The following is a 72089-nucleotide window of genomic DNA, read 5'->3' on the forward strand; positions in this document are numbered from 1 at the left end:
CGTGCGAGGTAGCGGCACTCGCATGTCTGACCGTGGCAGATATAGGCAAGCACTCGGATGCATCCGGCCGGTACGGCAGAATGGTGTCAATGGTGTGCGAAGGGTATCGACCATACAGCAAGAAATAGGGTGAAAATCCAGTGATGCTCTGCGTAGCGGTGTTATACGCGTCGGTGACGAATGGCAGAATGGCACATCAGTTCGTGTGGTCGGAGGCAACGTACATTGAAAGCATGTCGCCGAGCGTATGGTTGAAGCGTTCTGTGAGGCCATTCGTTTGAGGGTGGTATGCCGTAGTCGTACCATGAACAACGTGGCACTCTTTGAGAATCGCTTCAACTACTTCCGACAGGAAGACGCGTCCGCGATCGCTGAGCAGTTCTTGAGGTGGACCATGCCGCAGGATGAATCGGCGAAGCAGGAATGATGCAACATCGCGCGCTGTAGCTGCTGGGAGAGCGGCTGTTTCAGCGTATCGTCTAAGGTGATCTACTGCCACAATGGCCCAGTGGTTACCAGACGAGGTCAGGGGAAGTGGCCCATACAAATCGATGCCAACGCGCCCGAACGGTCGGGTAGGGCAGGGTAGAGGCTGCAGACCAGCTGGCGAGTGGTGGGGTGAAGATTTTTGGCGCTGGCAGTCGGGGCATGAGCGAACGAACTTTTGAATATAGTTGTACATTCCCCGCCAGTAGTAGCGGTGTCGGAGGCGCTGGTTGGTTTTGAAAAGTCCCGAGTGAGCACACTGTGGATCAGAGTGGAACGATGCGCAGATTTCAGAACGCAGGCTTCGAGGTACAACTAATAACCACTGGCGGCTGTCAGAGGTGTAATTGCGTCAGTGAAGCAGGTCGTCTGGAATGGTGAAATGGCGAGCTTGACGGCGCAATGCGCGAGTGGTTGGCTGCGATGATGGATCAGCAAAGCAGTCTATGACGGAGGCAATCCAGGCGTCCTTGCGCTGCTCAGAAGCGATGGTCCCAATGTCGACGGAAGAAATGTCAAGCTGGGATATTGCGCAGCAGGGATTGTCGACTGGCAAGGGAGAACGTGAGAGGGCGTCAGCATCAGCGTGCTGGCGTCCGTTGCGGTACAGTACGCGGATATCGTAATCCTGTAAGCGAAGCGCCCAGCGCGCGAGACGGCCTGAGGGATCTTTCAATGACGACAGCCAGCATAGTGCATGGTGGTCCGTGACGACATCACATTGTAGACCATACAAAAAGGGCCGGAACTTGGTAAGCGCCCAGATGATCGCCAGGCATTCCTTTTCCGTGACGGTGTAATTGGTCTCGGCTTTAGTAAGCATATGACTTGGATATGCCACAACATATTCAGGAAACCCTTCTTTGCGCTGCGCTAGGACAGCGCCGAGGCCAACACCACTGGCATCTGTGTTTACCTCAATAGGTGCCGTTGGGTCGTAGTGGCGCAAAATGGGAGGAGACGTCAGCAAACGACAGAGTTTAGTGAACGCCTCGTCGCACTCGGACGACCAGGAATGGAGAGGTCCGTTGCTGCCAAGGAGATTCATCAGGGGCGGTATCACGGCGGCGAAATTGCGAATGAAGCGCCTGAAGTAGGAAGACAAACCTACAAAACTGCGCAGTTCTTTGACGGACGTCGGTTTAGAAAATTCAGCTACGGCACGAAGTTTTTCTGGATCGGGGAGGATTCCATCCTTCGAGACGACGTAACCAAGTATCGTGAGCTGCCGCGATGCGAATCGGCACTTCTTTAGGTTCAGTTGGAGGCCAGCGTTTGCTAAGCACGTCAAAACACGACGTAGGCGTTGATGGTGCGTGGGGAAGTCAGAGGCTAAAACAACAACGTCGTCGAGATAACATAAGCACGTGTGCCACTTCAAACCACGGAGAACTGTGTCTATCATGCGTTCAAATGTTGCTGGCGCATTACAAAGTCCAATCGGCATGACGTTAAATTCGTATAAGCCGTCGCGTGTGACAAAGGCTGTCTTCGGCCTATCGACGTCAGCCATGGGCACTTGCCAATAGCCGGAGCGTAAATCTAGAGATTAAAAAAATTCTGCTCCTTGTAGGCTATCGATGGCGTCATCGATTCGCGGCAGCGGGTACACATCTTTGCGAGTGATCTTGTTCAGGCGCCGATAGTCAACACAGAACCGTACCGAGCCGTCTTTTTTCCTAACAAGGACGACAGCGGATGCCCATGGACTGTTCGAGGGTCGGATAACTTCGTGGCGAAGCATATCGTCCAGTTGCTCATTAATCACATGACGCTCTGTGGCAGAGACGCGATATGGTCGTTGCCGCAATGGCGGTTGGGAGCCAGTGTCAATATGGTGCCTGACATCAAAAGAAGAACGAAATTTTTCTAAGATGCGCAAAAGCTGCGAACGCTGAGGTGGGGTGAGGCCATCGGCAATAGATGAATCGAATACACCTGTGGGCAAAGGGTCCGACGTAGAGAGAGAACCGAGCGTGTTGTAACTGGCGCAGGACGTGTCTTCGGGAACATCCGTAATTTGTACGGCGTCGATCACTTCCACATAGCCAAGACATTCGCCTTGAAGCAGCATCACAGGGTATGGGAAGGGGTTACAGACAAAAATAGCTACGGAGCCCTGTTTGACGTTCACAGTCGCAAAAGGCAGCAGCAGACCTTTTCGAGTATAAAAGTGGCCCGACGGAGAAAGTAGTGCGATGGCGTCAGAGAGGTTGCTGCACTGCATTGATACAATCACTGACGAGTTGGCAGGAACGTTTGTGTCGTGCCTGACGAGTAGTTTGTTCGCAAAAGAAGCATTATCTGCAAGCGTATTATCTGAGATCGGCGACAGTTCTAGTTCGGCCTGTGCGCAATGAATGACGGCATCTTGGCGGGTGAGAAAGTCCCACCCCAGGATAACTTCGTGGGAGCACGAGGAAATCCCCAAAAATTGGACGGTGTATACAACGTCCTCGATGAGAACACGAGCGGTGCACGCCGCAATCGGGTGAATACGCTGTGCGCCTGCTGTTCGGAAGGCGAGTCCAGCAATGGGCGTCGTAACCTTTCGAAGGAAGCTTTGCGTCCATAACTCATACAGCGGCTCTGGTATCCACGAGGGCATATGTGCGCACACCGTCAACTAACACGTCTATCGCATTGGTCGGGCTACGTTGAGGACTTCTGCGTTTCGATGGGGTCGCATCGCTTGCCTCATGGACTGCGACGATTAGTTTTCCTCATCCCGAGCTTCGGGCCTAGGCCGTATTGGTGATGGGGAGCGTCGGTGTGGAGAAGTTGAGCGGCGCATGTTGGCGCACCGGCGGAATGGTGGTGACGCAGCCCGAGGTTCGTCGTCGTAATAAGGGCGCGGAGAACCCGCCATAGAATTTGGCCCATATGGTGTAGCGCTAAGCGACTGCACTCGACTACAGTAGCGTGCGACGTGACCTGCGTAGCCGCACGCAAAACATATCGGTCGACTGTCCGCTGTACGCCACCGACTCGTTGCGATAAGTCCCATCCATGTGGAAGGACGCGCTGGACGTGGCGGCTGGTGAATTGAGTGCATAGCAGGCTGTTGTCGGGGCATAGCGAGGACTTCGGCCTACGTGAGAGGTCCCCGTTGAGGGAGTTGTTGAGGCTGGGTGACGACTTCCGCATAGCTGAGTGGCACTGCTCTCGGGATCTGTTGGGGCCTGACCATGACTTCGGCGTAGCTGTGAGGCGCCGCCGCAGGAACACGCTGGTGGTGCTCAGGCAAAACCTCGTGCAGTTCTTGCGCTATGACGCGGCGAAGCGGAGGCGCAAAACTTGGCGTAGGCGCGTGTACCGACTGCGGCTGTGCAAAATCCATCAAAGATAGTTGCCGGGCAACTTCCTCGTGGACGAAAGCCTTCATTTCTGCGAGCAACGCTGCCTTGTTGGAAATGGCAGCCAAACCACCGAGGTGTTTGCCACGCGGTAGGGATCGACGGGTCAGTGACCGCTGCCTGCTGAGTTATTCATAGCTCTGACAGAGTGTGACAATTTCCGCCACATAGCGTGGACTTTTGGCCAGCAACATGTTAAAGGCGTTGCCTTCTATGCCCTTCAGGATGTTTCGGATTCAATCATACTCCGCCATGGTCGAATCGACTTTCCTGCTTAGGTCCAGGACATCTTCGATATAGCTGGTGAACGTTTCGCCTGGCTGTTGAGCTCGTTCTCGCAAACGTTGCTCGGCACGCAGCTTGCGAACAGCAGGGCGACCAAATACATCGGCGAGGGAAGTCTTAAATTCCGACCATGTCTGGAACTCTGCTTGATGGTTGTTATACCACAGGCTGGCAACTCCAGCGAGGTAGAACAGAACATGGCTCAATTAGGCCGCTTCGTACCACTTGTTATGGTCGCCTACCCTGTCGTACGCCGTGAGCCATTCGTCCACGTCAGTGTCGTCCGCTGCAGTGTAGATAGGAGGGTCGCGATGACGAGGCACCCCGGGACACGCAGTGGGTGCAGCAGGAGGCGTTTGCTGGGAGGCGTCTTGAGGCATGGTAGATGGTAGGGTACGAGACCGGAGTTCCGGGATGATGGTCTGAGGGTACCCCGAACACTCCACCAATTCTAAAGGTGTTTATTAGGCAGAGCTCGGAGCAGCGCAACTTCGACGGGCAGGGCAGTCACAGCTTCCAAGCATGAGAGCCGTTGCTGAGCAGGATCGCTCGACCCACTACCGTTTAGAGCCAGTAGCGCTGAACCCACTGGCGTCTCTCCTCGCTACAATATATATATATATATATATATATATATATATATATATATATATATATACATATATATATATATATATATTGTTCCACACCAGGTGTTTAACGCAGAACCAGATGAATCTGGTTGATGAGCTGCGGTGGTTGAAGAGTGGTCTCGCGGCAGCTTGTCCGACGTCGTCCTCTTCTTTCTTCTGGTTGTCTGCGCGGCAAGTGTGGTTCATGAGAGCGTGTGACATTTCCCCGCTGGCAGATGAAGCCCGACGGGTGAGGCAGTCATCTCGTGGGTTGTAACGCCTCAGATGCGCGACGTGCGTCACTTCAGCCTTGGCCGAGCGTCGTGCACTGCTCGTGAGACGCGCAATGCGGTAGTTTACTTCGCTGAGGCGCTCCAGAATAACATGAGGGCCGACGTAGTGGGCGAGAAACTTCTGGCACAAGCCACGCTTCCGCAACGGCGTCCAGAGCCACACAAGGTCACCAGGATCGAAGTAAACGTGGCGGTGACGCCCGTCATAGCGGATCTTGGACCGGTCCTGCGATGCTAGGGTGCGTAGCCTAGCGAGGCGTCGCGCTTCTTCTGCTCGACATAGGATCTCATCAATTGATTCATTGTCATGAGCGAAGTAGGGAAATATGGTGTCGAGGGTGTAGCGCGGTGGACGAGCATTCAGTAGGGAAAAATGGTGAGTAACCAGTGGTCTCGTGTCTCGCGGTATTGAAGGTATAGGTAATGAAAGGCAAGATACTGTCCCAATTCTTGTGTGCTGAATCGACGTACATGGACAGCATGTTAGCAAGCGTTCTGTTTGTGCGCTCGACCAGACCATTAGTTTGTGGATGGTAGGGCGTTGAATGGCGGAAGCTACATGAACACAGACGAAAGGTTTCTTCAACCACGTCCGCGGTAAACTGTCGCCCACGATCGCTGATTACTATGCGAGGAGGTCCATGTCGGAGTATAACATTAGCCAGCAAGAAGATAGAAACTTCTGTAGCTGTGGTCGATAGCAATGCGGCGGTCTCACTACAGCGGGTAAGGTGATCTACGCAAACGATAACTCAACGATTACCCTAGGAGGATCGCGGGAAAGGGCCCAGAAAATCTATACCAATGTGCTCAAAGGCGACGCTAGAAGGGGGAACTGGTTGAAGCAGGCCATGTGGCGCTTGTGGTGGACGCTTGTAGGGCTGGCATTGAGAACAGCTGGCGACGTACCGTTCGATATCTTTCCGCATCTTAGGCAAGTAAAAACGTTCTTGAGCCCGGTAGAGTGTACTCGTGGAACCAAGATGACCGGAAGTTGGGTCATCGTGAATAGCGGGTAATACTTTGTGGCGAAGGTTCTTGGGTACAACTAAAAGGTAGCGTGCACCGGTGGTCGAGTAGCTCTTCTTATACAGCGCGCCACCATCACGCAGGCGAAAGCGACTGCCTGCAGGTGACTCCTGTGCTGTCGCGAAGAGCGGTTGTAAGCTCTCGTCCTTGTACTGCTCGGATATGACGGTACCCATATCCGGAAATTCCGGGGACACAGAAGCGATGTATTCATCAAAATTGTCCGCATCACATTCAGTTGTTTGAAGTGGCATCCGAGAGAGACAATCAGCGTCAGCATGTCGCCGGCCACTTTTGTAGCAAATAACGAAATCGTATTCCTGTAGACGGAGGGCCCAGGGCGCTAGTCGTCCTGAGGAATCCCGCAAACTCACAAGCCAGCATAGCGAATGATGATCTGTTATCACAGTGAAGGGGTGCCCATAGAGACATGAACGAAGCCGTTGCACGGCGAAGATGACCGCCAGACACTCTTGATCGGTGACTGTGTAGTTTCGCTCGGAGCGGCTCAAGGACCGGCTAGCGTAAGACATCACGTGCTCACTGTAGTCGACAAGCTGAACTAGCACAGCACCGATGCCTACGCCGCTCGCATCGGTGTGAATCTCAATTGGTGATGAAGGATCAAAGTGCCGTAGAATTGGTTGGGATGTCAACAGGAACTTGAGCTGGCGAAACGATGAGTCGCAATCTGCAGTCCACTCAAAGGGAATGCCTTTTTTTCAGAAGGCGTGTAAGGGGATGAGCCATGTCAGCAAAGCGGGGAATGAATCGACGAAAATAGGAGCACAAGCCCAAGAAACTTCTTAACTGCTTGACAGAGTTGGGTACTCTAAATGCTTCTACGGCCGCAGTCTTTTGTGGATCTGGTCGCATGCCTTGTTTAGCGACCAGATGGCCTAGCACAAGAGTTTGTCGTTCCCAAAAACGGCATTTTTTTTAATTGAGCACAAGGCCCGCTTTCTCCAAGCAGCTCAAGACCAAATCCAAACGTTTCTTGTGCTCACTAAACGTTCGCCCGAAGATCACAACGTCGTCTAAGTAGCACATGCAAACTTCCCATTTTAAGCCGCGTAATATCGTGTCCATGAACCTTTCGAACGTTGCGGGTGCGTTACACAACCCGAAAGGCATCACGTTAAACTCGAATAGTCTGTCGGGTGTTACAAATTCTCTCTTTTCTCTGTCGTCCTTGTGTAGAGGAATTTGCCAGTAACCTGACCGTAAATCGATTGAGGAAAAGTAAGATGCCGCAAAGGGACAGTCGATGGCGTCGTCAATTCGTGGGAGCGGATATACATCTTTCTTAGTGACGGCGTTTAGGCGACGGTAATCTACACAGAACCGCCACGTACCGTCTTTCTTCTTCACCAATATCACGGGGGCTGCCCAAGGACTAGATGATTTTCGAATGACGTCTTTGCAAAGCATTTCTTGAACCTGATCGCTGATTATCTTGCGTTCTGATGGGGACACACGATAGGATTTTTGTCGGATTGGCTGGGCGGCTCCTGTGTTGATGCGGTGACGAGTTCTGGACGCAGGAATTGATCGCGGGCCATCGTGCTGCGCAAAGTCAAATACAGAGGTATGTTTCGTAAGCAGGGCCATCAAAACTCGACGCTCGCGATCGCTGAGTGACTTGTCAGTCATGGAAAGTATCTTCGAGCTCCCGGGGCTCGAGACACTGGTTGCTCCTCCATCGGGGAGCTCTGTAAGTACTGCCACCGATACGGCCGAGTCTTCCTGAAACGTAGCAATCTTTAGGCCTTGAGGTAGCACTGCCGCTTCAGTGGAACAGTTTAGCGCCCACACCCCCGCGCATCCATTGGTCACTGAGACTACGCAGTGTGGAACTAACACGTTTTTCTTGAGGCAGTTCTGATGTACAGGTTCCACTGCACCGTCGAATGAGATAGGAGTCGGAGATGAACAGGCGACGACAACACGCATCGCGGATAAGGCGGGCACAACTGTATCCTCAGACACGCACAGCACACTCTCCGGGCAAGCTAGGTGAAACACTGATGTCGACACTGAGTTCTCCCGTCCGGCAGTCAACAATTGCACCACACAATTGCAAAAAGTCAATCCCCAGAATCACGTCATGCGAGGAGCGAGGAAGAACAGTAAACTCTGCGTTAAAAACTTTCGCACCCAATGACAGAACCACGTTACACACACCAACCGGGTATAATGATTCACCACTGACTCCGCGGAAACTTGTGCACTGGTCCCAATGAAACATACCTTGCGTCCCAGAAGGCCTTTAAACCCCACACTCATGATCGAGACAGTGGCTCCCGTGTAGACTAAAGCCATTGTAGAGACCCCATCAATCAGTATATGAACCTTATTCTTTAGCATGAAAATAGTTGGAGGCAGTTTAGTCGGCAGCACACATTTTCCAGCGACCTCACCTACATCGGCCGCGCTGGGTAGTTTCCCGGAGGGGGCGACACGAAACGGCGCCGAGGCGATGGTGACGTGAATCGCGGCCGAGAGGATGGTGATCGGGAGGCTCGGAAGGCTGGTGGTGGTGCCAGAGTACGGTCGGAGGCAGGGGAGTGGTAGCGGTTCTGGGTTTTTTCTTCTCCAAGGTAGGTCTCCTGGGCGCTGCATCGGTCCTCTTGAAAGTGGCTTCCTGAAGTGGAGTCTCCTGGCCACTGAGTGCGCAGTGTACGACCGCTAGACCGCATAGTCGGCGCTGACGATCCGTATTTCGATGCTCGGCGTCGGCTACAGTACCTAGCTATATGGACAGGCATGCCGCAGCAGTAACACACTGGCGAAGGGCGAACTTCAGAATGCGGACTGAAGTATTCTGCCGAAGACATCGGTTGAGGGTAACGAGGCTCTTCCCCTTGAAAGCCGTAGGCAGCGGCGAGTCTTCGTGGACGAAAGTTGCGTGGGCGTGCATCAAAACGTTGAGGGGATGAATCATTGCGTGGTGTTCGGTCGAAATTTAATGCGGTTCGTCTCTGGAGCCGTTAAGATCCGCGACGTTCACCGAGTGGTTCCAAGTAGCCGAAGGGAGTTCCCAAAGAGTGTCTCGGAAAACGGAGGAGCTGCAACGTGGCGCTCCGTATAACGTGCCTGTTCTTCATGTCACTGTAGCTCCTCGCGGACTATCTGGCGGATGGCGGACGAAAGGTCTGGGAGCGGAGGACTCGTGTCAACACTTGCTACAGTTGGTACATTGGCCAGCCGTCCAAACTTTGGTGTAATTCGGTGAGTCTTCAGCGCCTCGAACGTACGGCAGTGCCGTATCAGTTATGATACAGTGTGCAAGTTCTCTTTACCAATGAGGAAGCTGTACACGTCTTCCGCTATTCCTTTTACCACGTGCCCCACTTTATCTTCCTCTGTCATGTGAGGGTTGACGGTTCGGCACAGCTTCAAAATTTCTTCGATATAGGTAGTGCAAGTCTCGCCGGGTACCTGAGCTCTCTGGGCTAATGCGAGTTCCGCACGTTTCCTCTTTGCGTCCCAGTCACAGAAACAATTTTGATTTCCTCAACGAAGCGTGTCCATGTAGTTAGCATGTCCGCGTAGTTGTCGTACCATACCTGCGCTGTGCCGGCCAAGAAGAAAACAACGTTCCTAAGCTGACTGGCAGCATTCCAGTTATTGTATTGGCTTACCCTTTCGTAATGGGTTAGCCACTCATCCGCATCTTCCTCTGCCTTCGCCGAGAACGTGCGTGGCTCTCGGTAGTGCTGGATAGGGACTGGGCTTGCCGAGGCACTGCTGCTGAGGGTATTTTGCTCTGTAGCCATGATTGAGCGCGACGGCGAAAGTCCGGCGAGGCGACCGCTTCGGCGTAGCTCTTGTGCTGGTGGTTCCGTTGTAGGTCGTGAGAGTTACCCCGCACCTCTACCAAATGTTACACACGAGGTGTTTAGCGCAGAACAAGATGAATCTGGTTGATAGGCGCGGTTGTTGAAGAGCAGTCTCGCGGCAGCTTGGCCAACGTTGTTCTCTTCTTTCTTCCGGTTGCCTGCGTGGCAGGCGTGGTTCATGACAGCTTGTGACAATATATATATATATATATATATATATATATATATATATATACGTATAACATAATCAGACATCCAACGCTCACGCTAGACTACGTGCAGCGAAGCAACAGTGATGGTGTAAAACTGCCCCCATCCCACTGTGTAATATAACAATTACTGGGCACAGAACATCATGACGGTGGTCCGGTTAACTGCACTATGAAGAAATGCCCACGATATGGCATTATCCAACTTCTGTTTTCCAGAACAGCAGCCCAACGCTCTAACCATTAAACAACGATCGTAAGCCTGCCTCTCTGGCGCAAAAGCCACCCTTTAGCCGTACAGCGTCTGCATCACGTTCCACCTGCTTATATCCTCTCCTGCTGACAGACGAGACGAAAGTGAGTTAGCCGAGGGGCCCGATTTTTTATTAGTCATATCATAAGAATCCAACAAACACTGGTACCAAGGACAACGTATGGGAAAAAACTTGTGCGTAATAAATGAAGTAATGAAACTAATTTATTGGAAATTAATGTGGATGAAAAACAACTTGCTGCATGTGGGGAAGGATCCCACAACCTTCGCATGTCGCGTGTGGTGCTCTGCCAATTGACCTGCGACGCCGCCGTTTGCCCATCCACTTTCTTGGTTATTTACGATTCCTAGTAGAACCCTGGTAGTGTTAGCCAGCGCCACCACTGGCAGACCTTGGCAGCGGACGTGGAACGTTCTTTCTACCGCAGGCGTCACGAGAAGGTGAACTTTTTGGATGAAGGCAACCGGTCAATAAACCCACACATGCTATCTGAAGGCATCAATTTTGCCCGATTTCGAGACCCTCGTTATGTAATAAACGAGAAGGAAGGCAGTAAAGGAATACTGCTGACAGGTAGCACATTAAGACGCTGTGGTTGAGAATGCACTGCGTTCGGAATGGGATCGTATTTGTTCACCAGCCAGATACGTAGAAAATAGTTGAGCTCGGCCAATAATGCTATATATTTGCCAAGAAATAATCAGATCGGCAATGCACCAGCAGAGAGAAAGTGCACAAAAACGAAGATCGCCTGAGCGAAAGGGACGTGTTACCACGTGGCAATAAAAGGGAGGTTGCCAGAGAAGCGACAACAGCGACAACAGATGGACATGCAGCGCTCATCAAGCACATAGAAGCCCTGGCGATACTCTCTTCTTTTGATCAATGGAGGCCTTGAGTGCAGGTTTGAACCCCGCCCCATCCGCAACAGCACTTAAGTCTCATAAGACGACACAGCGAGGCGTCACCGGTGAGGACCGCTGAGAAAGCATTGTACATCTGGAACACTTGGCACATCACCCAAGGACCCGGCTTGAGTCAGCATCCACATCACTTGGTCCTGCGTACGAATTTCGAGCAACGCCTGACTAGGCACCGGACCGCGTTACATTAGCGGTGACAACCATGGACAATCACAAAGTATGAGAGTATTCTATAACGACTATTTGCACGAGATGCATATAGGTATAGGACTTTTAACAGTGCAAAATGGCTGGTACTAGATATTATGAAAAAACTGACATTGTGATGTACTGCCCTGTGTAGATCTGATGAATGTTAGCGTATCGAACATCTTGGAAGTAGTCCTTAAAGTTACATTTGGCTTTGTTTTTATATATTTGTATCTTTGGTTTGAGTCGGTTTTGCTTTTCAGCAATGTTAATATTGTTCAGTTTGCCAATAAAATTATCTGCGGAAAAGAAAAAGAAAAGGCACCTTCAAGTGTTCAATTCTCTCTGATCAATCCACGGACTAGAGAACCGCATTGGCCAGTAGAACCAAATGGTATTGAATATATGTGAAGCATGAACTGAAACAATATTTAGGATTTCTGACAGGTGTACTTGATGCACTTTCAATAATATACTATGAAGCTCTTTCACCAGGGGCAGCTGTGCGTTCATCATTAACGCCTACAGAACGTCGTCTTTAATATTTTTTGAATGTTCATTAATTTTTGCAGCCCATTTCATTGAGTTGCCCGAGAATTCCGCCCTATTGTACTAATCCTCTATTGACTAGCGCTGCCTACAAGAAAACAGAAAATTTTCACCTTGCCGAGTTTCACTATGGAGTAAAAATTTTCTAGGTAAATGACGTCGGCCAACAGTGAATGACAGGCATCAAGCGTCAGTTGTTGGTTTCGAGCAAGAACGCTGGACGAGAAAGAAGTTTGGCACGCGACTCACTGGTGTTTGAAAGCAAGGTGAGAGAAAACAGGCCGATGCAAGATATCCAGTGCCATTGGCGTAAGCAAATGAAATATACTGCTATGGTTCACACATGGTGATACCTCTTTACACAAATTGAAAGTGAAACCTTAAGTGGATTAGACTGAAGCCAACTACCAAATGCCTGCCTGGGGTTTTCCCCCCATGCCGGGAAAAATTTTCACACAATTTTCTTCTTTTTGTTCTTTATGCTTAGTCTTGATTTCTTTTGCACATTTAATAGAAAATAATTATTTTTCTAGAAATGTATATCTGTCGTTCTTAAAGGCTTAATTGGTACACAGTTGACCTGGATTGTTTTGAGACGTTATGTTAAGGTTGGCGCATCACCAATACAATGCTTCCATATATGAGAACCCCCTCAGGCTGAAATCCCTGAGTTACTGTATTGCTCGACTTGTTTGGCTTTGCATCGGAAAGGATACTTTCATGCGTATTCCATATTTTCCGCACGTATAAGTAGTGCATTTTTAAAAAAAGAGCTATTCAGCAAGTGAGCTGCAGCATCGAGCAGCCAAAGGGAGGAAAGTCTTTGACATTTTCGGCAGCAGCGGTAGCCGCAGCGGTAGCCTGGGGGCACGAAACCACTTCTAGAATGGCAGGCTTACGTCCATTGCCTTTTCAGATCACGCTCACCTGGGTCGTGTGTTACGGACTGCTCGGTTCGTGCCATGTTGCTGCAGAGAATCCGCTTAAGCATGGCCGCCATGGTTGCAGAGGACGCCAAGGTTGCATACAACCAGCCAGCTCATCTGGCAACATGGATCCTGCACGACTACGGCGGATGCAACCGGTTGCCTTCATAATCATCAGCTGGCAGCCGCTTCACTTGGGCACGACACCACTTGCAGAATAGCAGGTGTACGTCCGTTGCCTTTTCAGATCACGCTCACTGTGGTGTTGACCGCAGGTGGAAGTCAGACTCCAGCCGTCCCGAAGTAAAAAGCCGTTTATATAGCATATACAACCAAATATATAATGAACAGAAGCGCCCCCTGGGGAATAAAGAACTGAAATGAATAATGAAACTGAATATAACATACTCCCTCCCTTATTTTTACTGGTTAGTTGTTCGTAAGTATTAGTAACGAAAACCCCAAAGCATGCACACTGTACTTATTTACACCTATTTACAAATTATGTACACAATGACAGAACACATATTTACAACACAATGTCAGACCGTGAACTAATTGGTCTGATAGTCTTGGAGCCAGGCCGGTGGCCGGCGCTCTCGGGTCAGCCGCGTTGGACGTCGCACTGGCGACGGGCTCGTTGACTGCTGCTGTGGTATGCCAGGAGACAGCGCCTGCGTACTAGGAGAAGGAGGCTGTAGCACGGCAGGCGGCAGCACATCGGGAGACAGCGGCTGTGGCGTGGTAGGCTGCAGAGCCTCAGGAGACTGCGGCTGCGGCGTGGCAGGTGGCAGCGCATCAGGAAGCTGCGACGTGGTGGGCTGCAGCGCATCAGGAGACCGCAGCTGCGGCGTGACAGGTGGGCCTGGTCCCCTGGTGCCCCTCTCTGGAACCCTGGAAAGCTTGGAGGCATTCCACGTACGGCCGTCTCCAAGTCGGAAAGAGGCTGGTCCCCTCCTCTTGATCACCTCAGTGGGTGATGAATAGGCGCAGTCTCCCTTGAACATAACGGAGGGTTTTTTTGACACGGACAAAATCGCCTATGGCTATCTTCGTCTTTTTGGCGGCTCTCGATTTAAAGGCCGCACAGCGTCGCTACGTTTTTATGTTGTTCACCGAGGAACTTGCCTGATCGGTCGTGACGGCATTAAAGCCTTGGAACTTCGCATTGAGGGTTCGGCTCTCAAGTGCTTATACACGTCCATTGCTCCGCAGTCGACTGTTGTTGACCCGCTATCCTGTTCTATTTCCACACTGTCAAGCACGCAACCCCGTAACAAAGCTGTTCCGCCAGCGTGTGTGACAGAGAAGTTCAGGCAGGCCGTCCTCGACGACAGTTGTCTGGAAACCATCAAGTCATTCGTGCTGAATTCCTGGCCGCCAAAGAATTCCATACCAGAAGAGGCGAAACCATTCTACGCCATTCGGGAAGAACATTCTGTTGTCGATGACCTGCTTCTGTGTGGAGAGCGCCTCGTTGTTCCGTCCTCCCTCACGGCTCAGATCATCGGCACCGCGCACGAGACACATCCGGGTATCACGCGCACGAAGGCGTGACTGCGTGAGCGGTTCTGGTGGCCACGAATGGATCAGCAAGTGGAAACGGCAGTAAAAAACTTCCATATCTGCCTGGACGCAGGTAAGTCCGCCAAAACATCACCAGCACCGTTTCAACCTGTTGAATGGCCTGAGCGACCGTGGCAAAAGCTTGGCTTAGACATTGTTGGCCTAGGCATGCAGCTTACAACAGCAGATTTGCTATAACGCTTGTTGACTACCATTCTAAATGGCCAGAGGCGTATTTTTGCAGCGAAGTGTCCACGAGCACCGTGAAATACGTTTTAAGAAGTGTTTTTGCCCGTGAAGGCTACCCGGAAGAGATTGTGACAATGGACCTCAGTTCACGTCGCGTGAGTTCATAACTTTCCTGCAAAACAGAGGCATCAGTCTTTCAAATTCTTCGTTATACTACCCCCAAGCCAATGGGCAAATAGAACGTTTCAATCGCACATTGAAAAACTTCATTCAAGTCTCACTCCTCGAAAGACGACCACTCCTTCAAGCTGTCACAGAATACCTTGCCATTTACCGCTGTACTCCGCGCGCCACCACCGGGGTTGCCCCAGCAGTTCTTCTGCATGGTAGAATGCCCCGAACCTGGCTGGATATTGTGGGTTTCTCGGCACCAGCATTTGCTGAAGATCCAGCCAAGGAGTTGGCGCGACTTCGTCAAAGGGTTCGGCATCAGCAGCAAAGCAGCAAGCACTACACGGACAAAAGGAGAGCCGCCAAAAAGACGAAGATAGCCGTAGGCGATTTTGTCCGTGTCAAAAAACCCTCCGTTAGGTTCAAGGGAGACTGCGCCTTTTCATCACCCACTGAGGTGATCAAGAGGAGGCGATTCGCCTCTTCTGGTATGGACTTCTTTGGCGGCCAGGAATTCAGCACGAATGACTTGATGGTTTCCAGGCAACTGTCATCGAGGGCGGCCTGCCTGAACTCTGTCACGCAGGCTGGCGGAACAGCTTTGTTACGGGATAGCGTGCTTGACGGTGTGGAAATAGAACAGGATAGCGGGTCAACAACAGTCGGCTGCGGAGCAATGGACGTGTATAAGCACTTGAGATCAGAACCCTCAGTGCGAAGATACAAGGCTTTAATGCCGTCACGACCGATCAGGCAAGTTCCTTTGTGAACATTATAAAAACGTAGCGACGCTGTGCGGCCTTTAAATCGAACGTCTGCTTGGAAACAACCTAGCACTGGAATCGGCCGTTGAGAGTAGTCAAACAGAATAACATGTGGAGCATGCAGAAGCGAAACACGCTGAAAATATCGACTGAATTCTTTCTCCGACAGGATTGAAACAGACGATCCTGAATCAACAAGGAATGTCAAAGTGACATTCGCGACTTGCACTTGAATATGAATACCGCTACGCGCGGAACGTTGGACATTCAAAACTTCCTCAGCACTGCTGCATGACGAAACATCTTCATGAAACTCAAGTTCACGGACTCGGCCTTGCATTTGAGTTAGCTTGCGGTTGCATACCCTTTGAAAGTGGACCTTGCGACCGCAAAACGAACAAGTCTTGCCTTGCGCTGGGCACTGCAGCGCTGACGCGATGTGGTTCCGCAAGCCGCATCGGAAACAATGTGGCGAGCCGGAGCGGCTACTCTGTTCTCGGTTCTGCTGAGGGGGGCGGTTCCGCTGCGGCGCACGTGAGCCGCCCGCGCTCCTCGTTAAATTCTGCTCTAAGGTGGCTGCTGGTTGTGAATTCTTTTTCGAAGAATGCGACGATGGTTTTCGACGCTGCCGCAATGAAATTGCTTCGACCGAAGCAGAGAGCTCCGTTAGCTCTTCAGCCGCCTGCTCAAACTGAAGTGCAATTCGAGCAGAATTCTCGAATGAAAGTGTGGAACCCTCGAGCAGTAACCGCTCACGTACGCGAGTAGAAGCTACGCCGGCAACGATTTTTTCTCGCATCATCTTGCGAGGCAAACGAACAATGTGACGCTAGCTCCCGTAGAGCGGCAACAAAGTCATGAACGGACTCGCCTGTGTGTTGGCTGCGACGGTGAAAGAGATGACGCTCGATGATAACGTTGCGCGACGTCGAAAACTGGTGCCGTATTGCGGCGAGTGCAGATTCGTATTCGTCAGGAGGGGCCACGACAGACTTGTCATCGGCGAGTGCTGCGGCACTTGGCGTGGCCGGTGCTGCGGCGCTGGTCCCTGCATGTAGCGTCTGATAAATACGCTGGCCTTCCGCCTCCAAACAATGCAAAGGAATAGCCTTGCGTTGCTCCGGCTTGAATGCGGCGGCTCCGGCTGCCAGCAAGTACACGTTGAACATCTGCTCCCACTGCTCCCATGGCAATGACGGACGGCCTGGCGTCGGAAGGAAAAACGGTGGCGGAGCAAGCCCGGTGAAGCTCATGGTGGGCGGATACGGACGGCGCAGGGGGGATAGGGGTACGTTCACGAAATCCTCGTCACCAATGTGGTGTTGACCGCAGGTGGAAGTCAGACTCCAGCCGTCCCGAAGTAAAAAGCCGTTTATTTAGCATATACAACCAAATATATAATGAAGAACAGAAGCGCCCCTGGGGTATAAAGAACTGAAATGAATAACGATACTGAATATAACACTCACCTGGGTCGTGTGTTCCAGACTGCTCGGTTCGTGCCGTGTTGCTGCAGAGGAGCCGCTTACAGCACGGCCGCCATGGTTGCGCCGGACGCAAAGCTTGGATACAACCAGCCAGCTCATCTGGCAACATGGATCCAGCACGACTATGGTGGACGCAACCGGATGTCTTCATAATCGTCAGCTGGCAGCCGCTTCACTTGGGCACGACACCACTTCCAGAATGGCAGGCTTACGCCCGTTGCCTTTTCAGGTAAGTTACCTGTAAGGTGCTGCTTGCGTTAAATCCTGTAATTACTGCTTGTTGGTAGTGTCGTGCCACGAGACCTGAATGATGTGCTGAAACAGTTCTTGGCTCTTGCGTGTGAAATATGCTATGCCTTCTCTGCAATAACACTGATGCTGTCGCGAGACGTTGAAACTAATCCTGGACCAATGACTAAGGCTCAAGAATAAGCTTTTGCTGCTGCACTACAAGCTATTAGGAAATTAGAAGAGCACTCACACTTGCTTTCTGAACTAGCTAGTGTCAAAGCTAGTAATACGGCAGTTATAAACAAGTTTAAATAGCTACAAAACGAGCAGGTAACACTATTTGCTGAACTGATAGTTTCGAAACAAAAACAGGAGGCCGCTGAAGGTGAAATCAAGCTGCTGAACGCCAAGATCGCCGCGTTGGTCGATACCCCGCATCCGGAAATTCGGCTGTCACAACAGCAGGCGCTGGTATCCTTCGCGTTTATCTGATCGATTGGCCACAATACTTCACGGTGCAATGACACTGAGAATAAAAAGCGACTCTCAAACCTGCTCTTCTTTAACATAACGGACGACGAAAAAGATTACTGGGCTGCGTCGGAGCAGAAAATTGTCGACTTCTGTGCCGAAAAACTTGACTTAAGCCTATCAAGCACGCACTTCGAAAGGGCACATAGAATAGGCAAGCCCGCCGGTAACAAAAAGAGACCGATCATAGCGAAATTGACCTTCTATAAGGATAAAGAACGCATCTTGTCAGCTGCACGAAAGCTTAAGGGCTCCGGATTTTGGATACGACAAGACTTCTCCCCAGCTACACTAGAAGCAAGAAGAAAACTGATCGAATTCGCGAAGGCAAAAAAAAAAGTATTTGAAGCTCAGCGTCGACAGAATGCGCATAGATGACACAACCTACGTGTACGACGGCGTCACTAGCACAGTAGTGCAGCTGAGCAGATAGCTGAAGCATAGCGCTTGAACCCATGACTGCCATCAGGCACCAGAACCTCGGATCATATATCGTCACTATCAATATCATTTACTGATATTCGAAGCCTGGTGCGCAACCTCGGTCAAGTCTATTCTTTCCTAGACGATACAGGTTCTGACATCATCAACTTCACGGGAACATGGCTCCATTCTGACGTTTCACCCAATTAAATAGGTCCCACACATACCACATATAATATTTACCGATGTGATCGCACTAATGAACGAGGTGGAGGCGTACTTATAGGCGTTAGGAAGACGGTAACATCTCATTTAATTGATTTGACACTAACCTATCAATTTTCTAGGTTGCGTGCATGTCTCGTTTTGAAACGTTATTGTTAGGTTGCTGTTATCATGCTCCTGACTGAAGTGTGTTGTTTGTTAGCGACCTGCGAAACAGCATAACTCACGCCGTTAGGGCTTGTCCGGCTGAATGTATTTTTCTCTTCGGCGACTTTAATCTTCCCTCCATAATCCGGAAGCAGTTATCATCGACCTGCCACCTTTCCTCAGACTTCATTGCCTTAACATTGAATTTCAACCTGTCACAGATCGTAAGTCAACCCACTCGTGATTCCAATATATTGGATCTAGTATTCAGAACAGTCCCTAATACTGTTGAAAAAATAACATATTTAGAAGGTTTCAGTGACCATAAATTAATGCAATTAAACCTTAACGTATCGCCCCGTATTTTTGGTCCCACAACTAAGATAATTCGTGACTATAACACAGGAAATTACAGTGTTATTAACGCTGAACTTGAAACATTTCTTGTTAGTGTATTACTTGCTTGTTTCAGTAACCGAACAGTTCAATATAAATGGGATTTGCTCAAAAACAAGCTAATAACACTGGTTAGTCAACATGTTCCGTTAATTAAAGTAACAAATGGTAAATGCCACCCGTCACCTAACGAACTGAGAAATAAAAAAGAAACGATTACACGTGGCCGCAACAGACATATCTAACTACAAAAAATTTCGAGTACATATCGGTACATTTCAGCGACCACATGGCAGCTATCGTAGACGTCGACCCAGCCAAGCATAAGGAATTCATGGGGCTTTAAAACAAGTGCGCAAAGAATTCATTAAAAAACACTCGATAATTTACTTCAAAGTAGACTTTGGCAGTGTTTGTCAAAAACAAAAATATTTGAAGGACACTTTCTAAATTGCAAAGCGTATTCGGTGAAACCCTGTGCCCATTCCTCTGGGAGTTTCATGCACAAAAAAAAAACCGAAAAAACAGGCATGGCACAGTCGCTCGAATGGGCACAGGCTTTCAACGAGCCCACTTGAGAATTGACAAGGTGCCCTTCAATGTTTTATTGCAGATACAGACGTACAGGGTTCGTTTCGTGATAGCACTAGTATCCCTGTATATGGCGGGAGCACATGCAGGAATGCTAGATAACATCGTCCTCGCGCGCCGCGCGAGGCGTGTGCGAGTGAAAAGTTGCGATCGTCTGCTGAATCTCGCGTGGTCTCGCGTGAGTAAGGAAGCAAAGCGAGGGGAAGCTCGCCGCCTTCCCTCTGGGGGAGGGATGTTCTCTTTGGGCGGCTGCCGCGTGTGGCGCGGGCGCGCGAGCCCCGTCTTGAATGCGATTTGCGATGCGGACAGCGTAGGCGTCTAGGTGCACAGAGGGCCGATAGCTTCGGGTGCTCTATAGCACCCATACGCTTGCGCCTCACCCGCGTTCACGCAGTGAAACGCCACTGGAACTTTTTTATGTTGCGGATTTCTTGGGATTGTAGGTGTTAACGGTAAGGTATCGTCCTATAAAGAAAGTGGCTGGTATCAGGTGGTCATTGCGGTCGAATTACGACTATCGCTGAAACTTCGTTGCGACACGTAGTCACTGTTCTTTTGTTATGCATTGCAAACGTTTGCGGATATTCTTATAAAAATTTCAAGCCCATACACAGAAATGTTATCCTCGAATATTATTTTTTTGTTAGCATTCCATGGGCAAAGTTTTGCCTATGATCTGCTCACGTCCATGCAACTTTGTCTATGTGCACGAAATACGCAGCATCACTCCTGATCGTAAGCAGCCCTCGTTGCTGCACATACAACCGCGGCTCACTCCAGTAGTGCATCTTCAAATTCAAATGGCAAACATCGGCAAGACTGGAGATGGGAAATTAGAGACTGTGAGCTAAACGAGAACAAGAGAAGAGCAACGACCCAATGTTTCGACAAGAGTACTTGTCTTTTTCAAGGCGACATATGCGTTGCCCGGCACAGTATATATGGGTAAGGTTCTGCTAAAGAAGAGGAAGGGTAGTGCGGGTGAGGCAACAACTGAAGGTGTGTTAGCGGTGAGTGTGTATAGTTGAATGTAATGGTGTGCTATATATATAAAAAGGTGCTAGTGACACGGTCTTGTGTGCCGGCCGCGTCACCGCCCGTGCGGATAGCGCCCCTTTATTATTTGCTTTGCTGGATGTCAGTGAGCTATCGTCTGTCGGAAAGATATAATAAAGGGACGGCAGAAAATGGTGCTCGCGGCGAAAAATTAATGAAATTGAATAACTAAATGAATAAATAAATAAATAAATCAAAACGAATGAAGAAGACGAGGAAGGAAACAAAAAAATATATACAGTAAGCAACAAAATGAAAATTGCTAAGTGCTGTTGTCTATAACTTGAAATTTATCATAGCCTATAGATTCTAAAGCTCACCTTGAAAGCCGTATGCCTATTCTTGAACTTATGGATGAGGTATAATTCACGTGTTTCTTTTCTTGTTAAGAACGGAAATGTGATGTAAGATGTAGAGTTTGGTCATGAATGTTGTGACCTGGGGTGCTATGCAGGATGCGTCGAGTTTCTCGTTTACCCGAGTTTTACCCGTGTTTGCTCGACGGCAGTCAGTGAACGGAGATAGCGTGAAACGCGCGAAGGCTGCAGGCAAAAAAATATGTAGACAAAAAGCCGCGTATGACAACATGGGCGCACCCTGCGCGGCACGCTGCTTCTACGTTTCAAGCACAGACGGCTGCACAACGAAACGCGCCAGCGCCGCGTATTGTTATCAACGGATTATCGCAACTTAGCAATACCATGACTGTCCCGCTGTCTGTCTGCAGACTTGCCGTAAGCCGCTTGCCACGCCTTTTCCGGGCGCGTCAAGGGCGTGCGTCTTCTTTCGAGAACTATCTTTCTATCCTAAATCGAATGCGAACAGGGTACATGCGGCGCATTCTTGCACCTGCGCTTTCGCTCAAACGAATACGTTAAAATACAACAATTAAAATAACAAACATTTTTATTTCTTTAAGTGTTTGTTTTTCGTTTTGAATGCTAGAAATTTCTGATGACAAACGGTGATCGAGCAAATTATTAAATTTTGCACTTCTTGCCGCGAGTGGCGACAGTGAGGCGAAAGCTTAGAAGCGGATACATTGAAGCGGGTCGCACGCACGAGGCAATTCATACGGTGAGAAGTCGCCTAGGGGCGATACAGTGCTATTCTCAATAATGTCAGTGATCACCACTCTTTCTCTATTAGGGGAATGGAAATGCAGCGTCGTGATGCGGCTGTTCGTCGCAGGCGCCTTAAGGCCCCCGCTTTACCGACTAAAAACGATGTACTAGTCATAAATACGAGAGCAGCGGCTGTCGCTGTAAAATGGCGGTCCGTAGTGATGCAGCTTAGTGAAAATGTACCAGTTTATCTTTGTGCGCGAAGCCTCGGCGATGTATTGCGAAGAAGTGCGTGCTTCCCATCGACACAATTCATCGCTTGTCATCGCTTGCCCACTGAAAGTGCCTCTGAGCGCATGTACGCAGTATTTGAGTGTTTTGTGCGCACCAAGGTGCTTGCGGATTACTTTTGCTGGAGCCACCAGCGATCGCAGAAGGATATCGTAACGTCACCGCAGCAATCGCATTTTGACAGGTGAGGGCTCTTGCGTGCGGTTATGAAATGAGACTTCGAACTGAGGAAGGTGTTGGAACTGTTGAGGGCGCACTGTTTGGGATGAAGAAATGCCATTGCACTGGGTCTAGAAGAGCGAGCGATTCTCGGACGCTGATCGTGTTTACGACGTTGTGGCTCCGATACATCACCGATGACAGAGCAGTCATCTCAAACGACTGCTGCGATACGCACTCCTCAGCATCGTCGTCACCCTCGGCGCATCGACGCCTTGTAAGCAGCTACAGTGACGTGCCGATAATTATTTACTGTGCGCTACGCGCCACAATGCAGGCCATGAAACCGTGTTGTGTGGCCATCTCAGCCCGAGATGTATGCATAAGCCAGCGACAGTCAAAACTTTGTTTTTGATAATGGTGCTCAGTACATCACCGATGACAGTGCGTTGTGCGCGTTTTATGTTGGCGGTCAAGATTGTTGATGCCTCTCAGCTCGACACCGCGTCGCTGTTGCCGGAAGTTGGGCGTGGCCCAACTGTAGTGGGTGCGCGCACAAGAGTGACATGCCTCGCGCGGGGCGTGACCTGTGGTTTTGATTGACAGGCGAACTCGTGCTAAACTCGTACATCGCGAAACCCCCTCCGAGTTCAACTCGGGAACATGGCGGCGGCAGCAGCAGCCTGTTTCATTGCATCCAGCGGCAGCAAGCGTCAGTATGACCGTCCGGACCCGTTCACCTACATGACCGCCGTGGAGTTTCAGCGTCATTTTGGCCTGTCGAAGACGTCAGTGCGCTGGCTGTGTGACGAGCTAGGCGAAGACTCTCGTCTGCGGAGACAGCGTGGCGGGCTTCATTCGCTCACCGTCGAAGAGCAAGTCCTCTGCGCCCTCCATTTCTACGGGACTGGGAGTTTTCAGGGAAGCGTCGGCGCCGAGTGCTACATTGGACGTCATAAAACTACTGTGAGCCTCTGTGTCATAGATGTCTGATGCGCTTATTGACGCGGCAGTGCGGAAGCGGTGGCTGGCTTTCCCGAAGACTGCGGCTGAGCGGGCATTTATAAAAGAACGCTTCTTACTTCGCGGGAACATTGCGAACGTAGTCGGGTGTGTCGACGGAACGTTCGTAGGAATTAAGGTGCCTTCAATGTCAGCGTTACTGTGATTAGCATTGAAGCAATGTCTAGACGAACCATATTGCCAAATTTGTCACTTCTGTGTAGCCGACTTAAATTTTGTGTTACCGACATCACACATGCGGCAGCCTATGATACTGACTTTTTCGCTGGTTGCTGACGTTTTACCGATTGTTCTACTTGTCTATCAGGGTGCCTTCCAAATGGCTCACTTTTTGGGAAAAGAAGTTAATGAAGTATAACTAGATAAATGGATATCACAAATTGTGTGAAATACCCTGTGAATGCTAATCTCATAAAGAACTTGGGATTTTTTATGAGATTACTTAGTAAAAGTTACTCAGTATGCATAATGCTGTACTTTGGTCATGCGTCATCTATCGACCACACTATGAAACAGCAAGGCATTGCACAATTGCAGTGCGAGATGCGGATGTCGCGCCAAGCCGGTTGTGCCTATGCATGTATGGCAAAATGAAAATGCATTAAGAATCTTAGTGTGCTGGCTTGCATGAAGAAAATACTTCACAGTGTTTGCTGTGTTCACTGTTGGTGCATGTGCCCGTGGTTCAGTGTAACTTCTTTTGGGGGGGGGGGGGGGGGGGGCGGCGTTATTCTGTATGAACAAATCATATATTTTCCTCTCATAATGGGGCTCTAATTCGTCAGCAGTAGAACAATGGAGATCCAATGCTCTGCAGAACTCGGTGTGCGTGAAGATGTGAACCACCAAGGCAAAATTACATATCGGGAGAAATGTGGTGCAGATGACAATGAAAAGTTGGTCTTTAACCTGTCATGATACAAACAAAGACTGCAGAGCGAATAGACCTTTTTCACAGCTTTAGACCAATGATTACACAAACTGTGACATGCTCAAACGTGTAAAAGCTTGCCGCAATGCCAAGGTAGGATGAGCGATATGCAGCATATTTTGGCATTGAACATGTCTTGTAAATGCTATTTTTATTGTAAGCCTCGCTGTCACGCCTTTCCCTCCGGCACTCCCTTTACTGAAACGCAGCACTGTCTTTCTATTGGTGTCATGATGTGGATGGTAACGGCAGCAGTAAGGCTGGTTAATGCTTGCCCCTTTGATTCCTGTGAGTTTAGTGGTACAGAATATGGCACGTGCATACACCTGTGCAGCAAAATTTTATGCTCGTGGTGATTTGTTGGAGAGCTAATTCTTGTTGGGACATTTCAAAGACGTGTGCCATTTTGGCTTAATAACTAGATCATTGTTGAGGTTGAAGACTCATTGTATTGGTATAAAAGCTTGAAGCTGAATTGCACAACAATTCGACGGGGCACAAAGAAGAGAAATACACACAGCAGAACACTCTGCTGTGTGTCTTACTCTTCTTTGTGTGCCGTCGAATTGTGGCGCGATCCAACTTCAAATAGAGAATTGGGCCTCTTTGGTGCAGGACCGAGGAAGAGAAATACACACAGCAGAACGCTCTGCTGTGTGTATTACTCTTCTTTGTGTGCCATCGAATTGTTGCGCGATCCAACTTCAAATAGAGCATTGGGCCTCTTTGGTGCAGGACCGAGGAAGTGTGAGCTATTCGACACCATGCCGGTGCCTTGCCACACAATTATGGAAGTCTGAGGGTTTGCAAACAAAGCTTTGCAATCAAATCCACCTGCTCATGTAATACAAGCACTGATTGAAAGAACCTTCATACAAAAATAATGGTGAAATGAATGGCCTTTGAAAATTTGTATGTTGACACTAATGACATAATAGGTGCCACAGCGAACTCGACAATTCTACTGGACAGAGCACTTTGTTTCCTATGTGAAGCACAAGCTTCCATTACATGCTGTGCAGATAACCAAGCTCAGTTTGTTTTAACGTGGTACGCAACATTCACTGTAATGTGTTTTTGCTTCTAAAGTGCCAAACACCACCTCTTTTTCTAGGATGTCATGGGAATATTTGACGAGAACTGTTTACAGCCCCTCATAATGGAAGTGTGGCCAGCCAGCTTTGCTGGAGTGCCTTTATAGATTTCTGTACCTGATCACTGTGTGCTATCAAGTTGCTAAAGGCTATGCAACCAGTGTAAGGCATTACGTGATTCTATAGTCTGATACGGCTTTAGGAGGCCGCAGAACCTGCACTTTAATGGCAGGTGAACACAAGCCTGCACCAATGGGCACACACTCTACACTGACATCGTGCCGCTGGACGCACTAATACCCGCTCACTGGAGAGGGACTATTTCTTTAGACATGGAGGCAATCGGCTGCTGCGCTTTGGTCATCTGGGCGGGGCCTCTCCTGTCTTGTGAAGTTGTATCCGACGAGAGGATGCCACTTTTCATACAACACAAAAGGACAAAGTGTACAATTATTTGGCCTATGAAATGGATACATCACAAGTGAGCTACGCATGGGCTTAAGCTGTGTGAAAATTAGTACATGCAAATATATGACATTGTTAAAAAATATGTGGTATCGAACATGCATGTAATGGCACGTTTAAATCGGGGAGTGTTGCATTCATGTGCACAGTCTATAGGTGATAGCATTATTAAGGTCATGCCGTTTCCTGTCTTTTCATTGTGAAATACACAGACCGTTCATATTGTGGCTAATCAACACCCACTGCATTCTTGCACATAGAAAGAACAAACAGCACAATGATGTATATGCTGCATTAGTGTCTTTTTCATTTACACGGTCCAATAGTGCCACAGGTTGTTTTACGTGTTTGCCCATTTTGAAGAGACATCAAGTGCATGTTACAAGTGTCCCAATATGCACAGCACAATGTTTACTGCAATAATTTTATTCATGCTCTCGAATAATAAACAAAATAATAAACTGAAAGCTCCTTTGTAAGGTGTGTTCTGGGGGTTCGACTGGAAAGCAGTGAGGGCACTGATCCTACTGTTGCAGAGCTACTGTTGCCACACTCAAGAGCATGTGCCTGGCGCTCGCCTACTGCCACCAGGCGGTTGAATGCCTCCAGCAGCAGAATGTTTTGCTGCAAAAAAAGTGGATTGTTGGAATGAATCAATCGCATATAAACCATTATTTACAAATAAAAATGGTCATTGCACTATTGGTACTAACTGCCCTTAACTGTGGAAGCCTTTAGTGTATGCATAATAAAAAAATTGTCGGGATAACATTGCTTTATTTTTCATAACAGGTTTTTTTCAGAGCCAATTGTAATGTTTATTAGTGTGCCAACAGCTGAGGTGTCCTCGCACCTTCACGAGTCTCTACTGTCAGCACCACAAACCTATTTTTGTTCACTGCAAAATCAATGGCGCTCCCTACAATCCCTTCTTATGCGAGCTGATTGCATCCTATGCCTACAATCATCATATTTTTGTCCCATTATGCAATTTTCTACCATCCTCAGCTGCAGTTCTCTCTCCTTGACATCCATTCTCTCATGCTTATGTAAACACCTGCTATAAATTGGCAACAAGTGATTGAAGACGTGCATTGCCTGCCCACCGATTCCATTTTTTTTTCTTAATCTCAACTAGCATATCAGTTGCCACGGTTTACTACACCACTGTCTTCCTGCCTTAATGCTATCTCCAACAATTTTTGTTACTTCGCTTTCTGCACAGTCCTCGACTTCTCAAGTTTCTTTGTTAACCTCCAGGTTTATGTCCCATATTGGATAACCGGTAGAATCCAACGATTCTAAACATTTTTCAAGGATATCGGTAACGTGGCGATCACGATTGGGAAATGCCTCCCATGTGATGTTCAACCCATTAAATTTTTGCATAAGTTTCCTGCTTTATATCAGTACCTGTTATTGATATTTCACTTGGACAAAGATACTCTTTCATAGATTCTGCGGGCTGAATGTCGCTGATGAATTTCTGTTATACCACTAAGTTAGTGAAGGTTACTTTTATATTTTCCATATTTTCGCGGGCCCACGTACATGTAACACCACGAGCACTCATTGGCTCTCAATGCCTTTTTTAAACTGCTGGACATTCAGTTCGTTACTACGAAAGTGACTTAATCCGTGCACTATTATTATGCTAAATATGAAACAGTAGAAATATACTTATCTGCAGTTTGTCGATGCCTCCTTCACTCTGTTGGTTGCGAGAACCATGGTCGGCACCACCTCTTTGTCGCATCGTAGCTATATCGACTGTCTTCCTTTTGCACACACTGTGCAATATTCGTGACGCTCGCAGTCACGCAGAGTGGAGGAACTCAGCGCACTCACATAAGCAGCACCGGATAAGTTGTTTGTTCAGGATTGTGCCGTGAACAGTAGGTACGCGTTGCGATCTGTAAAATCGCCTAAGCTATTGGCAGTCTTTCGGGGTGCACGGAAAGATTGCTCACGGAGCAACAGAACTATCCAAGAAATAGTGGTCATCGTCTAGCCTGATCACTACGTCGCGCACTGCAAGCTCGTAGTACGAGTTTGTTTACACTGGGCATCGCCGATGCTTAGCCGCCATGCTCGCCCGATGAATGTATGTGATGACGCCACCACAGCGTTCCCTCGTGGTATAATGCGAAGCGTACTAAATTACAAATTAGTCGAATATACATTCAGTGTACATCTTGTAAGCTTTAAAATGCTGTTAAACCACGTTAAACTAACTAATAATATTGTACTAAATGCATTTGTTTTATAACTCGCTTGTGCGTGTAATGCACTCGGTGGAACGATAAACAAGTGAAAGAAGGCGCGACCATGCACCGACGGTACGATCACGTGATCCCCTGTTTGTCGACCGCCCAGAAGGCAACGCCCAAGGAATGATAGCCAGCCAGAGTGAATCTAGATCAACCAATGAAACTGGAGGCTTGTCGAAAGATAAACTGTGTCTCGGTACCATTCGTGCTTTCATCTTGGGGTGTCGCCAGAGCTCGTGAAGATCCCGAGTTTCGCCAAACTCGACGCATCCTGCATAGCACCCCTGGTTGGTTAAAATGATCGGCGACGCTCATGGGAAGTTTTAAGCTGTATTCGCGCGATGTCCCTTTAATCTGACGTTCATTGATTGCGCTGTGTCACCTGCCATGGCTGCTTAGGGGTTATGGTGTTGGTCTGTTAAACACAAGGTGGCGAGATGGAATACCGGCCATTTTCCATTCTGATGGGAGCGATACGTGCAAACACCTGCATACTTAGATTTAGGGGCACGTTAAGGAATCCCAGGTGGTCCAAATTTCTGGAGTCCCCCCACTACGGCATTATTCATAATCAGATCGTTGTTTCGGCAGTTCAAACCCCATGATTTAGTTTTGTCCTGTTTCCCCCATCTATTGTTTCTTACAGAATGAACATTCAAGCATATTGTCACCCGCTAAGGCAACACTAAGCAATTGTACCAGCAGCCAGACATGAAAAACGCCCCACACGACGGGACGAACCACCAGCTGGCATCTTTGACTTCGCCTTCTTCTTCGCCGTTCTTGCTGGGCACGCAATGCTGACCGTTTGCTGGCTCAAAACACCAGGTGGCAATATAAATCACACCCGAGTGTTCCTTGTGTAAGAAACAATATATCGGTGAAAATGGGCCATCAATACACGCCGTATTAAACGGACATCGCGCGGACACAAAAAAAAAAGCTTTCGAAAGCCGTCGCCGAGCATTTCAACCAACCAAGTTGTAACCTTGTTGAACGTAAGATCCACATCTTACAGTCAAATTTTCGTCGTGAACGAGAAAGCAAATACTGAGAATCATACCTCACCCATAAGTCCAAAACATAGAAACCAAACAGCACAAACATGACAAAGGGAGCTTTAGTGCTATGCTAAATTTCAGGCTATAGGCAACAGTACTTAGTTATCTTCATTTTGTTGCTTAGTTCTCTCTTGTTTTCTCTATTTAATTATACATTGATTCCACTTTAGCATACGTTTCGCTCTCCCTCAGAGCGACAATAGCTCAGTGACGTCCAGCGAAGGAGATAATAAAGGGGGGCTGTGCACGCGGCTGATGTCACGGCCGGCTGGGAAACGGCTAGGTTACCGGCCGCGTGCATAGCACCGCTTTATTTTCAGTTCTACACCCTCGGGGGGGGGGGGGGGGGGAGGCGCATAACACACCTTCGGTGGTGGCCTAACCCACTCGCCCTACCCTCTCTTCCCGTTAAAAGAACCCTAGGCATGTACAGGTTGTCCCAGCTAAATATAGCCCGAGTTTAAACTGTGAGGATGCCACGTAGCTGGAATGAGAACATAGCAATGTTGTTTGCAGTCGGTTGCAGATACTCAGATTGTATTTTTTTCACTCTATCTAATTAGGTAGTTATTCCTAATTATATTATTCAACTTCTGAAATATTCTAATTAGATGAAATATGTACAAGGGAAAATTCTAGAGCGACATGAAAAACTTCTGGTATAGCTTTCTGTTGCTCAATACGTGCCACATAAAAGTCGTTTTCCGAGCGCGAAAGAAGCCCGCGAATGCACGCGGAGTGCCTCGAGCGGCCAGTCGTGCAGCAATTTCGCGTACGCTTGCGGGCTCATTTCACGCTCGGAAAAACACTTTTACTTAGCAGGTATTGACGAACACAAAGCTGTAGCGGAAGTTTTTCATGTCGCTCTACAATCTTCTCATTGACACTTTTCAACTGATCATACTATTTGGAAACTGGATGAATTAGTTTAAACTAATCATCTAATTAGGCGGAATAAAAAAAAATTGAGTGTATTCAAGCGACGATAAGCATCAATACCTTCGTTCAGTCCAGCTGCGTGGCATTCGCATATTCTTAAATCCAGGCTAAAGTTAGCTCGGACAACCTGTATCCTATGCCGAGGAAAGCACATGTCGCCTTCAAAAAGCCAAGTCCTCCTGTCGAAATGTTGGCTCCCACTTTTACCTTGTCGTTTTTCTCACCATCTTCAAAATCACATGTGTTTTTGGTCTACCACGCGAGGAATGGGCCTTCAAAGCTACAGCAAAGTTGTTCTTGAAGGGACGCTAATAAACACGAGCAGTAATGCTGTATATGCCCGTAAAATGTACTAAAAAATTGGAGTTTGTTTAGTATAGCAATCAGAGGTTCATTATTAGAAAGAAAAAAAAAAGAATGTAGAATGCTTTTTAATGCTTGTGCGTAATCCCTTCTGCCCCTGCATCAGTACACAACCACGAATCACAATTTATTTATCGGTATTTCGATATTTGTATTTCTGTAAACGTTCTTGAAACATGTCAAGACTTACCCTCTTTGTAAGAACAATGTCGCCCATCTCTACAAAGAAAACTTTCATTGCGCTCCAGCGGACGCCTTCAAAATTTATAATCTCGTGACATCTGGTGGGCCAACTGAAAGGTGAAATCTGCACCCTCCTTTGTTCCTTCTTCTGTGGCTTACCGAGCCTCCTATCAGGGCAAGAATATCTATTTCAATATTCTGACAACTGACTGTTTTTGCGCAACTGGAATGATTTTTATTTAGTGCGCCTTTTTTATATGTACCAGCCTAAAATTTTCTTCGGACTTTAGATAGATATTTTCTAAATATAATTCAGTGTCCGGATTTCATCACGGTGTTAATTCTACAACAAGGACAATTGCTCCAATCACTATTTCTTCAAATTACAAAAAGAGAACGCTGGATAAACGTGTTGTGAGTGTGCATCACTTGTAAAATAAAACTTCTGTTATAAAGAACAGGACATACAACTAATCGGTTTACGTCAATATTGCGGACATTGCATGCTTGAGCTATGTGTATTGAGATATCACGGTTTGCGTGGTAAAACATTTAGACGGTTACATGTGTACCAGGTTACATGTGCAATGACTTCTTGGGCACCGACATACCTTGCTTTCCGGCAAGGTATATGACCACAGACTGCTAAAAACTCCAGTAATTCGCACCAAAAAGTGGTAACCTTGCCTTTTCGAGGTACCCCGAATCTCGTCTGCCGCACGTAGTTTGAGAATTTCTCGTGTTTTTAATACTGCCATCAAGAAAAATCAGCTCATTTTAGGTCTTAAAAAAACATCACAGTAGTACGGTGAAACAAAAAGTGATGCTGCAACTGATGCTGTAGAGAAAATCCTAATTCACGCAACGCTTCCTGTACTGTATACGCCGTGAGCTACGGGAAGTAGTGACCTATAAAGATTAAACCACCCGGGAGTCGACGCTGTGACAAACGCCAAACGCCTACTGGCGATGCAGGTCAGAGTGTGAATAAGCCGTATCTCCGCCTTACGTGCTCTTCTTGCCCAGGAACTGCCTTCTGCTTGCATGAAGCATTAAAATCATCTGACTTCCTCTAATCTTGAAAAGCGACAAAGTGGTGCAGGCAGCTCAGTTTAGTAGTCACTTTTGCTTCCGGGGCAGATGAACCCTTGATAGCAACACTGATAACGTGTCCTTTTCTCGTCGTCAAACCGCAGGTTCAGTTAAATAAGGCTGAGATAACAGCTTTCAGCTCGCATTCCAGCTCGTCGCTATGCTTCTTTCTTATTTATGCTCTTCTCTGATAGGTTAGAAGCACCTTCTCTCACTGCGATGCTTGCCTCGGATGCTGCTGCTGCAACACCGTATATAAACTCGGCCAGATGAAACGTTCACCATTCTTCGCTGTCTTGGGTGTTACGTCAAGTATCAACACAATGGTATGTTGAGGTGATACCGTTCATAATATATATATATATATATATATATATATATATATATATATATATATATATATATATATATATATATATATATGATATTACAATTTGTAATCCCTTATTTGTCCCAACGTACCTCTATTTTATACACTTCCATGCCTACTACGACTGCAGTATTCTGTTTGTGATGGTATTTTTGTCGCGTGTCTCCTGCTTTTTTACAGCGTATATCGCATACTGACCGATGCATGCCGCCTATTCCGTTGGTGTTTCGAGTACTCTTGTTTTTCTTTATATCGAAGGATTTAGTGCAATGCATGTGTTCATCAATCTATCAACATATTTAGCATTGACTTTTCCTTAGGCTTGTGCACTTTTCTTTTGCTTCAACATAACGCAAAACTTAAGCCACGCGAGCTTTATTAGGAACCAAGTTTCATTGCATATGTGCATGCTTTGCTATTTTGTCGTTTCTTTGGCACAAAGTATCAGCTTATAATATAGGCGTATCTCACTACGAATTACTTACTTGTGTTGATCATTTTTATTCTATGTTGTTTCGATGTCTTGAAAACAATTATCACAAGAAATTTAGCTCTGTCGACTCGCTGTTTTTTGCGGGCAAAGCCATTTACTAAAGTGTTTGGCATTCTTCCACACCAAGCACTCTAAAACGCCAAATTTCGCTTGAAGACTGAAGGTGTTAGTAATTGAACTACCTTAAATAAATGCTCCACAGCTTTGCAGAAAAGTGTCCAAATTCCATTTGCACCAACGACACAAACGACCGTGAAATTACTAAACATTTTGAAGAGGGGTGTGCGCATATTTGATATTTCAAACAGATAGTTTTGAGCGCTGTGTGAACCTTCTATGTCTATGTTCTCAAGAATCCAATACATTATCCCGCCATTGATATATTACCGCACCTTAATGCATTCCGGTAACTGTCATTTGTGTGCTAGCGCTTTTTTTGACGCCTTGTTTTATAACAACATTACCAGCATGATGCAACTAATTTTCTCACAAAGAGACCATAATACGCACAAGGTGTATTCACTCTTTATCAATCTTGTTTTGCAGACGAAGCTATTTGCCTTGTTTGCCGTACTCGCCGTGTACGTGTTCTCCCCAGTGGCAGCAGGCGGGAAACTTGGCTATGGCGGCGCTGGCTACGGAGGCCTAGGATATGGTGGCCTCGGCTACGGAGGTCTCGGCTACGGAGGTCTCGGCTACGGAGGCCTTGGCTATGGAGGTCTCGGATATGGTGGCCTAGGTGGTGGCTTGGGCGGCGTCGGCGGTGTAGGCGGTGTAGGCGTCGGCAGCAGTGTTGCCCTTCTTAGCGGCGGGCCTGCTTTTGCCAAAGCCGTGGCGGGGCCAGCTTTCATTGTGAGGACGGTTCACCACGTCAACAAAGTCAGTGGTGGAGGAGCCCTTGTAGCCCACTCTGGCCTCGGAAGCGGATATGGTGGTGGCTACGGAGGATACGGAGGCGGCTATGGTGGATATGGTGGCGGCTACGGAGGATATGGAGGCGGCTATGGTGGATACGGTGGCGGCTATGGTGGATACGGTGGCGGCTACGGAGGATATGGAGGCGGCTATGGTGGATATGGCGGCGGCTATGGTGGCTACAAAAGTGGTTACAAAGGATAATTCCCGGATCGTTCACCTACTTTTGCGAATGTCTTACAAATGCAAAAGACCAAATTACATGCACAGATGTGTCCCCGCAACAACGAAGATGTAATAACATTCTATCGAATTACTTAGCACTGGTTGTATGAAGTTTGAAAAATGGTGACAGTTTACTTCTGTCAGCATTCACAGACCAAGAGTGCTTCGGAAAATTTAATATTGGCCGGTGTCGAAGGAGGCGGGATCCACCCTCGACAAATAGCTGTGATACATGAAGCGATACATCACTGCGGCACTTATCCATCGCATTTCAGGAAAGCACAAAATAAAAGAGTTTTCGGACCAGAAAATGTGATTTACTTTTCCTTATACTTGGGAGCCCAATGCCTAATTCTATCAAAACTCAGGCAAGCATGATTCTGTGCATTCTTGTGAATATGCCTTTGGTGAAAAATCCTTTCCTTTGGATAAAAAAGAAGGGCTTCATTTGAGGGCCCCTATGATGCGTAGCCTTCGAGAATAAAAATATGGCGACGACTGTGTATATGAGTATAGGACTAACCTGTTAGATCCAAACTAAAGCATTAGCCATCCGGTAATCTTTTTACACAATGTCTGCCAAAAGTAAACAGCAAGGTCGTGCGCTCAGAAAAGAGTATATACAAAGCTGTGCTATATGACAACATGGGCAACCTACAAGGACCATGTTAACCGCGATATCTAACTGAATCATTTAGAATATAGGTGTTAAAAATAAACATCTGGGTCTTCAGCGCTTATGACCAGCACATCTGTTGTCGACATGCATCCCGCAGCTCTGTCAATGAAAAAGGAACCCCGAAGAAGTCACAATATTCTCACTGTGACTGGCCATGGCATTGCTGATTTCATTTAAACTTACGCCATAGTTTATCGTAAGCGTAGAAAACTCAACAAACCAGCAGCTTATAAAGGCTCACCCAAGCAAACCTTTGTAGCATAAAGCCTTTTTCCTGCCCTATGATCCATTGGTAGTGGTACGAATGATAATTAGAGCAACTGCAATGCCACCTATATCTGCTGAGTGGAGTCCTTCTATTGCGTCACCGACCCTTCACGCAATAGAGGGGAATCAAGTACCTATTTATCGACGTCGTCAGGTATTGTGAGCGTTGTCGTTATCACCATGTGCTGCACATGATTACCATCCTGTGCTTTCACTTCGAGAATGCCCCCCCCCCCTCCAACTGTGGCTACTCAAAAGCTATCACATCTCATTTGGATGGTATTTACTCTGACTGCAATCTTACTATCGTCTCAGAAACACATAGGCGAATAATGCATCTTTTGGTCCTCGGAGAGCTAAGAACTTCCATGTGCCCTCCGTTGGGGTCAAAGGGCTTCCTTTGCTGCATTATTCTGTGCTTTATTTATCCTGATCACAAGATAAAAATGCTTCGATGTAGAACTTAGACCACAATTCCCGACCGTGGTAGATGTGGAAGTCAGAGTGGGCATTTGAGACACACACACACACACACACACACACACACACACACACACACACACACACACACACACACACACACACACACACACACACACACACACACACACACACACACACACACACACACACACACACACACACACACACACACACACACACACACACACACACACACACACACACACACACACACACACACACACGCACGCACGCACACACGCACGCACACACGCACGCACGCACGCACGCACGCACATATATATATATATATATATATATATATATATATATATATATATATATATATATATAGCCAATGTTCTCTTTTTACATACTACATACATATATTTACATATATTTTACATATACTTTTTATATAATATATACTCTTTTTTACAGCCCATCGACATTACTGTCGACGGCATCGCATTCATTATAAATAATCAGAAAGTGTCCACATCAAGAAGCATTGACGACATGAACTCGAAGATACTAAAGAACATGATATCAGTCTCGAGTAAAATATTATCTCTTATATTCCGACAATCGCTATCGACAGGAATGCTTCCCCAAGACTGGAGAATCGCGAAGGTCATTCCCATCTTTATATCTGGCGATAGGAACTCATAACTAAACTACAGACCCATTTAGCTTACTTTCATCTGCTGTAAGATGCTAGAGCATGTAGTCACCTCCCATATTTACAATCATTTAGAGAATAATAACTTTTTCTGCACAAACCAACATGTATTTAGGAAGGGGTTATCCTGCGAAACGCAACTATTTGAGTCCACGGCTGAAATATATATTAATCTGGACAAAAACCTGCAAACTGACTGCATGTCTTTAGATTTTTCAAAAGCCTTTGATCGCGTAGCTCACTTCCGACTAATTTCTAAACTCTCTTCGTTGTCCTTAGATTCACTAACGCTATCTTGAATTCGGAACTTCCTTACCAATCGGCAGCAGTTCACCGTGGTTAATCATTTTTTTCTCCCCACTCGCTTACGTTTCCTCTGGTGTACCACAGGGCAGTGTCCTCGCTGCACTACTATTCCTGATATATAAACGACTTACCAAATAACATTTCTTCTCGTGTGCGTACCTTTGCTGACGATTGTATTGTTTACCGAGAAATTGCTAGTACTGATGACCACGTGAAAATTCAAAATGATCTTGACCTTATTAGCAGCTGGTGTAGCACCTGGCTAATGTCGCTTAATCCAGATAAATGTAATGGCTTTCACTCGCAAACATTTCCTTTCCGATTTCTCATACTGTATTAATAACAATCCTTTGTCTGTAGTTCATTCTTTCAAATAACTAAGCGTAACCCTGACAACAAACCTTTCCTGAAATAACCCGTCGTGGTTGCTCAGTGGCTATGCTGTTGGGCTGCTGAGCACGACGTCGCGGGATCGAATACCGGTTACGGCGGCCGCATTTCGATGGGGGCGAAATGCGAAAACACCCGTGTGCTTAGATTTAGGTGCACGTTAAAGAACCCCAGGTGGTCAAATTTTTCGGTGTCCTCCACTACGGCGTGCCTCATAATCAGAAAGTGGTTTTGGCACGTAAAACCCCCAATATTATTATTTCCTAAAATACACATATCAACAACATCTGCGGAAATGCCTCCCGATCCTTGGGATAGTTACGCCGGAACCTCCGTAAGAGCCTCCGCAAATTAGCCTATCTTACATTTGTTCACCCTAAACATGAATTTCCTTCTGCAATATGGTCCCCTCATTACATTTATTTGACCACTATGCTAGAATCAATTCAGAATAGAGCCGCTCGACACATATTAGGAATGTGGATACAATCAAACCAACGATGTACCCACACCCTAACACTACTTAAAACTGCAGCCAACCAAGTGGCCCGCATGATAACGCGGGTCTCACGGAAAAGACACGGCATGAAGGAAGCAGACACACTCAAACTGGTCAGAAGCCTGGTGGTCAGTAGAGTGACGTATAGCCTCTCGTACTACCACTGTACGAAGCACGAAATGCAACAAGCGGACGCAATCCTGAGGAAAGCCCTCAAGACGGCGCTCCACCTACCGCAGTCAACATCGACCGACAAACTCCTGGCCCTGGGGCTACACAACAGTCTCGAGGAGCTCCAAGAAGCGCAGATAATCGCGCAAATGCAAAGACTAAGGCTATCGGCAACGGGCAGAAGACTCCTGAGTAGATACGGCGGTGAAGCTACCATAAAGGAGACACAAAGCACGGAGACGATACCGGACGAATACAGAAACACCATCAAAGTAGCACCGATACCCAGCAATATGGACCCGAACCTACACATGGCACGAAGACAAGCAAGGGCAGAGTATGTACAAAGAACACTGGCAACTAGACATGACACAGTGTACGTAGACGCCGCTACCTACACTCAGGACAAAAACCACAAGAAAAGCAAAGTCGCAACGGTGATCAACTCGGACTTAAAAGAAATCACCAGCGCATCAATTCGGAACTGTACGGTAGTTGAGGCCGAAGAGGCAGCCGTGGCTCTAGCGGCAGCGGAGGGCTACCGATGCAACAGGTCCTTAACCATACTCACAGATTCACAAGCAGCATGCCGCAACTACCTAAACGGCAGAATCAGCCACAGCGCGCTCCGCATCCTCCGCTCAAGTGGCAAAACCGTCAACAACCAGGCCAAACACACGATAGTTTGGGTGCCGGGACATACCGACATTACGGGAAATCAGGAGGCCGATAGGATAGCTCGAGGGCACGCAACAAACCGAGCATCCAACATTCCCGACCCCACTGAGGAACCCGAGCCGGTAGCCCAAAGCTATTCAGAGATACTCAATTACTACAGAGGCATCAGACGAAAATACCCACCCCCTCACAAACAACTAAACAGAGAAGACGCCGTAGCATGGCGACAGCTACAAACGGGAACATTCCCGTGCCTAAACATGCTCAGCAAGATCTACCCCACGCAGTACGAGAGCAAGTGCCCATGGTGTGGAGACAAACCAACCCTATATCATACCACATGGGCTTGCCAGAAAACAGAAGGGCTAGCCATAATAAAAAACCCGAGTGCGGAACAGTGGGAGAGGATGCTATCCAGCGACACCCTGAAAGTCCAACAAGGACTAGTAAGGCGTGCACGCAGGGCAGCTACCCTCAGCGGAGCCCTGGACTAGGGGAACCGACCCTGGAGAGAAGATGGAAGACTCCATCTGATGCCGCAAAAATCACTGCAAAATAGAGAAAATAAACGTTTTTCATCATCATCATCATCGACTCATTTCACAATATTAATACTGGAACGAAAGTATAACAAAAATTCAGAACAATCTATCAATCCTTCTTTGAACACTCGTCGTGATGTAGCACTTCTATCGCTGTTTCACAAGTATGTTCACGGAGCGAGGCCATCACCAATTGCTTTGCAAGTTTCTCCATTCACCTCACGAAGATTGCATAATCATCTTTCTTTCACGTGCATCTACGGCAAAACAGACGCTTTTTTACTCGTCTGCGCTTCCGCGTGTCATCCGCTTGTGGAACGACCTTCCCAATATCCTGGTCGCTGAAGCTAACGAAGAAAAATTCCGTCACGACATAAACAGTCATTTCTTAATTTAAAAAAAAGCTACTTGTCTGCATTGCTTTTTGTATGCTTTTTTTATCTTAGAATTTTAGAGTTTGTGTAAACTTGATTCTTCGTTGTATTGTTATTAACAAAGCATTGTATAAGTGTATCTTTTGTATAATTGTTTGCTCTTTATACTGTGTAATTTTTTTTCCCCTTACTCAATGCCCGTTCTTCGGGCCTGTAAGGTATTTTGACTAACGGTAAACCATCCGCCTCATATGCGCGATGAACTGAGTTCAAATCCCGGTGCCACCGGAAACCCACCGGTTTCTTCTAATGGTCAGAGATATTCCCTAGTCAGGTACTCGGCTCTCGCGGGGGGTTCACAACTCGTTAAGGTGCGCAATAGAGATTTCCGGCGTTGTCTCTTGGTGCCTCTCATCCAACCACAGGCGACATTGTTGAAGAGCATCCGTTGCCGCGGCAAGTGCTACTGCCTGTTACCTACCGATAAAATGGGTGCCACCGCACTCCCGGCCTCGTGCTCTGCCAATATGAGAACCCAAAGCTGCTATACGAGTGTTTGTCACCAAACCGTAGGCACCCCAGCTCAATATGTGTGTGTGTGCCGTCCACTTATAAAGGAACTTGCACTTTAGCCCGAGATGGCAAGACTGAATTGCTACAGCGATGTACTCAGCACTTAGACCGCGTAAGGCTAGTGGTGTTATAGGTCTTATAAATTGCAAGAAACATTCGCATGCTAATGACGTCATGCGCACCCAAACAAACGAACCGATCTCTCTCGATTCACTGTTTAAATTGTGCCGCATATCGATGCCAAACTCAGATTACCATTCCTTGAACACTTGGTGCGCATAACGACACTGCGCGTCAAGCCAGCAGCCACCTCTTTTCGCCCTCAGCTCTGTCACCCGCCCGCAATTGAACTCCAACATACACACTTACAGCGTGCAGGCGAAACGTGCTCTCAGACACGCGGACAACCGTGGACAGCCACAGCCGGGCTAGAGGGTGGTGTGCGCGTTCGGTCATGTAATCTTGAACACTGCACCTGTGGTGAGTGTGCACACACGAATCCACCAGCAATGCCAGATCAGCTTTAGCCGTGGAAGTCACCGCAGGTGAACTTCTACAAACTTACGGCATCCCTAGCCAAGAGTGAGAACAGACACGCGGACTGCCACGCGCTGCCTCAACTTGGACCCCACAATGCGGTCTAAAACCTCTACTAGTCATTGCGGCTGCAAAACGTATTTTTATGTACGTCTAGAGGACGCACATAAAACCAGGTAGTATGCTCCGATCTTGCACAACCTGTCGCGAACGAGTCCAAGTAGTTTTAGCTGATGGTTGCCTGCAAGTTCTCTGTACGACTTCCCGGCTTCCTTTTCTTTTTTTTGCTTGTGCCAAAGTAATTTTTTCGTTCTCAGAGTTAAAATAAATATGTCACCATGATTCCTATATCTGTGCTTCCCAGCTTTTGTTACCCAGGCTGCTCAACAAGAAAATAAAGAAAAATATGCGTGGCTATGCCATCGTAAACACCAGAGACCAGTGGAGCTGGGGAAGGCCAGTAAAGTAGCGCCAAAACCGCACACTTAGTCTAACTTTTGCTGAGCTTCCCCCAACTCCGCTAGTGTCAGGCGCTTGCGATAGCGGAGGCACGCATATTTTTTTCCCACAGCGAGGAAGAGGACCGCCGAAGCGAGCGCGCGGGTTTTCATTGCAGATTACTGACGTCACACCATCTGTGCCCCCGCCATGCCACTCCTTCTTCCCCTCTAGGCTCTACCCACCCTTGAGGCGTTGCTATGCTGTAAGATGCTATTTTTATGCTCTCTCTCGGCCCTCTCTCCCTGCCAACCTGAAGCCGCGAACCTCAGAAAAACCCAGCGAGGTTCTAACATAATCATAATCAGCCTGGTTACGCCCACTGCAGGGCGAAGGCCTCTCCCATACTTCTCCAACAACCCCGCTCATGTACTAATTGTGGCCATGTCGTCCCTGCAAACTTCTTAATCTCATCCGCCCACCTAACTTTCTGCCGCCCTCTGCTTCGCTTTCCTACGCTTGGAATTCATTCCGTAACTCTTAATGACCATCGGTTATCTTCCCTCCTCATTACGTGTCCTGCCCATGCCATTTTCTTTTTCTTGATTTCAACTAAGACGTCATTAACTCGCGTTTGTTCCCTCACCCAATCTGTTCTTTTCTTATCCCTTAACGTTGCACCCATCATTCTTCTGTCCATAGCTCCTTGCATCATCCTCAATTTAAGTAGAACCGTTTTCGTAAGCCTCCAGGTTTCTGCACCATAGGTGAGTACTGCTAAGACACACCTATTATACACTTTTCTCTTTGAGGTTCTAACAGCTCCACGTCAAAAACCGATGAGCATCACTTGGTGCAAGATACAACTTTAAAACCTATTGTCTTCGGTTGCCAGGGGTGTGACGACTCAACGCCTCAAGTCTAAAGATCCTATCTTTCACTAAGTTTTTTCATTCTTTTTGTTGCGTTAGCACTTCGAGTATCGAAGTGAAAAAAAAAGTGCGCGTGTGTGAAGTATTGAAAGGTGGCCGCGTGGTGGAAGTTTCTCCCATCCGCTATGTATGAGGTGACCGGCTTCCCACAGTTCACACACCTACACTTGTTTATACTGTAGCACGCATACTCGTATATACAAGTTATCCCGACTTTCATGCAGCAATATTTAATAGACATGCAGATGCCATGCAGGTGCACCAAAACAAGCTAATTTTGTTTGGCATCGCTTGGAGATACTCACAGTATTTTTTGTGTTCTGCCTAATTACTTAATTGGTGCTTATTATTTATTCAACTTCTCAAACATATTTAGATAAAAATTGTCACTGAGAAAATTGTAGGACAACATGAAAAATACCCGATACAGATTTTGTTTCTCAACACATGCTACAATAGACTTTTTCCGATTGTAAAAGAACTCGCGAATACATGCAAAATTTACATGCGACTGGAAGCTGGAGGTATTTTCCGTGTCAGTCATTTTAAACAGCGCCAAACAATTTAGTAACCTTCCACTCTGTGACAAAAGATAACTACCGAATCTGTATTGGAATGATTATATTGATTCCTTCGGCTATTTGTATATTTATTGAATTGATTGCATAAAGACACATACACGTCACTTCGTGGATGTGAACATCTTTGAGACTTGAGACTACTTTGTTGTTCCGTTGGCCGGCATCAAATACGCAGCATAAAGCGAACATAGATTCCTGTCTGTGAGTACGTGACAAGCGGTGCTGCTTTGTTTACTACATGGTGTCAGAAGTGGTCATACATCGCCTGCTATCGCCCAACAAGCCGAATGGGGGTCTCCGCCGATTCCAGTTCTTTTGTGCTCGGAGCGGTCCTGATGCAGTGTCAGCGAAGGGGCGAAAGACGGGCTGTGGCCCTTGGTTCACGCTCGCTAACGAACACGGAGCATAGACAGAGGCAAACGGAAAAGAAAGCATCAGCTGTCACATGGACTGTACAGCGCTCTAGGAAATTACTTCGAGGCGTCATATTCATCGTTGAACAGACCAACAATACCTTCCTTCTGCCAGTTATGTGGCATTCGCATACTTTTAAACTCTGGCTAAAGTTGGCTGAAACACCTTGTATATATCAAAAAGTGCACTTAGCGTAGCAACTTGGCGTTCATCCTGTTTGACTAATAACGAGAGGGGGCAAGACTGTGGCGATGGCGCCCGTGCGCCTTGCTTGCTCTTCTGTCGTTAAAGCTTCACGTGCGACGGAGTTGCCGGCGCGGATGCACCAGTGGTTGCCGTGTAATAGCAAGTTTGGTGACCGCGGCGGTGCTTGTGCTGACGTAGTGTGGTGCCGTACTAAATGTGTATTCTATTATAATGCATGCCACCCATGTGTGCAGTCCATGTAAACGCATGTAGTCTAAACAGCTTGGCTGTTATAACATCCTCATATAATTGCTGTGGCCCCACGATTATTTCCCCCCTTTGAGCTTGCCGTGGCTAAATCCCAGTATCAAGATATATATCCTTACAGTGCGAACCGTACATGGATCAGCGCGACACTTGGTAGGGCGACGAGGACGACAATGAAGACGGTTCCACTTGGGCAAGAGCATACACCTTCTCTTGTCCTACCTTCCTTGGTAAATATTCCGTGAATATATTCGTCGCCTACGTCTCCACTCTGTGAAACTTTGGTGGAGGTGCTGGGTACATCACTCGACGCAACGGAACTGCACAGCTGCCGTCGATTCGGTGTTTTATGTGCAATGGCGCCAGCCGCTTCGATGGTTGTTCTTGTGCAGCCCCGGGATCCTGGCGTGCTCTGCAGTTACGGTGAAGAGGGCGTTAAATACTGGCTGCGGGAGTACGAACGTGTGAGTGCTAACAACCGATGATAGATAATAATAATTATATTTGGGGTTTTACGTGCCAAAACCACTTTCTGATTATGAGGCACGCCGTAGTGGAGGATTCCGGAAATTTTGACCACCTGGGGTTCTTTAACGTGCACCTAAATCTAAGCACCCGGGTGTTTTCGCATTTTCGCCCCCATCGAAATGCGGCCGCCGTGGCCGGGATTCGATCCCGCGACCTCGTGCTCAGCAGCCCAACGCCATAGCCACTGAGCAACCACGGCGGGTACCGATGATAGACTACCCTGATATTGGCAAATATTATATTCTACCTCCAAGGCGCTGCGACACTTTGGTTCGACAGCCACGAAGTTGAGATTCGGAGCTGTGACACAGCAAATCAAGACTTCTTTAGGAAAGCCGTTGGTCGGAAGATACCGATAAAGGTGCTCGCGTCTGTGCGCCAACGTCTACAGGATCTCACGTTTTGTACGTTGAAGACGTGTTATCGCTACTTCGAAAAACTGATGCAGATATGTCGGAGGGCGACAAGGTTTTGCATATCATGAAATGTGTTGCCGACGACGCCTTTCTTTTTCTACAGTCGACGCTACTACAAAGGGCTGCCAGTGCTATGAGCAGCCTAAAAACCAATGCATTCGCCACGCCTTGGCGAGGCGTCCAAACACAGCGGTAACGTCCTCTTGCCCAGCCGTCCGTTCCAGATGACGAGATCAGCTGACTAGGATAACACACCGCGAACTTATGGCAATGACCCTTCCCCAGTTCACGCCCGTGACATGAGCTCGATCACGACTTCGTTTCTCCAAGCCATTGTACGGAAAGAGGTCGCCAACGTGGGCATTCACTCTGTGTCCACCGTGGCCACCCAGAACAGAAACTGCGTAGCACGCGCCCTCATCCTACTGAGAGGAGCGACACACTACACGATATCGCGACGCTGCCGCGAGGACAACCCCTGACGCTCGACCCATATGCTTTAATTGTCACGCTATTGGCTCCGTCCTCGGTTACTGCGCCATCCGCTGGTCCTCGCGTCCCGGAACGGCATCTACGCTTTACGGCCGTCCACAAGGGCAAATAGTCTCTCCCTGTAGTCGTGTGGTCACCAGTCACGCTCTCGCCCAGGCCGTCGCCTGTCATATAGCTCGCCGCAGACTCGCCGCCACCCGTCATCCCCCTTTCGCTCCGCATGCGCCTATCAGCAAACCTGAACAGTGAAGTACCTGTGTGTGACGCTGCACTGACCACTTCCCCCACAAATCTGCTTCTGAGGTTGCCGACCCAACAAAGCTTGGTAGACGTTGATGACGTCACTATATATATATATATATATATATATATATATATATATATATATATATATATATATATATATATATATATATATGTGTGTGTGTGTGTGTGTGTGTGTGTGTGTGTGTGTGTGTGTAGAGAGAGAGAGCGAGAGAGAAAGTAATGAGTCCATTCCTCTTTGTGAAGGTGAATGACCAGCGAAGCTGTGCAGCACACGACAAAAAAGGAAACATAGCATTTTGGACAAAGGTACAAACACATTGATTGTCTTTATTGGTAATCATCATGAAGAAAGTGTCAATTAGTGTTATACATTTCTTGCATACATTCGTCTTTTCATATCGCGATCATCATCATCATCATCATCAGCCTGGTTACGCCCACTGCAGGGCAAAGGCCTCTCCCATATTTCTCCAACAACCCCGGTCATGTACTAATTGTGGCCATGCCGACCCTGCAAACTTCTTAATCTCATCCGCCCACCTAACCTTCTGCCGTCCCCACCTACGCTTCCCTTCCCTTGGAATCCAGTCCGTAACCCTTAATGACCATCGGTTATCTTCCCTCCTCATTACATGTCCTGTCCATGCCGATATCGTTTTCTTGATTTCAACTAAGGTATCATTAACTCGTGTTTGTTCCCTCACCCAATCTGCTCTTTTCTTATCCCTTAACGTTACACCTATCATTCTTCTTTCCATAGCTCGCTGCGTCGTCCTCAATTTAAGCAGAACCCTTTTCCTAAGCCTCCAGGTTTCTGCCCCGTACGTGAGTACTGGTAAGACGCAGCTGTTATAAACTTACCTCTTGAGGGATAATGGCAATCTGCTGTTCATGATCTGAGAATGCCTGCCAACCGCACCCCAGCCCATTCTTATTCTTCTGATTATTTCAGTCTCATGATCCGGATCCGCAGTCACTACCTGCCCTAAGTAGATGTATTCCCTTACCACTTCCAGTGCCTCACTACCTATCGTAAACTGCTGTTCTCTTCCGGAACTGTTAAACATTACTTTAGTTTTCTGCAGATTAATTTTTAGACCCACTCTTCTGCTTTGCCTCTCCAGGTCAGTGAGCATGCATTGCAGTTGGTCCCCTGAGTTACTAAGCAAGGCAATATCATCAGCGAATCGCAAGTTACTAAGGTATTCTCCATTAACTCTTATCCCCATTTCTTCCCAATCCAGGTCTCTGAATACCTCCTGTAAACACGCTGTGAATAGCATTGGAGAGATCGTATCGCCCTGCCTGACGCCTTTCTTTATTGTGATTTTGTTGCTTTCTTTATGGAGGACTACGGTGGCTGTGGAGCCGCTATAGATATCTTTCAGTATTTTTACACACGGCTCATCTACACCCTGATTCCGTAATGCCTCCATGACTGCTGAGGTTTCGACAGAATCAAATGCTTTCTCGTAATCAATGAAAGCTATATATAAGGGTTGATTGTATTCCGCACATTTCTCTATCACCTGATTGATAGTGTGAATATGATCTATTGTTGAGTAGCCTTTACGGAATCCTGCCTGGTCCTTTGCTTGACAGAAGTCTAAGGTGTTCCTGATTCTATTTGCGATTACCTTAGTAAGTAGTTTGTAGGCAACAGACAGTAAGCTGATCGGTCTATAATTTTTCAAGTCTTTGGCGTCCCCTTTCTTATGGATTAGGATTATGTTAGCGTTTTTCCAAGATTCCGGTACGCTCGACGTTATGAGGCATTGCGTATACAGGGTGGCCAGTTTCTCTAGAACAACCTGCCCACCATCCTTCAACAAATCTGTTGTTACCTGATCCTCCCCAGCTGCCTTCCCCCTTTGCATATCTCCCAAGGCTTTCTTTACTTCTTCCGGCGTTACCTGTGGGATTTCGAATTCCTCTATACTATTTTCTCTTCCATTATCGTCGTGGGTGCCACTGGTACTGTATAAATCTCTATAGAACTCCTCAGCCACTTGAACTATCTCATCCATATTAGTAATGATATTGCCGGCTTTGTCTCTTAACGCATACATCTGATTCTTGCCAATTCCTAGTTTCTTCTTCTGACAGCTGACTTCCTTATGTCAGCTGTCTTACGCTTGTTGATTAACTTCGAAAGTTCTGCCAGTTCTATTCTAGCTGTAGGGTTAGAGGCTTTCATAGACTGGCGTTTCTTGATCAGATCTTTCGTGTCCTGCGATAGTTTGATGGTATCTTGCCTAACGGAGTTACCACCGACTTCCATTGCACATTCCTTAATGATGCCGACAAGATTGTCGTTCATTGCTTTAACACTAAGGTCCTCTTCCTGAGTTAAAGCTGAATACCTGTTCTGTAGCTTGATCTGGAATTCCTCTATTTTCCCTCTTACCGCTAACTCATTGATCGGCTTCTTATGTACCAGTTTCTTCCGTTCCTAGACCTAGACCTGAGAAGGGAACGGAAGAAACTGGTACATATCACGATACAATGAAGCAAAGAATTTGAGGCCGAAGTCACCTCACCGAGTGGAGTGGGCCCGTGCTGTCAGCGCCTTCGAAGACGGAAGGGCCGTATGAGAACGCTGGCATTATGAGAGGCAAGGGAGCCAAGTGTGGAAGAAGACGGCAATGACGAACGCACGAGCAGTGGCACGAGCCGTTGCTGATGATTATAGGTTTTGCTGGCACAGATTTGTAGACGGACACAAAAAATGCATTGAAGTATAGCTATAACAGCTTCACTCTAAAATCACGCGAATTTACTGATGTTTCCGCCGCGGTACCGGTGTTCGTCAGAGTACTGCACACATGCAACGGTGACGATTTACAAGGCAACACGATCTTTGGTAGCGTTGTCAAATAGCAATATAGGAATTACACACACGATATTCGGTATATATGCATGTCTTGAATGTGGGTCACGGTTTGCCCATTATTCTATTAGAACATGTGTATAGGCCAGTTCAATGAACAAGAAGCATTTCACTCACTTCAGACTGCTCATCAGCCAATAAATGAAATATTTTCTATTTTGTGTAGTATTCAACTGACGTCTTCCTTGCGAGCGCGAAAAGAGGCAGTTTCAGGCGACTCCCAGGCTGCATTCACATTAGCCAAATCAAGAAACAAGAAACAGGGACTTGGCTTAAGCGGCATTCAGGAATCTCATTCAGGAATCTTCTTTCAGGAATCAGAAATTTCAGAAATTCAGGAATCTCATTCAGGAATCTCAGTAACGAGGGCGCACCGAAGACGTTTTCAAAAGTTTTGGCAACAGATTACAGAGCTTTCCCCGATTCCACGTCATCCATTTTGACAAACGTGAAAAAAACGATGAGAATAATTTCACCTTTCCTAGTGTCAAAATGTTCTACCGAAGCACTTGGCGCAGGTTACAAGGCATCAAAGATGGCTAGTGGAGATCTCCTTCTGGAACTCCGCGATGCGAAACAACATGAGCGCCTTCCTAACCTATTTACATTTGGAGAAATCCCAGTCACGGTGTCCCCGCACTGAAATATGAACACCAGCCGAGGTGTTGTCTCTGATGATGATCTAATGGAGCTGACAGAAGCCGAACTGATAGAAAGCTGGACCGAACAGAACGTTATCAATGTGAAGCGAATTATGTTAAGGCGTGACGGTAAGGAAATCAAGACAAAGCATCTTATACGCACTTCTGGCTCAAGCATCCTGCCTGAGACAATCGAGGCAGGCTATGTAAAGCTACGTGTCAGACCCTATGTCCCAAATCCTCTTCGATGCTTCAAATGCCAGCGTGCCGGCGACAACATTCCGGCCCAGAACTGCTGAGGCCGTCAGACGTGCTAAATGTAGTGGCGGAGATCATGCGTCTGAAAATTGCGAAAGCGCTCCACGCTGTGTCAACTGTGATGGCGAGCACGCCGCATATTAATGTCGTGTTTGTCAATGTCAATGTCAATGTCATGGAAAAAAGAAAAAGGAATCGCGACGATAAAAGTCAAAGAGAATATTTCATTTAAAGAAGCACCACGTGGGTCTCCTACCTGCCCAAGAGCAGCTTTGCCGATGTTGCGCGTCAGGGGGCACTGCCACGACGGCCTCCGGTGACTGTCCGACCCGCACCCAGTGAGGCGGCAGTGACGCCAACCGACCCCCGGCGGCTGCAGCTGGCGCTGCTACGCCGACCCCGAAAAAGAGGCCACCTGCCTCTAGAATGGTGGCCTCAAAGATTTTGTCTACGGGGACGAGGCCTTCTTCTCAAACGCAGCGCTCGCAAGAGTGCCTGTCCAGCGCCTCTTCCGAGGCGATGGACACAACGGTGCCGCTAGCGCTTAAAGAGAGGCGAGATTCTCGCAATTGCTCCCAAAAAGAAAAGCACCGCATCATGGCACCCTCGAAGGGCTCTCTGAGGTGACTCGTCTTTCTTAAACACACAGCACATAAACCCTATTATTATTATTTCTTTTGAACACATATACACATATACACAGGTAACAGGAAAGGGGAAGCGAGGAGCAGGCTGGCAACTGCCACCGGATGGGGCACAACGCCTGCCTACTCTTCTGAAGGGAGGCGACAGCAACACAGAAATGGAAGATAGGAAGGAGGGGAGGAAAAAGGAAAAAAAACAAAAAGGAAAGGAGAGCAACAGGACAAATCTAAAGACTATTCAAGATGCATACGCAAATATTTCACTGGAATGTCAGAGGTCTCCTGCGCAATCTTGATGATATCAAGGAACCCCTACACAGGTATGCTCCAACACTGCTGTGTGTTCAAGAAACACACCTGAAACATACGGGAACAAATTTCCTTCGACAATATGCTATGCTTCGTAAAGACCGCGACGACACTCTCGTCTCATGCCATGGTGTTGCAATCATTGTACACAGAGGTGCTGCTTGCCGGGAATTAGAATTTCGTATGCCCCTAGAGGCAGTTGCTATCCGAGGGGTGTTGTTTCATAAGCGGGTCACTATCAGCTCTGTATACATCCCTCCAAATTATCAACTTACTAAAAGCGAATTTCAAAACTACATAGATGAACTTCCCGCGCCATACACAGTTGTCGGAGATTTAAACATACACAACACTTTGTGGGGAGACTGTCGTTGCGATGTGAGAGGTCTCCTAATTGAATATTTTGTTTTTTCCTCAAGAGCATGTATACTTAATAAAAAGGAGCCGACGTACCACAGCGTAGCACATAACACATACTCCTCGATAGATTTAAGCATAGTGTCGAATACACTAATGCCGTACCTTAAGTGGTCCGTTTTGAAGAACCCATTTGGGAGCGACCACTTCCCAGTTAGATTAAACTTAACAAAAGAAGATGAATGCTTGCCCCATACTCCCCGGTGGAAGATCGAATCGGCTAACTGGGAACTTTTCCGCGAACTAACATATACAATCCGGGATGAAATTTGTTCTTTCAATATAGACGACGCTGTGGCGTATAATACATGCCTTATAGTTGAAGCTGCGAGAAAATGAATTTGTGGAACTAATGGAATATCGAATAAGCGTCATATCCCATGGTGGAATGAAGAATGTAAAAAAGCACGGAAAAACCAAAACAAAGCTTGGGGACGACTTCGCGACTTTCCAACCGCCCAAAGCTTGATTAGTTTTAAACAAATAAAGGCTCAGGGTAGAAGAACACGTCGACGGGCTAAAAGGGAGAGCTGAGAGAAGTACATCTCTGGTACAAATTCCTACAAGGACAAGACGAAAGTGAATAAATTAGTAGGGCAGCAGACGCATTCTCTACCCTTGGTAAGCACCCACAGTGATAGCCTGGAGGCTTAGGCGGATGGCCTAGGTGAACACTTTGAATATGTTTCAAGTGCATCGCACTATGTAGAATCTTTCCTGAGGTTAAAAGAACGTGCAGAGAGACAGCCTCTCAATGACAATGACTCTACGAATGAAGTTTAGAATCGACTATTTAGCGTAGCTGAACTAAAGTCGTCTCTCACTTGTTGCAAAAACTCGGTGCCAGGCGGCGACCGCATTATGTATGAAATGATTAGATACCTACACCATGAAGCACTGAAAACGCTCTTAGCTCTTTCCAATGTCATGTGGGCAGCTGGGTATATTCCGTCCTCGTGGAAAGAAGGCACAGTTATCCCGATACATAAACAAGGCAAAGACCCTTCCTTAGCCAGCAGCTACAGGCCAATAGCACTAACAAGCTCTCTGCGCAAGCTGTATGAAAAAATGATTAACCGGTGCTTAATCCCTTTCCTAGAAAATAGCAAAACAATGGACCCGTTCCAGTGTGGGTTCCGAGAAGGTAGATCGACAATAGACCACCTCGTCCGCATCGAAGCGAACATCAGAGATGAGTTTATACATCAGCAGTTTTTACTTTTGGTACTACTAGAGTTATAGAAAGCATACGATACGACATGGTGCTTCAGGATTTCGCCAGATCTTTCCGCGATGGGGGTCCGAGGAAATATGTTAAGCACAGTGAAAACCTGCTTATCCAACCGCACGTTTCGTGTGAGAGTGGGCAATGTTTTATCTAGAACATTCACCCTGGAAATTGGGGTGCCGCAAGGGGGTTTGCTTACTTGCACACTGTTTATTGTAAAGATGAACTGCCTGCATAGAGTCATACCACCCACAATGTTTTATTCTGTATAGTTCGATGACGTACGGATAGGTTTAGGTACAGATAGCTTACAATAAACAAATTACCTAAATGGGTGGATGCAAGTGGCGTTAAAATAAATTGCCGCTAAAGTACGTGCATTGTCTTTTCAAACAGAAGAGGCTTAATACTAGTGCCAAAAGTCACCATCAATCGAGAGCAGCTATCTGTGAGCAGTGAACACAAATACCAGGGAATAATTCTAGATTATGAGCTTAGTTTCATTTCATCGTCTTGACTATGGTGCTATAATCTATCATTCTGCAACACCGAGCATTCTAAAAATCCTAGACCCTGTGCATCACCTACGTATCCGCCTAGCAAACGGTGCTTTCAGGACAAGCCCTGTAGAAAGTCTCTATGTGGAATCAAACTAATGGTCACTCCGCCTACAGAGGTCATATTCCAACTTCACATATCATGCGAAAGAGAAGTTTAGTTGCCTGCAGTTCACCAAATTGGCAAAAATAGTGAAATGCTAATGAAAGCTGCACAGGAAAGGGGGCTTAGTTGGTTAACAATGCTAATGCAAATAACATCAGATCTTTTTATTTGTACTTGGCCTAGTATGAGAAACGGTAGAATTATATTTGTTCGCATTATTGAAATAAAAGTATTGTAGGTTGGTATTTACAATTGTGTTGTAATGCCGCTGTGTTTGCAGATGCTCTGAAAGAAAGAAAAAACACATAGGGGAATATATTGTCAAACCAAAGCATCAGTGCACAAGAACGTAAAATTCAGTAAAAAAGAGTCGCACCACTGCTTACTTCACCTGTTACTTTACTTACTTGCCTGTTCCCACTTTCTTTATGAATGTGAATGTACCCCCCTACCCCCCGCCACCACGGTCGTCTACAACTCTATTCTTCTAGTCAAGCTATGGAAATAAAGCAATAGGTGCCTAATTGAACCGCTTGAACCTGGACAACGAGGAGTGAGCAAAATCCTCGGGCGTGAGAACCTTCATTTTCATCACCTCAATGCAAGAAACATTCGGCGGAACATATCTCCTAATGAATGTCGACGGTAATGCGTTTACCATTGAACCAATATAGACAGAATGCGTTGCCGCAACCGAAACGAGTTATGTGTGAGGCAGACAGCTAGCGTTGGCAGCATGTAATTGAAGTTTGCATCTTAGCGTATAATTCAGTGGGATTTCTTTTTTGCGCTTCCCTACGAACACACGGCGCCATCTTGCAATGCCTTCTTGCTTGGGCACACAACTGAACAATTTGTAATTGTGAGTTGGCTGATTAGTGAAAGTTGTGTATAGGTTTGTGTGGCCATATACATTTCCTTACGCATGCAGGAAAGCAGTACGCCTGTTTCACTTCCGCCGAAGCTCCATCTGCCACAGCAAGACATCCATCGCGAAGTTGTGTCGTCTTTGTTTCCTACCCTACGAGGAAATATCGCTCCACACTGATTCACAATGAAGCTACATATTCGTGGAAACGCACATGGTGCCATAACCGCTGAGGTCGCAGGAATAACTCTCAGGCATAGCCACAAGAACATTCTGAAGGCAGTAAAAAAGTAGTCCGGCGTTCCTCCACACACATCTTCACACCGATGGTAAAAATATAAGGGCTTTTACACGCAAAAAAAATGGTCAGGTGTGAGTAAATTCTGAATCCCACTGGCACGTTGTATAAAGAATGCCGAAACGGAAATTCAATACGGGACAAGCGATTTACTCGCATTGCACGTTATTTTGCTTTGAAGTGTACTCTTCGAACCTAGTTGGCGAGAGGTTCTTTGAAGACCAGTGCATTCACGGCGCATCTCGCTAAAGAGTCGGCGCGAAAGCGTTCATTGAAAGTGGCTGCCACACAGTGTATTTTTGGCGCAACCTGTTAATGCGTCGGGTTGCTGCCGTAAAGGAACATTGTGACGGTGGGTACAATTTTCTTCAAGATTGGAGCAATTTTACGGGTGCTTTAAGCGTAAACTGTTGTGCGCTCAATCCGACGCGGCCAGTTGACATGGAAACTGTGGCGTAACAATGGTGCGGGGCCAGGGGGGCCGTGGGTCCCGGGTGCACGGGGCAAGAGGGGGGGAGGTGTCATAGACATCTGCGACACCCCTCTTTCCGCCGGCTTGACTGGGCGCAAAAGGGAAAGAATGCTCCGGTATCCAGTAGCCCGACCTCATGTACCTGATGCGTTCCGCCGCAGAATTGTCGGCTGCAGCTCTATCAACACCCCACGAAATAATTGCACGAATCTGCGGGATAAAAATTGATATCGCAAATGGCCCCTAGCGGAACATTTCACGCGTGGTGCGCTCGTGCCGTGCGTTCATGCAGGGAGCAGGAATCGCTAAACAGTCAGGCGTTGTAAGGCGTTGATGCTTTTGGGTACCCCGTCCGTTCAGAACGTGCAGCGAACAGAGATAGCAGCAAGAGGGCGTTCAACGAGCGTGCCTGGCGCTCGCGTTTACGGCGAAGCGTTCGTTGAGAGCGACGTTGCATCAACAGTGGCGTCAAAGGGGCGTCAAAAGTGGCGAATGGGATTCTCTGGATCGTCTTCAGACTCGGTACTGACGAAGAATTGGGCGGCGTAGGACTCGACAGGCTGTAGTCGCGGGCGCCGCGATGTTCGGCTCGCTGTTACTTCCGCTCTCCCGCTCTCTCCGAGAAGGCGCTATGAATACTGCCGTTATGTTTCACGCTTTCCATCCTAACCTCGAAAGTTCCTGCCCTAGAACTGGTAATTAAAGCTTTATAAAGATATTTTTGTTAATTTCGACAGGAGCCATATTTTCCGTGATGCCGCATTTGTATTGGCTGCCAAGCCTTACAGTCTGACAGAAGATGGGCACATGCGCTTATCACAAGTTATCAGTGCAGCACACTGTGTTATTTGGCGTGGGAAAAACAGGCTGTATACCTGCTGCATTCACGATCTCTGGGAAAGAAAGCGAAGGAGAGGGGCCCTGAGGGACGTGCGTGGCATCCAAAGCGGCTGTACTGGTGCTGAAACCCGGCAATTGTCGATATCCTTGCCTTCCTCGACTACAACCGAGGGGGGGGGGGGGGGGCGCTCACAGAAGACCTATGGGCCCTGGGTGCCAGACGACCTCGGTGCGTCACTGCGTGGCAACCATTCTCCGTGTCGCCACCACCACCACCGATGTTCGTCGGAACAGCGCGAAAACAAAACCGACCAAAACAACATTCTTGACTGGAATGAGAACGGTACCTAAACGGTATTTATTACTATGTTTCGGAGTGAAACCGAAATATTTTTTTCTAGGCTACCATTTCAAGGAGAAAGTCGGCTAATCGAAATAACTGACGGCAGGCAACGTCAGTATTAGCGTGTATCCCAGGGGCGCATAAGCGCGTGTCTCAGACAGGGATAAGGAGAGCAATAGCCGGTCGGGAATTCGGCTAATCTATGCCTGCCGTTCAGTGCACTAGCAGATTGACATCGTAGCAAATCCTAGGGCTTGCGCATTGAAGAGCTTATCGCCTTGCTTCTACGGTACAGCGTTCTGGTACCGAAGCTTTATCGTTCAGGTTCGTGTTATCGGAACGGCTGTCTCACTTTTTCGCCAGTGCACTGAATGACGTGCTGCATCTGAAATCATGCTCGGTGCCTTGCCTCAAGGCACTGAGAACGATCTCAGAATCCACAAATCAGTTGGAAAAAGTGCATATACCATTTTCTGGTTACTTTGCTTGAGAAATTTTGCATGCGAAGGGCATTAAGGCTGCCCGCAACAAGACGAGGACCTTAAAGTTCACTGACTGGGACATGTTCCGAGCCAACCGCTCTGAGGGCGTCCTCACCCAGGATACGGACCTAGACACTTGGTACGACGAGGTTACAGAGGACGTGGCTAGAGCTACCGAGAGCTACCACAGCCAATCTGGAGGGGGACAGGATTTACTGTCGGCTCGCGCATCTTTTGGAAGCCAAGCAGGCACTGTTCGCGCGATGGAAGACTCAGCGCCATAACAGAAGGCTACGCAAGAAAATTTTCGAAATCAACAAGACGACAGAGGTTCATTGCAAGGTGCTGTGCAAGCAGCAATGGGACGTAAGCTGTGCAATTTGGTATAAGGCCAGCTCAAGACCGGTAAAAGCTGTCGACTCATCGGGCACCTACTGCACGACGGCAACACAACGCCCAATCAGAATAGAGTTTGGCAAAAGCGGTCCATTTGGCTGCCGACTCGACTACAGATGAGGCTGTCACGCATCGGCTCATAGACCTGACGGCCATGGACGATCCGGTGCCCCCTCCCCCATTTTCCCGAGTACGAAGGACGCTACGCGCCATTGATAGACGAGGATTTTACCATGGCTGAAGTCAAGCGGGTTCTCACATCCCTCCACGGCAGATCTGCCCCTGGGCCCGACGGGGTCACCAACAAAATGCTCAAGCATCTGGACGACGACTCACTCGAACTTCTTACGCATAAGGTGAAGAAAATCTGGTGTAGCGGCCTCATTTCCAAGAGCTGGAAAGCAGCCCAAACAGTACCCATACTTAAGCAAGGTAAAGTGCCGAACATCGACAATCTAAGGCCCATCTTCTTGACGTCGTGTGTGGGGAAGATGGCCGAGCATGCCATGCTTAACCGCCTGAATGACCACCTCGAGTCTGACGAATGCAATAATCTCAACATGACTGCCTTCTCAGTCGGGGCCCTCGACTAAGGACAAGATGACGCTGCTCAACACGAGATCATTGACTTCACCTCTGCCGACACTAAGGCAACTTTAGGCTTGCATTTGGAAAAGGCTTTTGACAACATATCGCACGCCTTTATTCTGAAGAGCCTGACAGGGTTTCACATTGGCAAGCGGGCGTGTAATTTCGTGCGCTCCTTCCTTTGCTTGAGGTCTACTATACTCAAGATTGACGAGTTTTTGACCCATGAAATTCAGCTTGGGCCAAAGGGAACAGCTCAGGGGGCGATAATCTCCCCGACGCTGTTCAGCGTCTCCACGATCAACCTGTCGAGGGCCTTGAACAAGATGCTGAAGATTAAGCACGCGATCTACACTGACGAAATCCTCATCTGGTGCCCCAGTGGATGTGAAAGTCGGGTCGATGGTGCTTTGCAAGTGGCCTCCGATGTGACGGAGCGGTATCTCACCCCCACCGGGCTAAGATGCTCGCCTGCTAAATCCGAGCTCTTACTCTACAAGAAGAGGCCATGAGGCAGTTCTCGCAGGTCCTGGACGCCAGCAACAGAAAGCCACATTATGTTATTCACCAGTGACGGCTCCACAGTTCCACGGGTGGACACTATCGGGGTCCTAGGTATGATTATCGAGTCTAACGGGGCCAATGGAACCGCCCTTAAACGCATTTGTTCCAAGACCGAAAGGGCCCTCGGTCTGATCTGAAGTATCGCCAACATGTACCGTAGAATCAGGGAGGACAATCTGATCAGTAATATCCACGCATTCGTGCTATGTCGCCTCGCTTATTCGGCGGCTCTGCACAACTGGCTTGTGTCAGAGCGCCACAAGATCAATGCCCTAATCATAAGAGCCTTCAAGCTTGCCCTCGGCTTTCCCGTTCGAACTACCACAGAAGACCTCCTGAAGTTGGGAATGCACAACATGTTCGAAGAAACTTTTGAAGCCCAAGAGTTTTCTCAGGTTGTCAGACTCTCTGGTACCCCAGCTGGCCGAGCCATACTTGGCATCCTGGGACGTAACCGCACGGTCGTCGGTCCCGATGCTGTGAAGCTGCCCAACGACGTAAGATCCAAGGTTTACATACACCAGATGCCAGGCAATATGCATCCCACCTACAACAAAGGACAAAGACGAGCCAGGGGTAAAAGCTCTGCTCCCCAGTGCCCGCTTGGACAAGGATCGAACACAATTCCTAGGCGCTGCTTCGTATGCACAGGAAGAAGCATTCTCCTCAGTGGTCATTCACTGTGATTCCAAAGTCTTCATCTCCTCTACCATCTGCACTTATAGTTCTAGCGTTGCAGAGCAGGTTGCAATTGTTCTTGCACTGACGGATGATGTGCATGAGACGATTTATTCAGACTCCAAGGCCGCTATCAGGGCCCTTCAGATGGGAATGATGGCGGCCAAGGCCCTACGTATCATCCAAAATGCTAAATAATTCAAACATGACCTCAAACTTCCAAGGCGCGCCTGGTTCCCTGCGCACCTTGGTATCATTGAGGGTGCCTCCCTTAACCCCAATGAGGAGGCGAGCTCGACTGCTAGAGGCTTGACTGGCCGTTCCCCGGGTGACGCGTCTTCTACTGGGCGACCGAAGCCCCTCTACTCTTACGAGATCAGCTAGCATAATTATCTATCATGAAGGCTCTTGCCTTTGCCGCACTCCTCGCTGTGCAGGGCCCAGGCAGTCATTCTCAGACTTCTACAAACAAGCACCTACCCGAGCCCCGCGGCACTGCACACAATATACCCCGAATCGTTCCCAAGCCCGGACTGCCCCCTTTGTGGTTGTGACGCGGACTGTGGGGCGGCGCCTCTGCCGGCCTCCTTTTCCCCCGTGAGGAAATGGTGAAGCTCATTAGGGCCCAGGACCATGCCTCTCAAATCCTGGAAGTCCAGAGGGGCCGGGAGAGGGCCGTCAGGTTTCACCTGATGGCCCCCGAGTGGGTCTAGCCAGGTGATGTTCAGTTTACTCGCCTAATGTGGAGTTCAGTTTATCGTCTAATGTGGAGCGAATAAAGTTGTTTTACTCACTCATTCATGCGACGAAAAACCATTATCGACCCACTACAGATATTTCTTTTTATTTTTAGGAACAAAACCACAACGAAATTTTTTTCAGATGGACAATACTGAAACTAGAACGAGAAACATTTCATTCCGACACCCTGGTCACAGCTATCATCAGGCGTGGTAAATTCCCAGTTCCCTTCGTGATCGAGCAGGAGGCTTGCGCTTGCTAGCGCCAGCACTTCCTAGCATCTGTGGAAACTACAAAACGGGCCATACGGCCCTACATGTCCTATACGGGTGTTCTAGCGCGCTAGGAGTCACCCAATGCGAGGTGGGCGCCGCGAGTCGTCGATACGTGCACATTTCGGATTACAGTGGCATATTATTTCGCCAGGTGCGCCATGTAGTAATTGCATCGTATCGTGCCACTTGTGAGGCCATGCGAGAAGAGCGCCCTAAGCGTTGATACGTGCAAAGTTTGCATCGCGCTTGCGTTTTATACGACTGGGTTTCAGGATATGTAGCAGTTGTATCGTATACTGCCACGTATCAAGGGGTAGCACATACGCTACGTGTAATGCCGATACCTGTGTTTACTCTTCGGTACACGCTATGGGCGCCTCCTCAGAAGGTAGGAACCACTGCTGAATAAGTGAATTGAACAGCTACTCACGTGGCTACAACGAGGCAAAGTCGAGCTCAGCAGATCGCTGTGTAGAGAGCAGCACAACCTGCAGCTCGCCGCTGACACCAGGCGGACATTTCAGTTCGTTTTCGTGAAAAGGTCCATACAGTGCGTGGACGCAGACCATACTGTGTGGACATGAAGCTTTACATTGCCAAGCTCGCTGGGGTTTTGTAGCCGTGAATGCTGCACACAGTTCTCTTGCCGAATAGACCAGTGAGTTACAGCGGAGGACACGTGCGCGATGTCAGGGCTGCGGGCTCCTTTGCGCAACCACCAGATGGCGCTCGCCTCCGCACATCCACGGCAGCGGCGGCAGCGGCCGTGTGGGGGAAAGAAAAGAACTCAGAAAAACACCAACCCGCGTTCTCACTTTTTGTGCACGCACACAGAGCTTCGCTGTATTCAGATTCTCACTCGTTGGATCTGCAGGGTATTTCTGTACAACACAGGACGCAAATATTCGCGCACCACGTCCTGTTCATGCTTTGTATTCATAACCAACAATGTACCTATGGTGTCCCGTTGGACGTCCTTCGCGTCCTACCTTTCGGATAATAAAGGACACCTGAGTGTGCTTTAGAAAACTTGTTCCAATTAAAACATTACCTAATACTCAGTACATGCAGTGACATTATAGCAGTTTATCACGGTCTTCTAGCAAGCCACTCCACCAGTTTACGCTGGGAGTGCGCTACAAGTGCCGCACCATCCAATAATTTTTTTTTTCGTCACTGAAGAGTGGCACACACGTACTGGCACTTATCGAGTGACCCAAGTTGACATCAAAGATATTCTATTTATGTATATGCTAGCCTTTTATGCCAATCTTGTGACCGAAGTTGACCACTGTAGGAACGCGCTGGTCCAGCTTCATGATTTAGTGGCACCATGGCGTCGTTGTTATTCCAACCACCCAACACCGTGGCCCAAGTAGTTTAAAAGGCGGGGCGCTGAGATGTGTGCGCCTGGTCCTAATGCCGTCGTGGTTGTTTCATCATCGTCATTCCAGCTTTCCCATCCAACTTTCATCATGCAATCATCGTCATGCTATCGTCGTCATGCATTCGTTGTCAGACCATCATCGTAATGCCGTCGTGGTCGTTATATTGTCGTGGACCCAGCTTCGCCATCCGACTATCGTCATTCCGCCCTGGTCACACCGTCGCCATCTTCCAGGTTTCGCGATACAGTCGCCATGACGCCATTTTGGTCATTCATCAGTGGTCATCGCATTGTGCTGATGCCATTTTCGTGGCATTGTCGTCCCACATTCGTCATGCATTCGTTATCACGCCATCATCATGATGCCGTTGCAGCCGTTTGATCATTGTCAGTCTGATACCGCTACTTGACTTTGATCACGCCGTAATCGTCACGCTGTCATTTGAGCGTCATGACATAACGCTATACCATTGTTGTCATGTAATCGTCATCAAATATGCTTCACGTTGAATCGAATTCATTTATTTTTATCATTATTTCCTAATTACGCTATTATAGATCAACCGTCATTTTTCCACCATTGTCATGTCGTCGTCTTCATTGCATCATCGGCAGACAGTCGCTGTCATGCGTACGTTGCCATACAGTGTCATTATACCTCAGGATACTGCCATTGTACTCATTCGAGCTTCGTTGCCCCGTTGCCCTCATATCTTCTTCCTGGTGATATAGTTGTCATACACTTGTCAGCATCATATTGTCCTCATCTTGTTGTAGTCGCTGCGGTTGGTAAACCATGGCCGTCCATTTAAGAATCCTCATCTCATTGTCGTAATCCCGGCGTTGTTGAGCCACCTTTGTCGTACCGTTGATATCAGGTCACCATTTCATCGTCGTATTACGCCAGCATCATACAGTTATACTCAGCGACACATGGACCGCAAGCAAGTGCCACTTCAAAGTTTCATGATGCTTCACTATGCCGCATGTAGACAAAATAGCGAAAGTTTCTGAAAGACCACACAGATTTCAAATAAACTTGACTTAAGAAATATTGTGTGTCACTACATTGTTCCTGTGCTAATCCGATTCCCATCATGATCGTGTGATGACTTCTGCCGTATATTTTTCTGCCTTGCAATAGGTGCAGCATGACATGAAGATAACATATGGTATGACACGAGGCCCACCACGAAGTACATAGTGACTATTCGCTTGCCTGGCACGTTCCTGCCTAAATAAAACTGTCTTCAGCAGTTTTCACGACTTATATACAACCAAGCAAAGCACGTTGCAATACTGTGAGCAGGTACCCACCAGGCGAGCTGCCAGCCTAGTCTTGCATGTGCGTGCTCGCCAGCAAAAAATCATCAAGATATCTTTACCAGTCAGTCTTCAGCAAAAGCTTGTTCTCACGTGCCACAACAGCAGTGAAGAAAAAATGGCCATCTAAGCTACAAGCCCGGTACTTCGGTTTATTAGAACGCGCGCTAATTAAATCGGTAAGGAAGGAGCGAAGCGATGACCTGCAGTTAGTGATGCTATCTGGCAGGCGCAACGAGCACCTGTTCTGCACCAAATTGCATATGATATTGCTTAATTTTATTGTGAGTGACGATGCCACGTTTGGCTGAAGCTGTTTAACACTCACTTATCACCACTGTTAATCCATATAGCAATTTAACTCTGTGGAGAAGCTCGATACATATCGTTGTCGCTGTCGACATTTTTACTTTATAATAATTTGGGGAATCAACTCTGATAACCTGTAGGGGCACACCCTTCCGCAGTCCCGCGTGAACCTCGCAGGATGAGTGACACTTAGAAATAGCTCAAAACTATCAGTCTATCAGTCTATAGGCAGCCTATCAAAGCGCAGTTAAGAGCAGGACTAACATTACCATGGGCATGGCCATCCGTCTATAGAGGCACATAATAGGCGGTCGGGGAACCTTTCTTTACGTGGAAAAAGAAAGAACGATGTGTACCGAACATAGGTGTCACCGTATGTAAAATGAGGTCGCCTACAGGAGGTCGTATAATCTGACCATCTGTTACAGAATGAAGGTATTCAAGCTGCCACTAATCTTACGGAGACGGGGTTGTGTGTCCTTCAACAGCGTTTGCTTAGAGCTAAAACCAGAGTGAGCATCGCATAGGGTCCGGCAAAGAAGGCGAAATGATGTAAAAGCAAATGCCATAACTTTAATACATCATTAGGGGTTAGCGGCGTGGTCCTAGACAAAAGAAAATTGAGAAACGTCCGCGCGTGTCCCACACGCAAGGGAAGAGAAGATGTCTCCACGTGTGGGCTGGCGGGTTTCTCATACCCTCCACCATCCGGGTAACCTCATTCTCTCTTGGTGCCTGGTACAATCTACAAAGACGAACACAGAGGGAAACCACTCCTTGGCGTAGAGGGTGGGAACATAGACTACGTTCCAGAGAAGAACACGGGAAGAAGCCACTTCTTGGCATAGAAGGGGTGAACGTAGGGGCGAACTTGCACAGTGGAACACGGACGGAATCCAGTTCTTGGCATAGCGAGGTTGAATGTAGGACAGAGGAGAGTAGGATTTGCACATTCCGCACATAATCTCGTCACGAGCATACGACCGACTAGTATTTTCATGTTGACGAGCGTGACGACTAGGCACGTCGTGTCTCAGACATTTGGCATGCGTTCCAATCATTGCCGCACAAAGTGAACAGAATACAAAGATTCGTTGCTCTATATTGATACGAGCCTATGTACCGCTCCTGTTTTGGCTCAAGTATTAGTATTTTAGAGGTGCCTAAAGCCCCGTCGGATGTAAGCATGAACAATCCAGTTTGTCATCGTAGAGATACGGGGTACCAATAAAAGGAGAGCTCTTCTGCAACTTAATCTCGCGAAGCTTTCCGCTGCGTTCAGAGTAAAGACGTTAGAATACATAAAGAACTGTTTATCATACAATCATACCTTCCTGTCAGTAAATGTGGTATGTGCAATCCTCCGCAAACCATCAGGGAAAACAATGCGTCATAGCACATGTTGATAGCAATCAGTGATGGTGCGGTGGAGGGCTCGCTATTCCAGCGAAAGAAGCGTTTAGGAGTAGCTCAAGGCTATAAAGACATTCTAGAATAAAAGTCACGAGCTGCATGTACGTGTGCAAGAAATGGCCATCAAAACGGTGAAACCAACAAAAGCAGTGCGGCGAAATCCGGAAAAGTTTTGTAACCTTTGGTAATAAGCAACTTTGCAATCACCCAGGCAAGCTTGAGCAGTGCGGTAGCGAAATCGTCTTTGGTTGACCGTGCTGCTTTTGGGTAGCGCTTCTCGTAGCGCTTCTCGTAGCGCTTTTATTTTTCTTTTGTGGGGATGGTTTAATTTTTTTCTATTCATTTTTTGGCAGTCTGTCCGCAAGGCTTTATTCATTTTGCCACTTAAATTTCATAATACTCATCACACCAAACAGCGCGTCCTCACTGTCGCTCGACATTCCGGTGTTACACGTGTGCTCTATAGCGCATGTAAAAAGGGTGCAATAAGCTTACTTAAATTAGAAACCCGACAGCCCGATGCGCGTGGCTGTCCACCCGCAGTGAGGACGCACTACTTTCTCTAATTTTATGTTGTCGGATGTGCGAAAGTGCCAAGGCTTTCGTCACGGCAGATAAACTGCCGTAGTTAAAGAAGAAACGATATAAAAACTTAATTAGTGTCAAGCGCAAGTACACAGCTCACCAATGGGACATTGAACCGCAACACTAACAAAACGGCCGAATAGCGATCGTCTGCGTTCATTGTTTCTACGGCATTATCTTTGTTGATTTCGGCTTTCTAAGCACCAGTTTCTAGGCGCTTTACCTGCGCTTTACTGCAGCACATTTCTGTCAAACGTATTGAACACGAACATACATTGCATGTTTAATTAGAAAAGCGTGCCGTCAGCCGAATGGGCACTGATTGTCGTTAAAGTGACCTACCACACGTAAGTTTTCCGTAAGATATCCGTAGAGGCCCTACTATATAGGGTGTCCAACCTAACTTCAGACAAGCTGCTCAATGAAATTAAAGAATAAAAAAAGGAATGGAAGATACAAATATAACACGTATGGTGTTCGGTTTTCAGACCTCCGTCGAAAACTGCAGGCGGTCTGAAGAGCGGTTAGTGAAACTAACTGTACCCAGAAGAGTTGTTCCTTTCATTAGGGTGTCCGTCTCTCTAAAGACCGATGTTCCGACATCAGAATCCTCGTAATCTCGAAATGTTTTAACACTGACACATTGGCACCAATCGCTTAAGTGGATGCTGAGCGGGGAGAAATTGTACTATTCTTATATTTGCGAGAAGCAGACATTGTCATTTTCATGCGTGAAGCTCACTGAAGGCAGTGGGTTGTCTTTATTTTAAGGCGCACTTAAATGCTGTGGAAGCAAGTCCGGCAGCTGTTGCAGCAGCGATGAGCACGCCGATTTGCGCGGACTCTACCAATTAAGGGAGGCTGTATTGGGACACACAATGAGCCCTGACATGAGGAAAGCATGTACGTAGCCATTTAGACTGCTTGTTTGCGAGGTATCCCGACGGCGACATGCAAAAACCGGCGAGAAACGTCGGACGTACTTTAATCAAAAGACTACCGGGTCCATCTAACGTACTGGTAAAAAAATGTGAAACGAGACGTCAGACGTGCTTTTAGCCACAGCCTAGTTCTTTATTTATGCACAAGGGACTGCAATGGTGGCTATAAGGCTTGCAAATCTCGATCACAAATCGAAAAGAATAATTCGAAAAGAAGAAAACAATCAATATCGAAAATAATTCTTGGCCCTGGCAACTCACCCTGTCAACGTACAATTCCCAAACCCTTTCGAGTAAACCTAGCTTATCAGGACTCTCCGGAAATATCAGGCATTGTTCGGGATATCACTGGACTCAGTAAGGTTAGAATAATTGGTCAGGCTTATAGAGTTCTGACTAGCGGCCACGCTCTCTGCTATCGAGCAGTCCCAGAAAAGAAGCAGCACGGGGTAGGATTCCTAAGTGTAAGGACATAGCTGGCTACATTGAGGAATTCTACAGCATTATAGAGAGTGTAGCAGTTGCCATAATAAAACTCAATCGGAGGGATATTATAAAGGTAGTATAAGCCTACGCTCCAACCTCCAGTCATAATTATGTTGAAATGGATTAGTTTTATGACGATGTTCAATTAGCTATTAGAAAAGTGCAAACTCGGTATACTGAGTTTGCACTTCATGCAAAAGTGTCTTTAATGCAAAAGTAGGGAAAACGTGGGCTGGAGAAGAAGCACTTGGCAACTACGACGTCGATTCTTGGAACAGCAGAGGATAAATGCTTGAAGAATTCCAGGGAAGGAATAAGCTTCGAATAATGAACACTTTTTTCAGGAAGTCTAGCAACAGAAAGTGGATCTGGAAAGGCCCTAACGGTGAAACAAGGAATGAAATATATTTCATATTTTATGCAGATCCCAGCACAGTGTAGGATGAAGAACTGTTACATATGGTAAAGTGCAGTGACTATAGGTTAGTGAGGTCTAGGATTCACTTCAATTTCAAGAAAGAGTGAAATTGGTCAGGCAGAAACGGGCCAACCTAGACGCAGTAAGAGTAAAAGCAGACCAATTTAGGCTGGTACATGCAAACAAACAAAAAAAGAACGGAAAGATGAAGATGACATAGGGGTAATGAATGAAACCATAACAAGGTTGTATTAAGAAGCAGCAATTGAAGTGGTAGGGAAGGCACGAAGGCAAGCAGTAGGTAAACTCTCCCAAGTACCAAAGGATCTAATAAAGAAAGGACAAAGAATGAAAATGGTCCACACATGAGATCAGATAAAATTTGCGGAATTGTCAAAGCTAACCAAGAAGGACAAAATAAGGGACATTCGAAATTTTAACGTGAGAAATACTGAGGAAGCAGTAAAAATGGACGCTGCTTGAAATAGGTGATAAACTTAGCATAGCACAAGCCAAGGTGTATATACTGAAAGATAAGTAGGATAATCTAATCAGCAAATTCGAAGATATAGTAAAAGCTGCTGAAGAATTCTATAATGACCTGAACAGTACCCAGGCCAGCCACAATACGTGCATTAAAAGTAGTAAGGAACAGCTTACAGACAATCCTTCTATATCGAGCGATGACGTTAAAAAGGCCTTGCAAGACGTGCAACAGGGAAGAGCTGGAGCGGAAAATGGTATAGCAGTTGATTTAGTCAAAGATGGAGGAGAGATCACGCCTGAAAAGATGGCGGCCCTTTGTGCGAACTGTTTCACGACTGCAATGGTCCCAGATAACTGCAGAATGCCAAAATTATATTAATCAACAAAAAGGGAGATGGTACACAATGGAGAAATTTTAGGCCCGTTAGCTTACTTCCAGTATTGTACAAAATATTCGCAAAGATACTTTGCAGTAGAATATTGGCAACACTGGAATGCAGTCAAACAAGAGAGCTGGCTGGCTACAGGAAGAGCTAATCGAAAATGGGTTGCACCCATGTCATCAATCAGGTAATCGAGAAATCTGCAGAATACAATCAGTTTCTCTATATAGCTTTCATAGATTACGTAAAGGCACTTGATTCTGTGAAGATCCCATCACTCAAAGAGGCATTACGCAGTCAGGGAGTACAGGAGGCTTACGTAAATATCTTGACATATATCTACAGAGATTCCACAGTGATCAGATTCAAAACCATTATCTTGGACTGTGTATAGTCATTCGTACTATTAGGGAAAAGATAGAAGCAATAAGCGTAATCTCTAGATAATGTGAAATATTCTTCGTCTGAAGCGACAAGTAGGAAAACAAAGGAATGTAGAATATAATGAAAAGATATCTAACTTATCTGCACAGCTACGAACAAACCTTAGGCAAGCAAAAAGAAATAATATGAGGAAACACTTAGGAACGCCATGGTATCTTCTCCGCAAATGTTCTGGCGTCACTTGTCACAAACCGTTCAAAGTCAATACAGCCATTGTTTTTAAAGGCGAAATCATAACCGACAGTTCAAAAGTTGTGTCTTACCATAAGTTCTTTCAGTCTTTTTCAGATGTTTCTAACTTTACTGCTTCGACTACAGTAACATCCTTTTCACACCTGTCGGGTATGCTGGAAATACGAATTAGCGAAATAGAACATTGAAAAAAATCTGTTGTTGTTCCAGATGCAATACCAGATGCCTTTTTGCAAAGGTGCGGTGAATGGGCTGCGCGATACTTGTAAATTATATTTAACGCATCCCTGCAACAAAAACAGGACCCAAACGACTGTCTTGTTGCAAAATATATGTCGACACACAAATTCGGAGACAAGCAGAATATTGAGAAATATTGACCAATTTCTTTAACCTGCATGTACTGCGAACTCCTCGACCATATAAGATCGAAAGCAATATATAAGTACCTAGAAAATACGAAAGCACTACATTCGAACCAACATGGCTTCCGGCAAAAACTGTCAACTGTCACGCAGCTCGTTGAAACCATCCACGACTTTCCAAAAGGAATACGTCCACAAAAAATTACGCAATTGAAAGGGCTTGAAATAAATAACAATATGAATGTATCAGGTTATGTATATATTAAGTAGGTCACAGTACGTGGACGTACACAGCTACCAGTCCGATTGTTTAATTGTAACCTGAGGCGTCCCTCAAAGGTCTGTCCTTGGACGAGTATTATTTCTCGTTTATATTAATAAGGCTTGTTCAGATATTAATGGAAATGTTACTGTACGACTATTCGCCAATGAATATTTATATTTATCAAACAATGTGTAACCCCAGTTATCTAGAAATGCTTAGCGACGCGCTGGTGTCTATTGAAAAATGATGCAAAACTTGTAAAATGCAAGTAAACAAAGAAAAAAAACTTTTCCTTTACGTGTTACAAACAAGGCTAAGCACGTGCTATATTTTGCTTATGAACTAAATTCCACTAGCTGCCGTTAACAAATGGATATCGTTCCGAGTAACAATATCTGAAGACCTCAACTGGACTAAACACATCCCTAATAGATGCTATTCCACTGAAAAGAAGTTATGGTTCTTACGTGTTAAATCAAAATTTGCTCTAGCACCGTAAAGTTAACAGCGTATTTAAAATCAATAAGGCCTACACTGGAATATGCAAGCATCATATGGGGCCCTACTAAAAAGGATTATTTCATAAAATTGTGCGGGTGCAAAGAAGAGGGGCAATATTTATTCTTTAAACGTACTCCCGGACGGATTCTGCAAAAGAGGTGCTGCTAAAACTAAATATATTCCCAGCTCTTTCGAAACGCTGCTGCATAGCCAGAATAAAGTTATTGTTTTCGCTCCCTCGAAATATATTTAACTTTAATGCAGCGCAGGGCCTAATTCCGTTACAAGTCAGGAGCTTGCGAAGTGACCACCTCAGAAACTTTCTAGTCCTTCATACTCGTGTTAACACATATGCACACTCTTTTTTTCCTAGAACCATAAACGACGCGAATGATTTACTGGATGCTATATCTGCTTCTCAAACTGTAGAACGTTTTGAAATCAGCGTTACAAAACATTTTGCAAGTGAACCCTCATGATCTAGAATATCTCTTGTAAGTTATAGGCAGTAGTACTGTGATGTATAATTTTGAGATGTATGTGATGGAACATGTACCATGTAAGTTGTAGAATATAATATCGTGATTAATTTTTCAGCTGTACATTGTTCCTTTATCTTTGACACGATGATTGTTATGTCAGATTTTGTATTGTAGTTATGTATAATGGCACGTTGTGATTTCTAATTCTATGTATTAGCGATACATTGCTACATTATGTTAGCAATGATGTGTTTTGTGTCGCATTTGTACCCCACCCCTCCAGTGGCACAATCGACCAACAGTACCTGCAAATAAAAAATGATAGAAATAAATTCTCCACAGTGAAAGTAAAAATATACGTATGAAGAAAGCGGTCAGAGAAGGACACACAATCTCGCTAATGCAAACTCGCTGCGTGCTTGGAAGTTCATAAGCTAATAAGCTTGAAAGACTTAGAAGTAACGATCAGCGGAGAATATCTCGGCAGCCTTCCGTCTGCGGACAATATTGCCCTGTTCAGGAGCACTGGGGACGAATTACAACAAATGACTGAGGACCTTAACAGAGAGGGTGCAAAAGTTGGGCTAAGATTACCATACAGAAGACAAAGATAATAAGCAATATCCTGGCAAGGAAACAAGAGTTCAGGATCGCCAGTCAGCCTCTAGAGTCGGTGAAGGAGTACATTTAACTAGGTAAATTACTCGCAGGTCCCCAGTGAGTAATTCCTTGATCACAAGATCGTCTGATCATGAGAAGCAAATTTACAGGAGAATAAAGATGGATTAGATTGCATACCACAGACATCGTCAGAACCTGACTGGAAGCATACCATGAAAAGAAAGGTGTACAATCAATGCATTCTACCGTTGTTAATAGATGAGGCAGAAAATTGGAGACGCAAAAGAATCTCGAGAACAAGTTAAGGTAAGCGCAAACAGCGATGGAACGAAGAATGTTAGCCATAGCGTGAAGAGAGCGGAGTGGATCAGAGAGAAAACGGCATTAAGAGAAAAAAAATGGAGCTCGGTAGGTCATGTATTGCCTAGGTTACATAACCGGTGGACCGTTAGGGTTACAGACCTAGTGCCAAGAGAAAGGAAGCGCAGTTGAAGACGGCAGAATAATAGGTGGGGTGATGAAATTAAGAAACTTGCAAGCGCTAGTTAGAACCAGGTGGCGCAGGACAGGATTAGATGGAAATCGCAGGGAGAGGCTTTTGTCCCCTCAGGACATAAAACACGCTGCTGATTACGATGAATGGAGGAACAAGTTTTGCTTATGATCTAAAATATTAGAGCAGGAACTGGTATAAAATTAAAAATGCTTGTTACGTATTCGGGAGAATGGTAACGATTCTTTCTTCAGTTTTTCAGTAGGCCAGCAGGATTGAGCAGTTGGTTGCCCGCAGCAATAAGGCATACATATCTGAGAGCTAAAGTATTATTTCGAAACGCCCAATTTGAATTCAGCTAGGCAGTTGCACTTAAAGAACGGAAGAAAGTCGCTGAACTTTCAGTTTACAATTTCTAGAATGTATCACACTTTGTATAATATAAGAATATGAGACATCATACGTTTCTTTGTTCGAAACAAGTAAAGCAATACAGAGAATGTCGGCTTCTATTAGCCAAGACACAGGTGGCATTTGAACGAAGGTATTCTTGGGAAGGTCCGCATAAGCCAACAAGGAAGTTGCAGTGAAGATTGTCTTCCTCGAAGACACTGTCAGTAATATAAAGCGCACATCCTATCGCTGAAAAAAAATACATAACTTAAGTCAGACATCCTTTCAATGTCAGGAGTGCAGCGCAAACACCTCAAGTCAATTGAGCCTTTTGCGTTTAACATTTAACAGTGAATAGTAATTCGCATATTGCGCATGGATACGATCAACACCATAGACTTTCGGTTGCCTTTACTAAACAAATGAACATTCTTGCTAAGACACTCCTCAAAAGCAATTTCGCCTAACTGCTGAAATTACACATTGCGGATAAAACGGTATCGAGAGCATCAAGAGAAACTATTATGCTGTTGCGGTTGACTGATGTCTTAAAATAAAGATTGAGAAATTTCATTAGCAGACCGTGGCCTATTAGATCGCAATAAAAGGTTGTTATTGATACAAGAGGCGGAAAACTACTTAAAAAGTTTTGATTGAGTTGGTCTCCTCCGTCAACTTAGAACCCACGTTTTCGTAGCTTTGGCTGAAGTCATTTGAAACGCCTCTTATGCTCCTTCCGACTTTTGGATTTTGCTTGATATGAGGCGTCAATATAGAGGCTGCGTAATAGTTTTGACCAACTGGGATATCGCAAGGTACAGGAAAGTGTTAGCATTCACATCCCATAGCAATGCAGCCAACGCGGCCGGGATCAAACACGCGACCTCGTGCTGAACCGCACATCGCCATGACGAACATGAAGCCACGCCGGCTCAGAGTTTCTTACGCTGACCACAGCCATGCACGGTATTTTTTCGCCTATAAGCTCGCTCATTGTTCGCTTGCGTTATCAGTTTCCTGTGTTTGACCTCTCGGGTCAGCACAGGCATCTCGGGGCCATGGTCAATTTTACGACGAAGCGAGAACGAGGACCCAAGGCGTCGTCATTGACCATGCATATAAAATTTGCGAGCACTTTTGCTCCAGCGTAGATTGTGCATTGACGACAATATCACGACCATATACATCTCATAAAACCCTTTCAACTATGTTTGCTCTCTTCCGTGCGAGGTACACGCTTCTCATCGCGAACAGCGATAGCTGTATTTATTCTTGTACTTGTTTTTATCATTGCCGAATTTAGCAAGGGCACTAGGAATCTTGGCATATAAGAAGATAAATGCTTGGGTTTTACGTTCCAAAACCACGATTTGATTATGAGGCACACCACAATGACAAACTTCGGATTAGTTTTCACCACCTGAGGTTTGTTGACGTACGCCCAAGTCGCGGGAAACGAGCATTTCTGCATTTCTGCAGGAACGTTTCAGAAGATTTCGGCATATACAAGTACCGAGGGTAATGGGCATGTTGTTCAGAAGAGCTCACCTTTTTTAAGGTTTTCAGTTCTGCATATACTGCAGGTATCGCAGTCTTAAGAAATTTGTAGTTTGTCCAGCTCACCTGATAAAAGCAATTTATCTATCCATTTATTTATTTATTTACCCAAAGCACCACAGTGACATTAAAGTGGGGAAATTTCGCTTGTACATTACAAGGGCAGTCGCAATGACAATGCAAACACTTTATTGTCAGTAATATTAACAAGAAATTAAGATAAAGCATTCCATTCTCGAACAGTGTGAGGAAAAACCGACATCTTGGACATATCGGTTCTTGACCTGAATTCGCGCACTTTGTGGTTATGATCAACCCGCTCGGATCTGTATCGTGGATGAAAAATGTACTTCTCCCTAAGTTTAGCAATCCTATTGTAATATATATTACGAAAAAAATTAAGCCTTAGCTTTCTCCTTCTTACTTCAAAGGGTTCCCATTATATTTCATGTTTTATGGCAGACACACTAATGTATTTACTATAATTCGCAGAAACATAGCGGGCCGCTAAGTTCTGGATTCTTTCTAACTTTTGTCTGACGATCTTCGTCGACGGGTCCCATACAGTACAAGCTAGGTAAAAGCTAGGTAACCGCAGTTTCTTGAGAGCGCGCTTACGTAAAGGGTGGTAATCGTTGAGCCCACGCTCTTATGGTAACGCAAGTTAAGACATCAGTTACATACGCTTAACTTGCATGTTATATATTACAAGGGTCACGGTGTCGATACTCCGAGTGCGGCAAAAGACGATAGACGAAGAAAGGTACACAAAACACAAGTGCTCGTCTTCTAATGGCATTTGCGGCTTTGAAGTCTGCATACAGTAATGCAAGGCCAAATAGCTCACTTATCCACTCAATACTGTTTTAAGGGGCTTATTTACAGCATAGAACCAAGCGGGTGAGATCGCACCCGTTGCGGTAGTCTGACGTTGCGAGCAGCAAGCTCGGTCCACGTACGAAAAGCCGTTGACGAGCATGGCTGAGTGGCATTTCTGTGTCGTTACTTTTGTCCCCAAAAGAAAAAGACTCCACGCCTGGCGATCTACCTGTTATGACAGCACAGAGTTCGTACGAGGCCT

The 72089-nt window shown here is 46.9% G+C and overlaps 2 protein-coding genes across 4 annotated transcripts; one reads left to right on the forward strand and one right to left on the reverse strand.

The window, feature by feature from the left end:
* Nucleotides 1-13527: 13527 nt before the first annotated feature.
* Nucleotides 13528-13980, reverse strand: LOC139055680 (uncharacterized). Its single transcript, XM_070533213.1, has one exon. It carries the CDS (start codon nt 13978-13980, stop codon nt 13528-13530), a length of 453 nt encoding a protein of 150 aa, XP_070389314.1.
* A 2625-nt stretch (nt 13981-16605) lies between these two features.
* Nucleotides 16606-33990, forward strand: LOC139055374 (chorion class B protein B.L1-like). Of its 3 annotated transcripts, XM_070532809.1 has the most exons (4): nt 16606-16951; nt 17151-17379; nt 31885-32011; nt 33095-33990. In XM_070532809.1, exons 1-4 carry the CDS (start codon nt 16915-16917, stop codon nt 33665-33667), a joined length of 966 nt encoding a protein of 321 aa, XP_070388910.1. In that variant the 5' UTR covers nt 16606-16914; the 3' UTR covers nt 33668-33990. The 3 variants fall into 3 exon arrangements, with proteins under 3 accessions (XP_070388910.1, XP_070388912.1, XP_070388911.1); XM_070532810.1 differs by lacking the exon at nt 16606-16951 and having other exon boundaries at nt 17276-17379; nt 31880-32011; XM_070532811.1 differs by lacking the exons at nt 16606-16951; nt 31885-32011 and having other exon boundaries at nt 17266-17379.
* Nucleotides 33991-72089: the final 38099 nt, after the last annotated feature.

The sequence above is a fragment of the Dermacentor albipictus genome, chromosome 2 (assembly GCF_038994185.2).
Source record: "Dermacentor albipictus isolate Rhodes 1998 colony chromosome 2, USDA_Dalb.pri_finalv2, whole genome shotgun sequence".
Taxonomy (NCBI): domain Eukaryota; kingdom Metazoa; phylum Arthropoda; class Arachnida; order Ixodida; family Ixodidae; genus Dermacentor; species Dermacentor albipictus.

What these genes read in the sequence shown, in the direction of transcription:
- LOC139055374 (XM_070532809.1), top strand. Translation starts at nt 16,915, where the DNA reads ATGGTGGGCGGATACGGACGGCGCAGGGGGGATAGGG. An exon ending in ACGGCGCAGGGGGGATAGGG is followed by an intron (nt 16,952 to 17,150) that starts GTACGTTCACGA and finishes CGTGTGTTCCAG; the next exon opens with ACTGCTCGGTTCGTGCCGTG. An exon ending in CGTCAAGTATCAACACAATG is followed by an intron (nt 32,012 to 33,094) that starts GTATGTTGAGGT and finishes CTTGTTTTGCAG; the next exon opens with ACGAAGCTATTTGCCTTGTT.
- LOC139055680 (XM_070533213.1), bottom strand. Translation starts at nt 13,980, where the DNA reads ATGTTCAAGGGAGACTGCGCCTATTCATCACCCACTGAGGTGATCAAG.